At 47.6% G+C, this 72089-nt stretch overlaps 1 protein-coding gene and 1 non-coding gene across 2 annotated transcripts; one reads left to right on the forward strand and one right to left on the reverse strand.

The window, feature by feature from the left end:
• Positions 1 to 23109: 23109 nt before the first annotated feature.
• Positions 23110 to 24192, forward strand: LOC136459251 (protein MIZU-KUSSEI 1-like). The gene has a single exon (XM_066459127.1). The coding sequence runs from the start codon at positions 23191 to 23193 to the stop codon at positions 24055 to 24057; it is 867 nt and encodes a 288-aa protein (XP_066315224.1). The 5' UTR covers positions 23110 to 23190; the 3' UTR covers positions 24058 to 24192.
• A 257-nt stretch (positions 24193 to 24449) lies between these two features.
• On the reverse strand, positions 24450 to 24575 carry LOC136462125 (U6atac minor spliceosomal RNA). The gene has a single exon (XR_010760644.1). It is a non-coding gene; the product is annotated as a U6atac minor spliceosomal RNA (small nuclear RNA).
• Positions 24576 to 72089: the final 47514 nt, after the last annotated feature.

The following is a 72089-nucleotide window of genomic DNA, read 5'->3' on the forward strand; positions in this document are numbered from 1 at the left end:
ATTTATGTAACAACTCAAAAATCTCCAAAAATAAAAGTTGTTCAAAATCCAAAGTTCTACAACTTTGCTTTTATAACCACCCCCTAATTCGGTCAACATTTTGAAATGCAAATTTGAATTCAAATAGGGGACATTTAAAGAATTTCGCCTTTTCAAATTACTTCAAATTTTTCATAGCAACTTTGAAAACTCCAAAAACAACTTTTGTATAACTTGACAAGCTCTACACTTTTGCTTTTAGGCTCAACCCCAAAATATGCTTAGATTTTGAAATGGGTTTTCAGAGTAGAATTTAAATACTGAAAATCAGGGTTTTCGGAAATTCAATCCAATACAAATTTTTTTTAACTCAATTCAAGCCATACAAGTCAACACATATAACATAAAGGTAAACTTGTTTTAGTGTATGCATATCAAAATTTTCTCTAACACATGAATGATGTGCTATGCATATGATGACATGGCATGTTTTAATCTTTAAACACCCGAGGTGTTACAATCCTTCCCCCTAAAAGAAATCTCGTCCCGAGATTCAAAGTCATAGGGTAAGTAATGGAAAAGGAAATGTGTCAGTCCAAGAGCATCCAAAACTTGTCCATAAAACAACTAAGGTCTCTTTACAAACATGATTCATAACAACAAAGCAAAACTAACATTATTCTATATTGACGCAAGAAACTCCGGAAACTTTTCTAGCAAGTAATCTTCGGATTCCCAATTAGCTTCTTCTTCGGAATGTTAATTCCATTGTATCTTGTAGAACTTGATTGTCCTTCTTCGAGTAACACGGTCTTTCTGATTTAGAACTCGGATAGGATATTCGGAATAGGTCAAATCAGGTTCAAGTTCCACTCCTTCCACCTCAACATTCTGCTCAGGCACTCGGAGACACTTCTTCAATTGAGAAACATGGAACACATCATGTACAACTAAGAGATGCGATATGCCACTTTTCCATACCTCTCTAAAATTTGAAATGGTCCAATATATCGAGGTGCCAACTTGCCTTTAACACCAAAACGGGTAACTCCCTTCATTGGTGATACCTTCAGATATACAAAATCTCCCTTATTAAACACCAATGGTCTATGTCGTTTATCTACGTAACTCTTTTGTCGGGACTGAGCTATCTTCAAATTACTTTGTATTTGCCTAACCTTGTCTTCTGTTTCTTTCACAAGGTCAACTCTAAAGAACCTTCTTTCTTGGGCTCAGACCAACTCAGTGATGTTCTGCATCTACGACCATAAAGTGCTTCAAACGGATCCATCTTAATGCTCTCTTGATAACTATTGTTGTATGAGAATTTAGCCAAAGGCAGACATTCATCCCACTTATTGGAATAGTTAAGAACACAACATCTTAACATATCTTCCAATACTTGATTTACTCTTTCAGTCTGACCATCAGTCTGTGGGTGATAAGCGGTACTATATAGGAGTTTCGTACCCATAAAAGCATGCAATTGTTTCCAAAAGTTAGAGACAAACTGTGTACCCCTATCTGACATAATGGTCTTTGGTACTCCATGTAGACTCATGATTCCTGCTAAATACATCTTGGCATATTGGATAGTAGGATATATACTCTTGACTGGAAGAAAATGTGCTGATTTAGTTAGTCGATCTACAATGACCCATATTGAATCAAAACCTTTTGGTGTCTTGGGTAGACCAACAATAAAGTCCATACTAATATCCTCCCACTTCCAAGCTAGAATAGGTAATGGCTGTAACTCTCCAGCAGACCTCAAATGTATAGCCTTCACCTTTTGACAAGTATCACACTTTGCTATATACCGGGCAATTTCTATCTTCATTTTGGTCCACCAAAATCTCTGTTTCAAGTCATGGTACATCTTATTACTTCCTGGATGAATAGATAACCTAGTAGCATGTGCCTCTTCAAGAATTGACTGTCGCAACTCAGGAACCTTTGGTACCACTAAGCGATTCTTGAACCATAACACACCTTCATCATCTACTTTGAAGCATTCCGCTTTCCCATTCTTGGTTCTTTCTTTGATATGGGCTATACCCTTGTTTTCTTTCTGAGCAGCAATAATCTAGTCTCGAATAGTGGCTTCAATAGTTATATTGGTCAAACTACCTTGTTGAATTACCTCTATACTCAACTTTTCCATCTCTTGGCATAAAGTCAAATCCATTGTTTTTACTGCCAGACAATTGCAATGACTCTTTCGACTGAGGGCATCTGCAACCACATTTGCTTTACCAGGATGGTAATGCACCTCCAAGTCATAATCTTTAATCAATTCTAACTATCTTATTTGTCGTATATTCAATTCTGACTGAGTAAAGATATACTTTAAACTCTTGTGATCTGTATAAATATGACACGTATTACCAAGCAGGTAATGCCACCAAATCTTCAAAGCATGGACAACTACTGCTAACTCTAGATCATGAGTGGGATAATGTTCTTCGTGTTGCTTAAGTTGTCTGGAAGCATAGGCAATGACTCGGCCTTCTTGCATCAATACACATCCAATACCAAAACCCGAAGCATCATAATAAACGTCAAATGACTTCTCGATATCAGGTTGGACTAATACTGGTGCAGTGGTTAACAGTCTCTTCAAAGTCTAGAAAGCCTCTTCACAATCAAATGACCAGGCAAACTTGACCTGGTTCTTCAACAACTCAGTGATGGACTTGGATACTCTAGAGAAATCTAGAATAAAATGACGGTAATACCCCACCAGTCCCAGAAAACTCTGAACTTGATAAACAGTAGTTGGTGGTTTCTAATCAAGCACATCCTTAACTTTGCTTGGATCAACAGCAACTCCTTCAGCTGATAAGACATGTCCAAGAAACTATACTTCCTTAAGCCAGAAGTCACACTTACTGAACTTGGCATATAGTTGATGTTCTCTCAAGCGGGTCAGGACAATTCTGAGATGTTCCACATGTTCCTTCTTGTTCTTGGAATAAACTAGGATGTCGTCAATAAACACCACTATAAACTTGCCTAGCTCGGACATGAATACTAAATTCATCAGATACATGAAATGAGCTGGAGCATTTGTCAAACCAAAAGACATTACCAAGTATTCATATAACCCATATCTTGTGGTAAATATTGTTTTGGGAATATCTTCAGGCTTAATCTTGATTTAGTGGTAGCTAGACCTCAAATCAATCTTGGAGAAAACTTTGGCTTTGGCCTGTTGATCAAAAAGCAAGTCTATCTGAGGTAAGGGATACTTATTCTTAATGGTCACTTCATTCAATGGACGATAGTCAACACACAACCTCAGAGTCTCATCTTTCTTTTTCACAAAAATTGCAGGACATCCCCAAGGTGATGAACTAGGTTGGATAAATCCTTTCTCAACCAACTCTTGCAACTGAGTCTTCAACTCGGCTAATTCCTTTGGAGGCATCCTATAAGCTCTCGGAGAGATTGGAGCTGTTCCAGATTTTAACTCTATGTTAAACTGAACATCCCTATCTAGTGGTAGACCGGGTAAATCCTCAGGAAAAACATTAGGGAATTTACAGACTACCAAGATATCTCTAATCTCCTTGACAAAAGTTGCATAAACTCTTTCCACTGATCTCCTTAAGGTTGGAAGTTGGATAAGAAGTTGAGAATTACTATCAGGCAAACTCACCCTTAAAGTCCTATTCAAAGCATCTATAACAGCCTTATGCTGATACATCCAAATCATTCCCAAGATCACATCTATATCCTAATCCTTGAGAATAATCATGGTAGTGGGAAATATATGTCCACTCAGGTTTATGGGTACCTAGTATACAATTTCCTTAGTACATAGATGTCCCCTAGGCGACTATATAAAGAAATTTTCCTTTGTTTCCCTAATTGGAATTTCATGCTTTACGACAGAGGTTCTATTGATGAATGAATGAGATGCACTAGAATCAAAAAGCATAACAGCAGGATGATCGGCAACAGGAAACATACCCATCATCACTGGCTCCCCTTCCGGAATTTCCCCAGCTTGAATATAGAACACCCGTCCTATCTTCCTTTCATCTTTGCCCTTCTGAGCATTCTGATTGTTGTTCTTATTCTGTGCTTGACCCTATTGTTGATTGGCAGGGACCTTCTGATAATTTTGATTAGACTGCTTGGGATACGGACATTTCCTAGAGAAATGACCGGACCTTCCACAATTGTAACCTAGATAATTGTGACCTTAGGACGTTGGAGCATTGCCACCAGGAGCATTTGTCTGTTGTGGATTCTGGTAAGTTGTGGCAGGACGAACATTTGATTATTGCTCGACTTGGAACTACAGCGGACGATAAGGAGGATGATAATGGTTGACTGGATGATAGATTATCTTTTGCCTCTTTTGATTTCCACCAAAAGATCCAGACGACCCACTCTTTTTCTTCTTGATCTCCTTATGCTGCCGATACTTTTCCTCAGAAGCAATTGCAATATTTACTGCCTCATGATAAGTAACATTGGTACATGTAGTCATCATTGTTTGTAGCTTGGTATTCAGACCTCGCATGAACCATTTCTTTTTCTTGGCATATGTATTGACATGTTCAGATGCATACTGTGATAGGTGATTGAATCTACCCACATATTGCATAACTGTTTGATCCCCTTGCTTCAAAGCAAGGAACTCATCCAGCTTCATATCCATAACTCCCTCTGGGATATAATGGGCTCAGAAGGTAGTACGAAACTCAGCCCAAGTTATTGGAATGCCAGCTGGTTGCATAGCCACTAGATTTGCCCACCAAGCACCTGCTGCACCTCTAAGTTGCTAGGCAGCAAACACAGGTTTCTGCATCTCTGTGCATGGTATAAGATCAAATTTTTGCTCCATGGTCCGAAGCCAATCATTAGCCTCTAGTGGTTCATCGGCCTTGGTGAACACTGGTGGTCTTATATCTATAAAATCAACATACGTAGCCGCCTGCCTGTTATGATCGCAGCCACGGTTAACTTGCACCATATTCTAATTACTCTGAGCGATCTCTCAAAGCAATCGAGCATTTTCAACAGTCACATTGACAAGGGCGGCGATAGCATCAGCTAGATTTGGTGGAACTGGTGGTGGATCAGGAATACCGTCTTCATCTTGCGAAGTACTAGGAATATGCAAACCACACGTACGACGCATCTGTCCATAACAAACCAAACTTTACTCACAAGCCTTTATTAAACGATAAAAGAGCTTACTACAACGCATTACATTGGTTCACTTATTTAAGCACAAGCCCGCCCTAGACAAGACTACTTAACTTAACTAGATCTCACTATTTACAACTCTACTCTTCTCCTTGATCACATCAAACCTCGTGATCGGTATCCATTCCAGAAACATTTCCGCCTTCATTATCACTTTCATCTACCATCACTAATTCTTCTGGATCTTCTTCTTCTTCAAGTTCATCATTATCGGCAATGATGACACCAGGGTCCATTTCATCGGCTTGAGGTTCATGATTTGGATCCAGGAGGTTGCTCAGCCTATGGACTTCTTCATGCAAAGTAGTATTATGTTCTTCTAAATCTTCTACATAAAATTCTAGCTCATGAGCTCTAGCTCTAGCTACATCTTCTCTATGCCAAGCTTCATTTCTTCCTTCCACCATACGAACTAACATACGTTCGCAGTTCTTGTGAGCGGTGGTAAGACACCTCAATTTATTCCATAACTCACCCACATGGATAGCATCCACAGCCCTATCTCTAGTAGCCTGAGCTAACTCTGCTGTAAGCCTTTGTATCTCTGCCCGGGGATCAGGCCTAGAGCTGCTACTGCTAGCACCATCATTCCTTGGGGCAAGCTGGTGATGAGGAACTCCTTTGGGTCCAACAGACTTACAGGGTGTTACCTTGGTACGAGCCATACTGTAGGAAGCAAGATTAATCCAAATAAGACAATCTGATACAAGTCTCAAAAATAGCTAGGATGGATTACATACTCAACCCAGACTCACTACCCAACCCAGACTCAGAGTGAAGGAAGTAACAAGTGAATTAATCATGATGCATGAATCGTTCTTACAAGCAAAAACATCAAAGCTTAAAAGGTATATAAACAACAGTTATTTTTATATAGGGTGTAATAAGATTACTACTCCACCACACAAAGCCTTTTTAATCAAATAAGGAATGTAGAGAATGAAATAAGATAAGCCAGAAGCAATTTGGACCAAATTAACAAGTTAAATAGATTTGTCCCAAATCATTTTGAAGTTTTTATAAAACAACACAACAAAGACTTTGTAACAATTTTCTCTGATACCATTCTATGGTAGAACCTCCTAAATTATAGGACCCACATGCACCTATCACTGTCCAATGACCTCTGACGACTATGCATATATTCCTGGTAACTTAAGAAGTCTATCGGGTGTCCTCGGGGAACCCCGAATCATCCATGATTTCCGAGCAGGATCCCATTACAGAGTCATTGTAGTATTACAACATTTATTCAAATATCTATATCAGAGTAAATTAGCGGAAGTCTTACAATAACTTAGTTTTACAAACCAGTTGTTGTTAAACCTTACAAACTAAGTTTGATACATATTACAAACTATAGTAGTGGAGTGGCATTAGTATCATAATATAAACACACAATATAAGTATCCTGCCCAAGGATCACACATTCACTTATTATCATCGACCTGAACAATAGTCATGCAGCACGGTCCAAAACAGACCTGCTCATGAGGCTCACCTGCAACAAGGGTCAACTAACCCTGAGTACAAAAGTACTCAACAAGACTTAACCGGAACAAAAACTGAGAAGACTCAGAAATGCAGGCTCAAGGATTCAAGGTATGGCTTTAGCAATAATCAAAGTTCTTTTGCGTAAAAGCTCTTTAACAAAATTCTTTATATCAACATTTTTATCTTCAAAAAGTTCATATACAAAGCTGACATGATCCGTAATGAGATCATGAAACTTCATATCCAACACTATCTAAATCCTTACTCAAGTTCCAGTTATTAACTACGATGATGAACAGTGAGTTGAGTCTCCATAACCGAGGAGCAATGACGATTCGAACCAATTAAAACCCAGCTAGGGATTCCAGACCACACGACATATGTAGGACCCCGACCTACAATACCAACCTACCCTCAGATCCTCTAAAATAAGAACGGGTCCGCACCACCCAAGAATACAGTACTCCACCAATCTAACCCAATGCCACGTGGGTACATGCTATTCCCGCCATCTCTCCACTCCTAGTGTGCGAGTAGCCATTCTTGTAATAGAATAGCCGAGTTAAGGCTTACCGGAGTATGTGGTTAGTACTACATGGTCTCACCTCATGCAATTCAACAACGGACGGACCTTAATCGACATAGGCAGAAAGAAGCCGCTCATAAGACCTCCATGTCTTGTGGCTCTCACACACCGAGTCTGCCCGGTCTAGATTTATTACTCCGCATGCTCATATCTCATGATAACATAAGTAATCAAACGTAAACAAAGATCCATGTAAAACTCATAGGCGACAGGTAATCACCTGACTTTTATCTGTCTAAGCATGGCTAAGCATAACTAGGCATTTACGATGTAAAACTGGTAACAAGGTAGATATGGAAAAACAAGGTTGGTAATGCACCAATTAGGTTTCCACTCAACCCCTAATCACTTAATGCAGTATTGAAAAGCAAAAGCGATAAAAACTTGTCAAACACAAGGTAGGTTTAAATGCATCCGGGGCTTGCCTTGATTCACGGAAAAGTCAGGTTCCTGCGACGTTCCACAATTATCAGATCTGACCTCAACAGATGGATTAACTTCCTCCGCAACTTGATTAACTACCACGTGTTCACCTTCGTTCACTACACGTAGTAACAATGCCATGTTTAACATGATGCGGGATACGAAACATGATGCTTGATGATGGATGCAAAATTAACAACTTGAATACAACTTTCCTTCGCGGTACAGTTGCAAGTCAAACTAACTAAGCCTTTTTCGTAACACATACTTCAATTGCCAAGGATCATTACCAACTAATGACCCAAGGTCATCACTCAATCCAAAATTCAAACAGAACCTAAATCATTAAATGTTACTATTTGCTTTTATGAATTAATTATTTAATTCAAAATTATGAAATAAATCAACTTGTTTCAATTGAGCTCAAAATTTTTGTAAAGGTTCATCACATAATATCTAAGTGGTAAAACAATTTTCATAATTTTTGGATAATTAATTAAGCCTAGAAAAATCATGGAAACCCATTTATTAATTAATTGAGCAATTTTTATCACATTCAAAAAGTACTGAAAAACAACATTTCATATTTTTATTAAATAATATACATCACAGAGAGGTCACACAAAAATTTTCATAATTTTTGGAGCTCTAAATAAATCTACATAAAAATAACAAATCACAACACTATTCATGCAAATTTGAAAAAGGAAAAATTCCATTTTGAAACACTGAGTCACTGACAACCCGACCCCACATGTCATCCCCTACCTCCCGCGCTGACCACGGCAACAGCAGCATTGACCAGCGAAATCTCGTCGACGGCGAGGTCACCGGCGACGGCCAAGGTACTAACATGATCACAACACCACGGCACATCGATTTATGACACTAACTAGACCAACTACGGACTGGACCGAGCACTACGCTGGCCATGGCGGCCACGACTACATGGCTATGCTACGCCGGTGATAGGAGACTGGTAGTGGTGAAGCAAACAACTCGGGAAGAACCAGGAGCTCACCCTGATCACGTTGAAGGCGCTGGACGAGCCGGAGGAACAATGGAGAGGCGGGTCGACGGTCACAACGATCACGGCTGTGCGAACCACGTCGGTAACGGCGTTCAGGCGACTGCGGTGGTCAAAAGGATCAAACAACCAGTCATAGAGCAACACGGGATCAAGGCGAAGCTGGAGCCATGCTAAGCAAGGACAAAGACACACCGTGGAGCTCCAGCCACGGCGACGCGCACACCACGGTGAGGTTGCCGGCCGCGGGGAAGAAAGGCAAAGAACGGCGGTTCTCGGCGTAATCAAGCAACAAGGGCTGGAGGACTGGTTGCGCAAGGAACTAGCAAAGCTATGGCAAGCTTAGCCAAGGATGGTTTGTGCTGAGGAGGCGAGGTGAGCTCGACGGAGCTATGGCGGCGGCGTTGGGAAAACAGAGGAGGGAGAAAGAAGAACGGCGACGACGCCTGAGATTTATAGGGCGGCAAAGACGCAAGGAGGCGACACGCAGCAGCCTGCTCGTGCCAGCGTGAAGCCGGAGAAGGCCATGGGCGCGCCTGGAACACCGAAGAAAGGCCGCCGACGGTGACAGCTGCCTGACGGCACTGTTCAACATATTTACAAAATTGCCATTCGATTTAAAATCCAAATTACTCCCAAATTTATGTAACAACTCAAAAATCTCCAAAAATAAAAGTTGTTCAAAATCCAAAGTTCTACAACTTTGCTTTTATAACCACCCCCTAATTCGGTCTATATTTTAAAATGCAAATTTGAATTCAAATAGGGGACATTTAAAGAATTTCGACTTTTCAAATTACTTCAAATTTTTCATAACAACTTTGAAAACTCCAAAAACAACTTTTGTATAACTTGACAAGCTCTACACTTTTGCTTTTAGGCTCAACCCTAAAATATGCTTAGATTTTGAAATGGGTTTTCAGAGTAGAATTTAAATACTGAAAATCAGGGTTTTCGGAAATTCAATCCAACACAAAAATTTTTTAACTCAATTCAAGCCATAGAAGTCAACACATATAACATAAAGGTAAACTTGTTTTAGTGTATGCATATCAAAATTTTCTCTAACACATGAATGATGTGCTATGCATATGATGACATGGCATGTTTTAATCTTTAAACACCTGAGGTGTTACACCTCCTTTCCTGATGGCCGCAAGCTCCTTGGAGGCGACGATTACCGCTGCATGTTCGCAGCACTCAACCTCGCACTCATAGGCACGCTGGAAGGAGGTGCCGATGGTGATGACCCTGTATGGTCCTGATATCCTCAACTTTAGGTAGGTGTAGTTGGGGACGACCATGAACTTCGCGTAGCATGGATGTCCTAGGATGGCGTGGTAGGTTCCATGGAACCCGACCACCTCGAAGGTGAGGATCTCTATCCTATAATTGGACAGATCCCCAAAGGTGATGAGCAGATCGATCGGCCTAGGTGGCATGGCCTGCTTTCTAGGCACGATGCCATGGAAAGGCGCTCCGGTCAGTCGGATGCGCGAGCGGTCGATGCCCATGGCGTCGAGTATTTCAGCATACATGATGTTGAGGCCGCTGCCTCCATCCATCAATACCTTGGTGAGCTGCTTTGTGTCGATGATTGGGTCAACCATGAGCGAATATCTCCCCGGTTGCGGTTATGGCGGACTTCGACCATCGGAGGAAGGTAGGCGCGGCCGGCTCGGCCGTATAGACCTCATGGCGTGTGAGATTCTAGCAATGCTTGGAGTCATAGGCCACCGACCCTTCGAAGATCATGAGGCAGCCATCCATCGTCGGAAAGCCACTGTCCTTCCCCTCGGCGTCGTCCGTGGTTGGCTTGCGGTCCTTCATATGCTCCCCCTTGTTGAAGTTTTTGGACAAGAACTATTTCATGAGGCCGCAGTCCTTATATAGATGCCTAATGGGGAAAGTATGGTTCGAGCATGGCCCTTTGCGCAGCTTTTTGAAGTGGTTCAAGGTACCCTCGGTGGGCTTTTGACCCCCTTTGAGGTCGGCGGTGCTGCTTGTTCTTCTTCTAGCTAGGACGGTTGGAGGTGCCTTCGCCGATGTCCTCGTCCTACTTCGCCTTGCCCTTGAGGCGATTGAAGATCGCTCTGACCACCGGAGGTGAGGCTAGTGGCAATATCAAGGAGCTCCTTGGTGGTTCGTGGGCCCTTACATCCTAGCTTAAGGACCAACGACTCACAGGTGGTCCTAGATAGGAAAGCTCCTATGACATTGGTGTCGACAATGTTAGACAGCTCGTTGCACTGCTAGGAGAAGCGCCGGATGTACCCACGAAGGGTTTCCCCGGCCTTATGTTTAACACCCTCGGTGTTACATTGTACAGTTGTTACTAAAATACTGCATGAGCATCATACTTGAGAATAAATGTGTGTGTTATAAAGTATAAATCAATGTTCAGAAATTGAAGTGTTCAGTTGAAACATGAAACAAAGGTTATATTTCGCGCTTCGTATTATCACTTAGGATTCTAAATGAATTTTTATCGAGCAGAAACGATACGGAACGCATCGGCGGAGCATAGTGAAGTGGGTAGCCTAAACTTCGTAGGCGACGATGAAACATGTGCAGTCGAGGACGAGGTTCGCTAGCTAGTATATCAAGTAGGTCGGAATTCGAATTCGATGCAAAACCATTCGAGGTTTAGCCATTCCGCATAAGTCTGTGAATATGTCGATGAAGCCATGTTCGACAATTTTTGTAGAGCGACCGGCTTAAGAAGTGGCGAGGTGTCATGGATTAGGTCGATAGCTCCATATACCATCTTGAGTGTAGAAAAAGTGATTGGCCATTTGGACCATCGTGTAGGATTTTTTAACATCTTTAAAAAGCGTGCAAGTCACTTATTTTTGAAGAAGCCAGCGCTGGCTGCAGTCACCGCCCTGCTCGGCCTGGCTCCGCTGCTGGCCGCCCAGCGAGTGCTGCTGCATCGGCCACATCGACATCGTCGTGCCTGTGCAGACACGACCACACGCGTGGCTCCTGGCGCTGCTGGCCACGACCTCCTGCCGCTGTTGCACGCCTCGCTCGTGGCTCGCGCACGCCGCACGCGGCACATGCCCTATCGCAACTGTCGTCCGCCGTCGCAGCGCGCTGGCCGTTGGGCCGTCACTATCGCCCGATCATCGCCGCTGTGGTGCACCTGGCTTGATACTCGCTCACGCGCACGCACTGGGGCCTGACGGGTCTAGATGTTCCGCCATCCCAGCACATTTGCCAGTGCCACTGCCTGTCGTCGCGTCTGCCGTCATGTCGGTCGTCCGAACCGGTGTCGCCACTCGCCCGAGCAAGCTCACGTGTACCACCTGCATAGCCACTGCTCTCATTGACATTGCGACTGTGCACACATGGGTTGGTCTCGCCGGTCCTTGTCTTCACGGTTGCACGCGTGTTCACACCACGCCTGCCGTTGCATCGTCTGGAAAGTCACCGATCGGCCACGCCATGCTAAGGCCTAACTTTAGAAGCCTATCCCCTCTCGCATTTGCCATGTTCGGAAGATGAGTGGGAGTACAGCGATGGGCCTAGCTTGCCGGGGCGGTAGTCCGTTGTTGGGCACTGATTTAAGCTTTCGCCGTCGCCATTGTCACCTCTAAGCCGAACATCGTCGCCCTCAAAATTGGTCTTGTACCATCCATCCCTTTCCAATTCCCCATGCACCCAAATAGCTAGAGTAGTTAGCTTCCAATTGGAGTCAATTTGACGGGCTTCCTTCCTTCGGTGAGGTAATGGGGAGATTTTTTCCCCTCAGTGGTCCGCCATGGCCGACGAGATGAGTTCTCGTCCCGAGGCACTGCTCCTTGCTCTTTTGTTTCAATTGAGCACGACTGTTGCCTCTCCTTGACTCAATTGCCTCGCCTGTGCAGTGGCCCTGCCGACGGTGTTGCAAGTCACCGGGAACATCTTCTCTGCGGCCGGCGTGAACCAGAACCTCCCCGTGCGCGTGGCCAGGCCAATGCAGTTACTCGTAACTTCGCCTAGCCCATCCATCGCATTGCTGGTGAGGTCCTCTTGCTTCTAGAGTACCTAGATGACTCAATTAGGGCTGAGGCTCGCTGAAGCATGGGGGCGCCCACCGGTGAATTGGTTTTGATGCCGCTCTGGTGGCCAGCTTAGTTGGGCGTAGCAACTATTCAATTAGGGCTTCGAGGTGGTTAATTTTGGACTGCTAATGGTCATCGAGTAGCAGTAGGGGCGTTAGAGTAGATGGTTTTGCCGGCGTCGAGCTACCGCGGCCAGACCCCGCTGTGGCACGTGGCCACGCCTACGTGGTGCATCGTTCTATGTAATTGTTACCTCAATCGGTCGTGCATGGTACGTAGATGCTCATGGGGGTGCTGGTTTGTGCTAGAGAGGTTGGTGCTCGCCGGTGTTTGGCCGGTGAGGCCGCGGCTCTGTTAAATCCAGCCAGGGGTGTGAGCATGTAAATTCGAGATGAGGCAGGGGGATAAGTGCGAGCGTCAGTGAGAGAGTAGAATAGTAGGAGGGACGACGGAGTCATTTAGCAGAAACTCAGGGTTGTTTTTGCATATTCACCGGCGCGCATGGGTCCTCCCCACCGTAGGCCATCCGTGCTCTGGGCTAGGCCGCACCGTGTGGGCCGCACCATGCGCTGCGCATACGCACGCGCGTCGCGCTGGTTTGGGCCGAGCCGGAGAGTTGGGCCACGTGATAGATTTCTTTTTTCAATTCTCCAGCGAATTATCAACGTTTATTCAATATAATTTCCAGCTAAACTTTGATAAATTGTAGTAAAAATTGTGTAGTTGTCCAAAAATAGTGAAACCAATTTTGTTAAGTTCACAAAATTACCATCTACTTGTTAGTACAGTTAGCTATGATGATGGTAGGTTCATAAATTCTAACAAAAAAAGCTTAGTATTATGTAGATTAATAATTGTAGGAATTTTGTGGTAAAATGGTGATGGATATAGCTATAAAAATTTTATAGTAGGCTCACTAGGTTATTATGTACTTGCTGTAAATTTTGTAGCCTTAGAATGAGTTGCTAAATAGAGTAGTTATTACCCTTGTTTTATCGTATATAGCGTAGATCAGCATTAGGAGTAAGAATACATGTAGTTGTTATAATATTGTATGCCATACGTCAAACTTGTTATCGGCAACGATAGATAGCTTAATACTGTGGTCAGTAGCACTAGCTTAGTGGTTAAACAGATGTACCTTTATTTTTAGAGTTGTTGTTGCTATATTACTAAGCATTGCATCATCATTTTATGCATGTAGATCACAGGCTGGTAGACTTTGTGCCCATCGATGAGCAGGAGTATGATGAGGTGATGAGGAGTACGAGGAGGAGATCCTCGTGCAGGAGGGAGCCCCAGAGCCATTTGATGCTGACCTTACTGACCCGTCGCTTGCCCAAGGCAAGCCCCGGTGCATAACTCTTATTTTAAATGATCACTGAATATGTATATGATGTGCATTTACGTTACAGGCATTTTATGAAAACTACATGCATAAATATATATACCTAAGAGTCCTACTAGTACAGGTCAAGTAGCTGCTACGCTCAGGATATTGGTAGCGTGAGTAACCAGCCATTACTCGCAAATAGGTGATAAATATGATCACTCATGATAAAAATGGTGGAAAGGAAATGGTGAGCGGGCAGGGATATGGTTTGGGTACTGGTAGGTGTAAAGGATTGTGTCCTGCGGCCAACAGGGCATAGCCTGGTTACACTTTTTCCCAGTCTGTGTTAATTAAGGATCAGTCATTGCATATGGCTCTAGGCAAGTCACAGATCTATTGTCCTGAGCACATACTTGGGTATGGACACAGGGAAGACTTATTGCTCTCTTGTTGTGGATCCGGCTCGTTCTGGACTGACTAATTGGAGGCAGCGATGGTGGAGGTCCTTGCACCGCACTGAGTCCAAGACTCAGTAGTGGGGGCTTGGAGTCCAAGTTTGGACAAGGACCTGGACACCCAGGATAGGAGAGTGATGGGTTGATCCTGCTTGTGCCTAGGGTATAAGCAGGGCATGTGTCTTTGGGGCACCCAGGTGAGGGCATTGATTCACGAATCGCCGGCATTCCGGTACGGCTTGTCTGCGGTTTAGCACTATAGTAAGAACTGAAAGTTGAAAGGAGAAGAAATGAAACTGATTGCTCAACTCTTGCTTGAAAGTAGAATAGGTGCTTATATAGACTGGGTAGCTAATAACTTAATATTGCTAATAATAATAACATAAGTAAGGACTCCCTATTAGTATTGCTTTCTGCCCAAAAGAAACCAGCAAACCATAAAGCTTATCATATTTCTTAGAGCCAGGAAATTATTCTCACTAGTCGGATAAGTTTTGCGAGTATATTGTGTACTCAGGGTTTATTTACCCCTGTTGTAGGTGATGCATGATAAGTACCTTTGTGTGGAGGATTCTTCTGATGGGCTCAGACGGAATCCTCGTTCTTATTGCTAGATGTTTATTTAAATTCCATTGTTTATCATTCCGCACTCTGACATTTGATAATATAATAATGTACTTTTAAGAACTTCTGATGTATGAAATGGACCTGTATTATAACTCGTTCTCATTATTGGATCCTTGGGGAAAATGTGGATCTTTCAGGTTCTCCCTTGGGGTGTGCCCGACGGGTATCGCTTGCTGCAGCCTATTTTTGGGTGCTTAGTGTCTGGTGGGAGACGAGCACCTCTGTAAGCGTGCTATTTTAGGCGGTTCTGCCACATTATGTCAGCAATTTTTGAGATCCCATGGGTTCCCAGGATGCTTGTATGTGCCCTAAATGTTCTCCGCAAATATCTCTTTCAGGTCCGCCCATCTTTGGATTTTGTTGGGCTGAAGGTGCTCCAACCATGTTCGTGCCAAATCAGCTAGGAACAATGGAAGGTTACGGATGATAAAATCATCATTATCCGCTCCACCAGCTTGGCAAGCAAGCCGATAATCCTCTAGCCACAGTCCGGGGTTCATTTCAATGGAGTGCTTCGGGATGTTGGTTGGCGGTCGGTACCGTGGTGGAAAGGTGGCGTTGAGGATGTGTTGGCCGAAAGCCTGAGGTCCTGGCAGGTCGAGGCTCGAGCTTCGGTCCTTGCCGCTGTCGTAGCATCCGCCACGATGTGGGTGGTAGCCACGGTTAGCCCCCTCCCTCGTATCACTGCGAGCATGCCTACGGGCATCAAGGGTGTTGCATGCGTTATGGTGGCGGCTGAGACGCTCATGCACTGGGACTACGGTGCGTGGCCTACCTCCTTGCGGCGCCTGGTGGACTGATGTGTTCTTGTCAAGTCACTCCAAGGGCGTGCGCTAGCTAGCCTCGAGCTTGGGTCATTGAGATAGCGAGCCCTCGGCCTGCTGTACCGCCGCACGCTCGAGTAGCTTGCGAATCTCATGATGGGCCCAATGATCCTCGGGCATCATGAGCCCTGAAAGCCCCTAGAGCAAGGCCACCGTAGTAGCGATGTTCTGGCTTGCCCAAGCGAAGTGTGGGAGTACTTCATCGTCCTCGATGATCCTCCGGTTCACGTCGTGGGCCATGGCGCATGCATGCCCACCGTCTCCATGGTGCTCGATCTCAAGATCGAGCTTTGCGTGTTCCTACTCGAGCTGGAGTCATGCTTCCTCGAGCTCCTTGGTGTCGGGCCTTCAGCTACCCCACCCATAGGTGAGGTGGGGCCCCTGCATCCCCCTCGACCTCATCATCGAGGTCATTCGTTGGGGTAGCCTCTTCCTCGTTGATGCTTTTGACATGTCCCTCAGGGGTATCTACCATGAAACATTCACGAGAAGGGTGATGGCTCCCCCTACTGGAGTCAGAGGTGGAGGGCAACTCCGTTTCTCCTGCAAGGAGATCATGGAAAGACTTCGCAACATATTTGGTCATCCCCACGAACTCGTCATTCGCGGGGGATGGAGGCACGTGTTGCACCACAAGGTGGCCAACGGTCTCTACGGTGTTGCGTAAATCGAGCGGGAGCGTCATCGGGGTGCTCCAGATGAGGTATTCTAGGGAGGGTGGCTCTCCTCTAGCAAGCTGTGCCATGACGTTAGCGAACGAGAAGGTGAGGTGGCGTAGGTCCTCCTGGGATGGTCGGGGTCCTAGGAAGGCGCTGAGCTGGCGCTCTAACCTCCCATAGTTGAAGTCGAGGAGCTGGTCGCCCCTGGGGGCACGGGCCTCTGGTGGGTGCAGCTGCAGCTCCTTAAGTGCCTCGGTAATCGAGTCGAGGCCAGCGGAGTGGAGAGGTGGGATGGCGACGAGAGCCAGCGCCAACTCTTCCTCTGTCATGACGATGAAGTCCAAGTCCCTGAAGCGCACGTGCGTGCCCAGGACCCTGCTGACGTTGTGACTAGCCACCCGAGGCCTAGTGTGGATGTCGAGACACGCAAAAGACCCCTATCTAGTGCGCCAATTGTCGGTGTTTCGAGTTACCATCAATGAGTAAATTTTTAGTATTGCGCGTGTGGCTCGAATGGTGTGTTTAGAGGACACGAGGTTTATACTGGTTCAGGCAGAATATCCCTACGTCCAGTTCATCGCTACTGCTCATGTTACTAACACTGAAAATTTGTAGTAGGGGTTATAAACGGGCGAGAGATGGACATGTCCCAAGTCTTTGGTGGAAAGAGTGAACGGCTGCCAAGAGCTCAGTTGCCGCTCAGCCATGTGCTTGTGTTGTGTTCTAGTCAGTTCGAGGTTCGATGAGTTCGTGATGGTTCGATCGGGTCTGGCCTCAATTGATCGATTCCAGTCTTTTCCATGGGACGCCCTGCTTTCTCTTTTGTAGATCAAGGAAAAGCACGGGTTACAGTGGAGAAAAAGAGAAGAAACGAGAGGGTGAGGACGACCTTCAGGATTGTCGGGTCCTTCTCATCCTTCATGAGGGTCCTGCCGACCCTATAGATGTCAATAGGGACAGCTCCACGTCGTGGCCCCGTCCGCCACTGGCTCCACGCGCAGGCATCGTCTGCCTGTCATGGCGTTCCATTCCATCGCAGCAGACGTCGTGGTGAGCTGACGCGTCTGCCAGTGTTCATACGGGGGTTAAGCAGAACAATACCGGTACGCCCGACGTTGTTCTTGATATGAACCCTCCGGTATAGCCCCCCGTAGCCACGGGTTACATCGAGACGTGCCGGTCTCTTCCCTGGTGTTAGAGCTTTGACCTAGGACCATACGCTTGGACCTAGAGTGGTTGGCGACGACATGGGTCTCTGTCGGGCGAGACGGAGTCCGTGGCGTTAGGGTCAGGCGAGGCGGAGTCCTCCTCCAGAGGTCGGGCGAGGCGGAGCGCAAACCCAAGGGTCAAGCGAGGCGGAGTGCAAACCTATGGGTCGAGCGAGGCGTTGCCCTCCCCTAGAGACTGGGCGAGGCGGAGTGCAAACCCAAAGATCGAGCAAGGCAGAGCGCAAACCCAAGGGTCGGTCGAGGCGGAGCTCGTGGCCTTGGGGTCGGACGAGGCGGTGTCCTTCCCCAGAGGCTCCCCAGAGGTCGGTCGAGGCGGAGCCCGCGCGCTTGGGGGTAAGTTGGAGCTGAAGTCGCGCTCTTAACTGCTCGGATGAATCAATGTTGATGGTCATTAGCTCCTCCTCTTCGGGTACCCTAGCATTAGTCTCCGACACTGTGTTTCAGGTGTTGTAGATATATGTGTTCAAGTGTTTCATTTGGATGATGCGTATGTTGCAAGCATATGTTTTAGGTGTTTCAAACATATGTTTCGTGTTTCATTTGAATGTTGTAGAAGTATATATGGATGTTACATAACACATATGTTGCAAACGTATGTTTCAAGTGTTTTAGGTGTTTTTATACGTATGTTGCAAGCGTTTCTTTTGGACGTTGAAAACTAGATCTAGATATTGTATATGCTTTTTAATGACTTTTAAGTGTTTTCAGGTGTTTTAGACTTATGTTGCAAGTGTTACAGGTGTTTTCAGGTGTTCATCTCAATGTTACAAAAATAGATCGGGATGTTAGTCATGTTGCAATGGGACCCACTTGTTGTAGACACCTGACACTGCTGCTGGGGCGTCGTCGTGGGTCACCGTGTGGGGCCATGCGCAGACAGGGCAGGTGACTCAGACTCACGTAGGTTTCTCGTGTGCGGGCCCAATAGCCATTGGGCGAAATAGAGGGAGCGCGATGGTAGTGGTGGGAAGCAGCGTGAGGTCCGACGTGCGAAAGCGTTCGCGCGGCTAGCACCTTAAACAGATGTCAACGTTAGCAAGCCCGCAAAAGAAAACCACTGTTTGGCCCTTTTCGGGTGCGTGAACTGCGAGGACGCTCACGATAAACGGCCAGCGTGTCATCAGCCGTGAGATCACCGCCATAAACGCACCGCCACCGTCGCCGTGCCGTAATAAACACCACGCCACCTCGTACCTACCGTACCGTGCAGTACTCCCCGTATTGATGCCATGTCCATGTCCTCGGTCTCACTCTCGAGTCTCAACCCGTCGTTACCCGTTGCTCGCGATCTCGCTCCAACCACGGCGTCCGTCCTGTCCGTTGTCCGCGACGGGATGGCAAGATGGGCTAGTAGAGCAAAGATCATTGCGACGCGCGTCGATGTCAGACCGTGGGCCGCTCGACGAACGATGCGCAGACTTTCGGCTTCCAAGCATGGGCATGCCATTTTTATTTGGCAGAAAATTCCACATTCCCGCTACGTCTCTGGATGCCGCGGGGCGGGGACCGGCGCGCCGTGTCGATCAACTCCAAGCCCAGTGCGGCGCACGAGCAATTCTGCTAGTCGCGACGTCAAATCGGCGGACCTACCCGATTGGATGCCTCGCGTCTCCCAGGTCGCCGGTGCGCGGCTGTGGCTACTCGCTGTCGTGCCACCGCCTCCTGGGACGGGCAGCCGGCCCCCTCCGGCGAGACCCATCGGTTCGGTTGCTAAAAGGCGGCTAGCTTACGATACTACAGAAATGATTTTAGGGGACGGTATCCAATATTAATGAAGACGGACACAAAATCTAACCGTCTCAAAAAATATTGAGCCATTAATGGAGACGGCCACATTTATTTATTGAGGTGGTCACCTTTGCCCGCCTTGTAAAATCGATTAACGGAGACGATCAAAATCCAACTGCCTCTTAAAATCGATTTACGAAGACGATCGTCTCAAAAAATGGCTTATTTACGGAGGCGGTCGTCTTAAAGTGCCCGCCTTCATAAATCTATTTTCGGAGGCGGACACACTATAAGGCCCGCCTCCAAAAAATAGTGGCCCGGCTCCCGGCCTAAAAACGACCCATCTCTGCCTTTCGACCGGGCTCATATATAACCAACACTTAACCCTAGCCTCACTCCCAACGTCGCTCCTCCCGTCCCGACACTCGACCGCGGTGCCCCTCCCCTCCTAATCATGCGTGGCGCGCCTCTCCCTCCTAGGGCCCCGGCCTCTCTCTCTGCTCCCTCCCCTCCCGATGGAGCGCAACGCCCATCCCTCTCCTCAACTCCCTCCGCGCGGTGGTGGGCGCGCGGCCCCGGCGGCGCGGACGGAGGCAGCGAGAACGCGCGAGCACCCCTCCCTTTCATCTCTTCCCTCCAGCGGTGGTAGGCGCGCGGCCCCGTCGGCACGGACGGAGGCAGCAAGGACACGCGAGCGCCCCTCCCTCTCCTCTCTTCCCTCCGGCGGTGGTGGGTGCGCGGCCCCGTCGGCACGGAGGGAGGCGGCGAGGACGCACGTCTCGGTGGTGGCGCGGCCAGGAGTAGGCGGTGCATCTCCAACGAGCTCGCAACCCCGACGAGATCCGGATCCGGCGGCTTCGCGAGATCCGGCGCGAGGAGGCGGTGGCCGACGAGATCGACACGCGAGGAGGCTTGTGGCGCTCCCCGGTGGCGGATCCAGGGGCAGGCGCGCTCACCGTGGCGGATCCAGGGCGTGGCCGTCCTTCGGCGGCGGGTAAGGGTGGTGGCATCCCCCGACGGCGGATTCGGGGCATGCCCGTCCTTCGGCGGCGGATCGATGGCGGGCGCAACCGGATCCAGGGACGACGACGGCGACAACACGCAGATCCAGCTAACGGCGGCGGCGGCGCATGGATGGGCTCGACGAGCCTGTCCGTGTGTTTTTTTTTCTTTTTCATGTTTGATTTACGGAGACCGGCAAAGCAACCGTCTCCGTATGTCACGGATTAACCGTGACTTTTGATTAGAGGCGGTTGCAATGTCCACCACCATAAATCAAAAACTTTCATTTTCAATAAGATTTCTGTAGTAGTGTCGCTGTCATTACTCATTTCGAGGTAGCTTAGCTGCGTGCCCGGTGTCACTCTTTTGATTTGATGTGCCTGCTCATCACGACACTGCGTGCCCATTGTCGATGACAGAGACTCGCATGGTGTTATTACTAGATTCAAATCCGGCGGCCCCGTCCGCTCTTCGATCTGATAGCTAGCTAAAAACATGTGTTCCAGCCTCCAGGCTAAGAACCTTTTGACAAGGCTCCGGTGACTCCGGCTCCGGCCTGTCAGCTCCTGCGTCCGACATCCGGTACTGTTCATCGGAGCTATTTTTCTCTCTTCTCCTTTCCTCTCTCACAGACGACGCCGGAGTCGGAAAAGCTCGTTTTTCAGGCTCCGTGGCTCCGGTCCCTTGGCACCTATCGGCCCTTAGCAGCCGACAGGTGCGGGAGCCAGAGCCCTGCCAAAGAGGCCCTAATATGATCCAGGTTCTGCACTAGAAACACGTATGTTTCTGTACTGTTCGCGTACGCAAACGGGCGCTTCGACCCCCGCTGGCGCTGGGCCAGGTGCAGCGGGCGCACCGGCACATCGGTGCCGTCCTTTTCGCGTACGTGTCGTCGGCGCCGCCCCACCGCGAGCTGGTGCGCAGCGGCAAGTGCGGCGATCCGAGCATCCCCCTATCAATGTCATTGCTCGACCAAGTCATACGGCGCGGCCGTAGTCATGCCCATGGGCCCTGCCTAGTCGCATCTCCGCGTTATCCAACCGGCGCTAGGCTCTCTGATTCGCTAACCTCCCGGAGTTGTTACGTCGTTACATCGACGATTCCCGTGTCGCGGATAGAACCGGTGTGAGCTGCTGGCTAGTGCTCCAGCTGATTTGATTTGACGAGGGCAGCCGGGCTGGTGGTGGTGCCAGTGCGACACGGACACGTTACGGCCGGCGTGCCGACTCGGTGGGATGAGGACGATGCACCAGGGATGGCACAAGGGTAGAAGAACACGCGCCACGCGCGGTGGTGTGGGGGACGGCCGCGCGCACCCGGGGACGGCGACACCGCAGCAGTAGGTGCGCGGCGCTCTCGGCCTTGAATCCTTCATCATCCGACGCACCCGGCACCCCGCGCGCGTGCACGCCGCTTTCATCAGGACGCAATGGAACTGATTGAGATAGATCTACGGAGTAGGCTTGTTAAAGCATCCAAGAGCCTATCTAAACGTTACTCTCTAAATTATTATTTAGAGAGTAATTTATATAAAAATCGATTTGTATATCTTTTTATTCCCCAATAGTTTTTCTATACGTCACATGCACTCTAGAGAACCATTCTCATCTTCTATTTTTGACTAGCGAAAAATTCAGAATAGAAGATTATTTAGAAAAGCTATTGAAGGATATTTTTTCATCAAAATCGCTATTTCTGGTCATTAAAAAGGATACGAAGAGTCTGTCGGATATACTCTTACTTGGGCGGCGGCCTCCCCACCGAATCTGGCGCCTGGCGGGACGGGACACCGGACGCTTGTTAGTTGGCGCGCGCGAATTGCAGCGGCAGCCAGCAGGTAGGCAGGCAGGCAGCCGCCGCCCGTGGAGTTTGGAACTTTTTTGGATGCGTGAGGTGCTTTTTTTTTAGAAAGGATGCGTGAGGTGCTTGCTGGGCGTTTATGTTAGGAACGGGACACAGTCCACTCAGTCCAGTGCACTAATATATGGAGCCCATGGGCTTCAAAGACTTGTCGTTCGGCCACGGCCTAGCCCAAGTTTAGCTGGGGCGGCATCCTACTCCCAAGTCCTAAGACCCAGATACACTGCGCAGCACTGGCCCAATTAGGGTACCTAAATCATCTCTTCCTGACTGGGAAATTCCATTTCAGTTTTCATCAAAAAGAAAAAACAAACGCATCGGTTTATAAGTTGGGTCGCGGTCAACCAGCACGGATCACTAAATCCACATGATAATTCGGCCCTCTTCATTCCTGGACTGCTGGATCAATATTTATTTGTGACTTGACTAGTAAAATGCGCTAAGATATTCCGCGCCGTACACCGACAAGCAAAACTGGAGGAAAACATTCTTCCCATCGACGTGCACGCCTCGTACTGGAACTCACGAACGTGCTTTCCATCAACCTCATCATAACATAATATAAGCACGCACACGCCTGTCATAAGCGCCGATATGATGCCGCCTCTCCAGAGCATCTCCCACCGGCTCCAAATTCCGCGACATCGCGCGAATTCCGAACCCCCAGTTCTGATTCACCTCGTCGGCCAACGGCCATGCTTCATTACAGTTACAGCACGCCGCAGCCCTCCCCGCCGATGTCACCGCTCATTGGCCCCGCGACGCCCCGCACCCCGGGCTCCGTGCCGTCGCCGCTGCCGCCGGCCTCGCCGCGGCCCGTGATCACGCTCACCGCGCCGCCGTCGTCCAACAAGCGGAGGCGTCGCGGCGCCGGGGCCGCGCGCTCCTCCTCCCTGCGCGCCATCCGCGCCGTGCGCGCGCTGTTCCGGTCCCTCCCGATCCTCGCGCCGGCGTGCCGCTTCCCGGTCGTCATCCCGCGGCACAGTGGCGGCGGGCCGAGGGGCCACGACGGCCACCACCACATCGGCGCCGCGTCCCGCACGACGGGGACGCTCTTCGGGCACCGCAGGGCGCGGGTGACGCTGGCGGTGCAGGAGACGCCCGGGAGCGTGCCCGTCCTCCTGCTGGAGCTCGCCATGCAGACCGGCAGGTTCATGCAGGAGATGGGCGCCGAGCACCTGCGCGTCGCGCTCGAGTGCGAGAAGAAGCCGCCCGGCGCCGGCGCCGGCATCGGGCGCGCCAGGCTGCTCGACGAGCTGCTGTGGACGGCCTACGTCAACGGCCGCAAGATCGGCTACGCCGTGCGCCGGGAGCCCACGGAGGGCGACCTCACGGTCCTGCAGCTCCTGCGCACGGTGTCAGCAGGCGCCGGCGTGCTACCGGCCGACGTCGTGGGCGGTGGCGGCGCGGGCGCCCCCGAGGGGCAGGAGGCCGGCGACCTGGCGTACATGCGCGCGCACTTCGATCGCGTCGTGGGGTCCAGGGACTCGGAGTCGTTCTACATGCTCAACCCTGACGGCAACAACGGGCCGGAGCTTAGCATCTTCTTCATCAGGATATGACAACTGTCAATTGACACTTCCTTTCACATTTTGGAGTTTCTATGACTCAGATTAGTGAGCAGAAGATAGTTTTAAGCTATATATAAGCAGGTAAATTTGCTTCAAGGGACAAGGGTAGCTCGATGCTCTGTTTCTCTGTCTGAAATCAAAATCTCTAGTGCTGTGCTGATCTATGAAAGTAAATCTGCTGAAAACAGAAAGCTCGATGCTGTGTCTTTCTGTGTCTGTGTCTGTGTCTGTGCTGCACTGATCTATAAAAGTGAAATCTGCTGAAAACAAAAAGATGTTTTAAAAAAGAGCTCGATGCTCTGTTTTTCTGTCTGAAATCAAAACCAGCAGCTGATCTATGAAAGTGATGAAATCTGCTGAAAACAGAAAGATGTTCAAAAAAAAAAAAAATTTGGGTAAGATCTGCCGGAGCAGAGAGCCTTAACCGCAATGTGTGCTATAGGAAAGCCCGGAGGCTGTTCCCGTCCCTGTCAGGGGAGATGCCAACCGTCTCTCCTTTCTACGAACACGGCGTGTTGTAGCAGGCTGAAGCTTATAAGCAAGCAGGTTCATCTGTTGCCAGGCAGTATGGTACTAAACACTGAACACCCCTACGAGCCTTTGCAATGTCTTATGACAGTACATACATACAGAAATAAGCCCAACACATGGCACTGATGCGTGTAACAGAGATGCGTATTATTATTTTTGGTCATAAAAAGGTCAGTTCCAAACCGACTGAAAACGTGTGACTTGTAATGATTTCAACCTTTAGAACTTCAGTTGCCCGGAATGTTGTTAAACCTGACCTCTTAAAACATTTTTCCAAGAGAATTGCGGCGTTTCCTCTCTTTAGTGGAAATTGCAACCTTTCTTAGTGGCAACCAGCTTTGCTGCTTCTCAAATATATTATTTTTTATGAGTATATTATTAATCACTACTCCTAGGAAGGGCCGGCCTCCAAAGTTAAAAGGCCTTCTTTGTTCTCTGTACGGCCTGTTTGGGCCCGCTTGAGGCCCAGCATCGTTGATCATTGGTTGGCAAGGCATTGACTGCTTATTGTACTCTGGTAGGTGTGAACAAGAGGCTTACACAACTTGACAAACGTAGTCGTAGTCTTACACAGATGCCCATATATAGCTGGCTTCTGGCTTCTCCACGCCATGTAAAATGAAATGAAACTAGAGTAAAACTAACACCTCAAAGTTCACTCTAGTGCAAGGAGCACGGAGTGAATTGGCGTAGGCACTGCAGTTTGCAATCTCGTGGGAATGAGATGCACTGGGAATTTGGGCTGAAGCGGCGGCCAAACAACTCGCGGTCTCACTGTGCCAAATTGGTCACGATAGCCTTGTCATCCTCGCATCGCGCACGACGGGGATGCGGGTGCCGCTGGAGGTGCAGGAGGCGCCTGGGAGCGTGCTCGTCCTGGTACTCCTCACGAAGCCATGCAGACGGGGAGGCTGGCAATCTGAGCCCTCAGGAGATGGGCGCCTCCTGCGCGTCGCGCTCGAGGAAGACACACACCTTGCAATATTCGGGAGCAGTGGGACACCATCGAACCAAGACTAGGCTGCAGATAATGGATTGTAATGCAATCTTAACCTCAATCTAGCCCTGAATATATAGAGAAGGGCCCTAATCCTATCCAATCAATTACTCTATATTTACTAAAGAGAATTCTGCTCTAACTGTGGCTCTATTTGGATCATTGAGCTGATTATGAAGCTCAATCCGTGGGCCACAACCAAGCAAAGCAAGTGGGAGCATAAGCTAGCAAATGCACAGTCCTTGGGCTGCTCTCTGTTTGATCTGTCATTCCATCGTTTTTCTTGATGGTTATCTAGCATGCCTGGTGCTGCAGCTGCTATGTGTTTGATCCATCGTTTTATCTAGCAAAGTGTTAAAATAAAAAGAAAAGCACACAAAAAAAATAAGGGCTGAAAGAGAGGTGACAATTTGAGTGATAAAATTATTGCTCGAAATGCATTCCACATCTCTAAACAAGTCATGAAAGCAGACAATGATTTATACATATTTTTTTTTCTCAAGAATGGTGCTGATGAAAATTAAAACTCATCATGCCAAGCATTACTCTAGCCAAAGGTAGCCTCATTGACGCTTCTTTGATCTGCTTCTGCTACATATAATGAGCTCACGCAGTCACGCTCTTCGAGTCTCCGAAGTGATTGATGAACACATCAGTTGGTTGGTAGATTATTAAAGCTCTCTACTTCATAGTCCACACAACTAAACAACACACATACATGGTGTATAAATATCTGTCATCCACCCGACTGGATGGCAACATCAAATAACTAGTTGTGCTTGTGCACTCTTGGGGTGGCGAGATCTAGCAGGAAACTAGGAATTGGATGCACTGGGAATTAGGATGTAAGGTTAGAAGCCTTGGTTGGTGTATAACTGAGGTCTGAACTCTAAGGCCTGAGTTACACATTGCACCATGCACATGCACAAACAAACACAATATAGGCTCCGAGGCAGCATGAACAAAATCATGAAGCAAACAGTCCATCCTTCTCTTCGAGCATGTGGACAGACCGCGAGACTTCTCGGGCGGCAGCGCTAGCAAAGGCGAGGGCCTGCGCAACTCAGGCTGAAAGGGATAAGGTTGGGGAGGTGGGGTCCATCTATTAGCTGTTATTAGTTGTTCTCATTCAACTAGTGAGATAGTTAGTATTTGAGCATTTAGCTAGTCTACTATCTATATTTGTTTAGACAAAAAAGAGATAATTATTAGCAGATACTCCCTCTGTCCCAAAATACAAGTCGTTCTCACTTCCCGAGAAGTCAATTTTTTTAACTTTAACCAATTATATATAAAAGAATATTAATAATTATAATACAAAATTAGTATAATTAGATAGATCGTTGAATATACTTTCATAATAAACTTATTTTGAGATATAAATGTTGCACGTATTTTCTACAAATCGAATCAAAGTTGAGAAAGTTTAACCCCCACGCATCCCATAACGTTCTTCTTTTTGGAACGGAGGGAGTAACTATTACCTGTATTTCGTATGCACGTAAATTTCTTGTACTTTGGACATGTACGTTGGGCACTTATGCACATAAATTTCACGTACTATTGGGTTCAGGTACTCACACGTTCATTGCCTCATTGGACACGTATGCAAGATTGTGCATGACGAGGAGACCAGGATATCTGTCAAATCACACATGCATCAATCAAACCTAGACAAGATTTTTATATCTAAAATATTCCTTATTTAGCTTTTTTTATAAAATGAAAAATTCAATAAATATATTACCTCAGATGATTGTAACCGTCCGATTGAAATGAATGAACGGCTCACGGTCATTTGGGTGTACCGCAACAAAGCCCATCAGAATAACAGGCATCTGACCGCACGGCAAGAACATCAACTAGGTAAAACTAGAAGCGGAATTACAACAAAATCTGGCAGGAAGGAATGATGGATTGGTGAAACATTGAAGTCTGAAGCTTGAGGTGCACCATGTACCCAAACGGGACACATGTGTATATAAATAACGGGCATCTGAATTCTGGCCGCATGGCAAGATCAAGAAAACCAGCTAGGTGAAAGTAGAAGTGAAACTACAACAAGATCTGGTAGGAATGATGGGTTGGTTAGTCATGCGTTCAGTGAGATGTGCACATTTTCATAGGATTTGGATGTGCTGGGAAAATGGACACCGGATGAGGAGTTGCAATAAGCTCCGTGACCTCTACCTGCTGCTGGCTCCATTCTTTGAGCTGTCTTACAAGGATTTGCTGACCAAACCAAGAACTGAGAATTACCTGCCACTGCCATTAGTGTCTAAGTGTGATAGGAGATTAGCTTGCAATTCAACCTTTCTCTCTCAAGCAGGAAAACTGGAATTAACCAATGCTGTCCTGACTGCGCTTCCTACTTTTCACTTGAGTGCCCTTACTCTTACAATTACCGAGTAAAATGAAATCCATGCCATGTAAAATGAAACTAAGAGTAGAAGTGTAGAACTAACACCTCAAAGTTCACTCTAGTGTAAGGAGCACAGAGGAGGATCGCGGATGGATTCAGTGAATTGGGGTGGGCACTGCGTGTTTACAATGTCGTTGGAATGAGATGCACTGGGAATTTGGGCTGAAGCGGCAGCCAGAAACCTCGCTGTCTCCTTGTGTCAAACTGGCCGAGGCAGCCATGTCAGCCTCGCGTCGCACACGACGGGGACGCCGGTGGCGCTGGAGATGCAGGAGGAGCCTGGGAGCGTGCCCGTCCAACAAGCGAGCAAAGCAACTGGGAGCATAATCTAGCAAATGCACCGTCCTTTGGGGTGCTCTCGATCTGTTCCGTCATTCCATCGTTTCTTGATGGTTATCTAGCATGCGTGGTGCTGCAGCTGCTATGTGTTTGATCCATCGTGGTATCTAGCAAAGTGTTAAAATAAAAAGAAAAGCACACAAAAAAATAAGGGCTGAAAGAGATGAAAGTTTGAGTGATAAAATTATTGCTCCAAATGCATTACACATCTCCAAACAAGTCATGAAAGCATGGAGACAATAATTTGTACATATTTTTTTTCTCAAGAATGGTGCTGATGAAAATTAAAACTCATCATACCAAGCATTACTCTAGCCAACCGTAGCCTCATTGATGCTTCATTGATTTTTCTCGATCACGCAAAAGATTTGCGTGTTTTTGTATTAAGAAAGAATAGTTTTTTTTAGGAAACTAAGAGAGAATAGTTTGATTACAATGGGGATGGCTTAATTGTTTTCAATAAAGCTCAAGCCCTCCCCGACGAGATGCAACGCTAGCCTATTACTCGTTGTAGAAGGATGCTTCATTGATCTGCTACATATAATGTGCTCACGCTCTTAAGTCTCCGCGAACTGATTCAACACACTAGTTGGTTGGTAGATTATTAAAGCGCGTTACTCAATAGTCCATACAATCAAACAACACGTATACAAGGTGTATAAATAACTGTCATCCACCTGACTGGATGGCAACAACATCAAACAGAATCGCCAGAGTGAGGGTGAGGGATGAGTTGGGATGATGAAGCACTAGTTGTGCACTCTCGGTGCCGAGATTCTAAGAGGAAACTAGGAATTGGATGCACCGGGAATAGAACGTATGGTGAGCTGGCTCGGTTGCTGTATAAGTGGTGAGAGTGAGTTCGATGCAGAAATTAGAGAAGCAATTCGGCATTGTTGCCAACCTGATTCTCAGAGAGGAGACTGGTCTGAGTATACAGGTGAGATCTGAGACCTGGTTGTTCATAGGAGTTGGACGTGCTGGAAATTTGGGGATTCTGCTAGGACGTTCATAACGAATGGCTTGCTCGCTTCACTTCTTGTTTCTCTTTTGTTGTATTCCATTCGCCGAATTCCAAATGGCTTTGGCTCAAGCCGTAGCGTGCAAACAGAAGTGTCAAGTTCCACTATGTTTAGAGGCCATGCTAACATGTGTCGTGACTTCAGTTCAGACCACAGATCTCCCCACTTTAGTATCTCCCACTGGTGGAGGGAATTGCTTGAATTGCATGAGACATGTTGGCCCCTGGATCCCCAACGGGTGAGCCGACCACTCACCAGCATTGCCGACCACACACTATGGCTAGAGGTAGAAGAATGGAAGAAGAACAGAGCGCGCACACACACAACACAAGCACCAGCGTTGGCCGGAACTCTGCAAAGGAGATGGCAAAACTAAACTCGCTCTCTTTACTGAGTTGCAGTGGGAAACTATATATACAACTCTATACATCTAATCCTAGTACACAGACATGTCAGACTGCCATGCTGCTATAGTGACTAGATGTGACAGCAGGGCTGACTTTGGCGCCCGCCCCTGCTGTGGCTACAGTGCGGCAGGTGAGCCTTTCGGCGCCTGCCCCTGCAGCGGCTACAGTGCAGCAGCAGGGAAGCCCTTTCGGCGCCTGCCCCTGTCGCGCGTTCAGAGGAGAGCAGCAGATTACTTAACAATTCTTCCCCTAATCCTGCTGCTAACCCTAGAACCTCCACCATGCCGATCATCTTCTTCAGCTCCGTGAATCAAAGACGGCCGAGCGGCTTGGTGAGGATGTCGATGAGTTGTCGACCAGTTTCGACGAACTCGATGATGATCTGCCCTCCATCGACACAGTCCATGAGGAAGTAGAACTTGACGTCGATGTGCTTGCTCCGGTCGTGGAGAACCAGATTCTTCACGAGTGCGATGGCGGGCTGATTGTCTACCATCAGTGCTGGTGGGTGAGCTTCCACACCGGTCAGCTCGTCCAGCAGCTGGCGTAGCGACACAACTTGGCACGCCGCTGTGGCCACCGCCACGTACTCTGCCTCGCACGTGGACAACGCCACCATCTTCTGTTTCAGCGACAGCCATGAGATTGGAGCTGACCCGAGGAAGACGAGCACGCCAGAGGTGCTTCGCCGTCCGTCGATGTCTCCCGTCATGTCTGCATCGCTAAACACAGTGAGCTGCAGCCTACTTCCACCGGTCTTGGGGAAGACGATCACCTGATCCACTATGCCCTTGACGTAGCGCAGCAGCCACTTCACCGTAGCTCAGTGATCTTCTCGGGGATCCTCCATGAAGCGGCTGACGAAGCCCACGGCGAACACAATGTCTGGCCTCATGTGGACTAGGTAGCGCAGACCGTCGTCGATGCTCCGGTAGAGTGTTGCATCTACCTTCGCCACGGTATTGGCCTTTGTCAGTTTCAGCCGCTCCTCCATCGGAGTCACGCACGGCTTGCACTCAGCCATGCCGCTCTGCTCCAACAGCTTCGAGGTGTATGCGCTCTGACCGAGCGTGAGCGCCTCCTTCCCCTGTCTCACTTCGATGCCGAGGTAGTAGGAGAGCGCGCACTCATTCGAAAACAAGCCGCCATCTCGCACTTGAAGCTGTCGATGTCCTCCGCATGCGCGCCGGTGACGATCAAGTCATCCACATACACGCTGACGATGAGCTCCTCCTTCCTCCATCGCCTTGTGTAGAGCGCGTGCTCAGTTGCGCACCACGTGAACCCAAGCACCTGGAGTGCTCGGCACCCCGGTTGTAGTGCTCAGCACTACTCCTAGACCGCTCATCACCACTCCTGGAGTGGTCGGCACCCCTCCCGGAGTGCTCGGCACCAGTCTTGGAGTGGTCGGCACCACTGCAAGACCTCTCGGCTTCGCTACTGGAGCGTTCGGCACCCATCCTGGAGTGGTCGGCACCACCACAGGATCGCTCGACACCACTCCCGGAGTGCTCGGCACCCCTCTCGGATCGCTCGGTAACGCCCTAGGAGTGCTCGGCTCTGTTGCTGGAGTGGTCGGCACCTCCTCTCCATTGTCTCCACCACAGTGGATGACCAAGTGCTCGACGACGAAGGTGCTGGTGAAGCCACCAGCTTCCCCCGTGCCCGGACTGTCCCAGTCCTAGGCCACCTTCTCATCGAACACGACGTCACGCGAGACAACCACCTTGCCTCCGCGTGGGTCATAGAGCCGGTATGCCTTGGTACCTTCCGTGTAGCCCAGGAGCACCATCGGTGTGCTCCTGTCCTCCAGCTTGGTGAGGACCGGCTTCGTCTTCCTGATGTGGCTGATGCAGCCAGATGTTTGGAGGAAGGACACGCTCGGCTTGCGCCCATACCAAGCTTCGAACGGCGTCTTGCCCTTCAGGGCCTTGGTGGGCGCACGGTTGAGGATGAACACCGTCGTGGTCACCGCCTCACCCAGAACCTTGTCGGCATGCTCTTGGCCTTCATCATGGATCAAGCCATGGCGACCACCATCTGGTTCCGCTGCTCCACCATGCCATTCTGCTGTGGCGAGTACAGCATGGTGTGGTGTCGCACCACACCCTGATCTATGCAGTACGCAACGAACTCCACCGAAGTGAATTTGCCGCCGCGATCAGTCCATAGCACGCATAGCTTCTTGCCGCTCTCTGCCTCTGAGCGCGCCTTGAACTTCTTGATCGTCTCCACCGCTTCGTCCTTGCTCGTCAAGAGTTGTAGTCACACATAGCGACTGCAATCATCCACGAGCAGGAGGAAGTATCGCCGACCACCATTTGTGGCTAGCATGATTGGCCTGCAGAGATCACTGTGGACGAGTTCGAGAGTGTTCACCGCGCGATACTTGGCCGCCTTTGGGAACGGCAACCTCCTCTGCTTCTCGGCCAAGCAGCTATCACACAACTCGCCTAGCAGCTATCACACAACCTCCTCTGCTAACGATGCTTGAACGTAGCTACGGGATGTAGTACACATCCGTCAGCACGCGGTGCTCACCGTTCTGGGACCTAAAGATGATGGTGCCGTGCCCTCGGATTGTCACCCTTGTGCCATCACCGAACTTCACCGTGCCGGTCATGTTGTCGTCGAGCTCAGAGAAAGCTTCCTTGGAGCCTATCATGTGGTTGCTGGCGCCAGAGTCTAGGTACCACCGCTGCTCCTATCCGCCGCCCACATGTCTGAGGTGGACTTGGGCGCGTGGTTCATCAAGGTTGACAGCCTTTAGAGCCTTGCCGTACCCTTCCACCGCCATCACCTCTCCCTTCTCCTTCGCCTCAACATCGTGCAGTGCATAGAACGTCGCCATCAGGAGAGTGGCCTCATCATCCTCATCAGCCTACGCTAAATGAACCTCAGCCTTCTTTTCCTACTTGCGATTTGGGCATTCCTTTGCCTAATGGCCTGTCTTTCCACAGCGCCGACAGGCATTGGGGTCGACCTTCTTCTTCTTCTTCTCCAAAGAAGCCTTGCCGCGACGCTTGCCATCGCCACCTCGGCTGGAGGAGGCTTCTCTAGACTTCTTCATCTAGGCAGCCCACTCCTCCTCTATCAGCAGCAGCTTGCCGCTGTCTGTCATTGCTGTGGCCTGCTCCATGCACTCATCCACTGCCATCAGATGGCCTATCATATCCTCAATGGTGAGGGTGGACAAGTCCAGCATTGTCTCTATGGAGAGAGCGATCTAGATCTACTTCACTGGCACAGAATGGAGGTACTTGGAGACTGTCTCTTCTTTGTCGATGGTGACACCGTGGCTCCTTAGCTTGCTAATGAACGACTACAGGCGGAGGGAGAAGTCCTCCACTGACTCACCATCCTTGAACTTGAGGGTGGCGTACTTCTGCTTCAGCAGCTGGGCCATCGCCTTCTTTGCGCGGTGGAAGCCGACGCGCATCGCTGCAATGGCATCCCATGCCTCCTTAGCAGAGTTCTTTGTCCCCAACGGCTCCCTGTACTCCGCTGGCACAGCAGCGAGGATAGCCTCTAACGCTGACATGTCATCTTCATTGTCGGTGCCCTTATCAATAGCATTCTAGAGCCGTCGAGTTCTAACCTTGATCTTCATGGTCACCGCCCACTCGCCATAGTTGGTGCGGGTTAGCGTCAGCCAACTGGTGCCGCTGATCTCCTGCACTGTGCCCATGCTGACCTCCTATCATGGCTGGGTAGCCACAGCAGCACCGCTGCTATCGCCCATCTCCAAACCATCCGTCATCGCCAGCGGTTAGTTCGGCGATGGTGCTTGTACAACTTTAATACCAATTGTTGGCCCCTAGATCTCCCAATGGGTGAGCCGATCACTCATCGGTGTTGTCGACTAGACACTGGCCCTGTTCGCTTCTCTTATAATCCGTCTTTTTTAGCTTGTTTTTTTTTCAGCCGGAACAGTGTTTTTCTTTCACAATAAACCAGTCGGAACAATGTTTTGGCTTGTTTTTTCAGCGAAGCGAACGGGGCCACTCTGGCTAGAGGTAGAAGAAGGGAGGGAGAACAAAGCATGCACACACACAACACAAACACCAGCGTTGGCCAGAGCTCTGTAGAGGAGATGGCAAAACTGAACTCGCTCGCTTTACTGAGTTGCAGTGGGAAATTATATATACAACTCTACCCATCTAATTTTAGTACACAGACATATCAGGCTATGATGCTGCTATAGTGACTAGATGTGACAGTAGGGCTAACTTTGGCGCCCGCCCCTGCTGTGGCTACAGTGCGGCAGGTGAGCCTTTCGGCGCCTGCCCCTACAGCGGCTACTGTTCAGCAGCAGGGGAGCCCTTTCGGCGCCTGTCCCTGCCGCGCGTTCAGAGGAGAGCAGTAGATTACTTAACAAGACATTCGGGGACAAGATAGAGTGGTTTGAATGCAAACATGTAGAAAATGTGAATGGATCAGTTCCCTAGCCGTGGGGGGTACGACCCCGGATACCTACGGTAGACCACATGGGCTGCGCCCCTAGGGGCGGCCCAGCCCACGAGATGAAGCCTTGTGCGGCATGACTCTGCTCGACGCCTCCCGCAAGATACTGGTAAGATATCCTGAAGATGCTATGAGATCTATTAGGATACGTATGATCCCATTATTCCTGTAATCTATTATTACTTTCTGGTTATCTCTCAGATCTAACTGACTTGTAACCCTACCCCCCGGACTATATAAGGTGGGCAGGGACCCCCCTCCAAACTCATGCAATATCATACGATAGCAAATACAATCCAACAGACCATAGGAGTAGGGTATTACATCATACTGATGGCCTAAACCTATCTAACTCATGTGTCTCTGTTGCCTTCTTGTTCTTGATTACACGCCTCTCTGCCGATCAATCTACCTTCGTGGGATACCCCTTGGAGGACTACCGATGATATTCTATCGACAGTTGGCGCGCCTAGTAGGGGGTGTGCATGTTGTTTCCTTATCGACCAAGGTGGCTTTTTCTATAGGCTCTTCGTCCCTCCCACAGCCTAGCTAGATCTTCATGGTTGGATCCATCTCGTGGGTCATCAATGCTGACGGAGTCGGAGAGCTCATCGAGCCAGTGTAGATCAATTCTGCGCCGATCACCCCAACACCTGTGACTACAGATCCGATCTCGGAACCACCTTTGAGGCCGCCTTCATCGATAACTCATGGCCCGCTTCCTCGCTACTAGAGGAGGTAGATCAACAATGATGATCTAATCGCAACCATCGATTAGGTTGGTCAGAAGCTCGCCGATTGCCTCTCCATCACCAAATCGGCTCTGGACACTCTAGTTCAGTGCGACCACCCTCCAATCCAGATCTATTGGAGGCTGCTCGAGTGTCGATGTTTGACCACCGATAGCTTGCCACGGGGGTACCCGGAACAGTATGTTCGGGCTTCAGCGTATGTGGAACTCGATGGTTAACGCAAGAGACAATCGATTTATCCTGGTTCAGGCCCTCGATCGTAGGTCGAGTAATAGCCCTACGTCCAGTCGGTGTTAGCTTTTGCGTTGGATTGATTATGAAGTGTCGTGTTGTGCAATTGTTCTATCAAACTCCCGATCTAAGGAGCCCTGCCCTCCTTTATATAGTCAGGAGGTCAGAGTCCTAGTCGGTTTACAATGAGAATTCCTAGTAGGATTATAGAATAACACTGTGACTAAGATTACAGGGGAAGAATCCTAATTAGACTAGGTCTTCTCCCTTCCTTGTGGGGTATCCCGTGAGTCCTACACCGACAAGCCCCCGAGCACTTCATGGTTGAGTTCTGGAAGCCTCGTCTTGTTCCTTCAAATCTTGTTGAGCAGGAACAAGCGTCGTCCGAGTGCTTTCTTAATCGAAACCATGTAGCGCTTCGTGAGATCTTTGCGTGGTGCATACCTTTTTGAAGAAAAAAGTACTCCCATTTGGATGTAGCCTCGAGCCTCTTGCTATTTGGCACAAGGAGCTTGAGGGTCTTTTCTTGAAATCTTCTTGATTCTTCATTGAAGGGTTCCCCGACTTCTTTGTTGATAAGAGCTCTGATTTAGCTGTGTTCGGGTTCTTTTTGTCGGAAAGAGCTCGGATATAGCTATGCCCGGGCTCTTTTTATCTTGTGGCCCTGAAGCCGTCTGTCTTGAAGAAGCATTCTGAGTGATGTGTGCTTTTTTGGAGAAAAAAGTGCACTCACTGAGTGTAGCCCCCGAGCCTCTTGCTATTTGGAACAAAAAGTTGGAGGGTCTTGAATCTGAGTTATTCAATAGAACTGTATACCTCTACTTTTGTAGCCCCCGAGCATATATCCGGGTTGTTTTGTTCAGGAGAAACTCAGAAGCAGAGTTTTGGCATATCCTCTGGTAGTCTGCTATTGTTAGATGTAGTTGTATGGTGGTGGTTGAGTGTAAATGCCTTTCATTCACGGGTTGTACTGTGCCGGTATATTCTTCCGAATATGCCCGTCTTTGAGTATTGTTCCCTCTCGCCTGAGTCTTCCATTATTGAGTCCTATCTTTTCACTGTGTCCTTTGTTAGGCTTATTTCATTGGTACTCCTAGTCCATGTGCACCACTCCTTTGATCTATAAATATCCTCCCGAAGTGCTTGTTTTCATCCATTGAACATTCTGTTGAAACCTTTGTGATCATTAATATGGTAGTTTGTGAAGTAGAGCATCCCCCAGGCATGTTTTGTAGTTCCTGTGTGTCTTGTCGTAGCTAGAGGAAGTCTTGTGATAGGGATTAGAGGTAGGCTAATCCCACAGCAGCATTGTACTAGGATGTACGTGGCGGTAGTTGGAGGAAGTCTTGTGATGTGGACTTCGTTCCTTCATCTGGTAGTTCTGGGTTGATCCTCGTCGCCTATCTTGAGACTGTCCGGTGCAGATCAACACCATATCCAGCATCACATCGGTCTTGGGTAGACAGATGCCTGCCTGCCTTCTCTGCTCCATGTTGTCCTGCCGTGCTGCTGATTTCCACCTTGGATGCACTGCGTCCGTTCTTTGAAGAAAACAGTGTAGCCGATGGCGGTTTGTCCTTCTGAGTAGCAATTTGGGACACATAGTCGTTCTAGAGCCTAGCCATGTCTGTGTTCTTCTTTGCTACTTTGCTTTTCATGGTACCGAGTACGTTGGGTCTTGTAAGATTTGTAATCTTCTATTTTTGAAGTCGCTTGTAATGGAAAGAATCTTGTCTTCTGAGCTGTCATTTATTTTTTTGCTATAGTTCCAGTTGTTCATGAGATTCCTGAGTTCTTTCCATAAGAACCGTGTTCTTATGTTCCTTGTGAAGTTGCCCTTCTTTTCTTCTTGGTTGACGGGTTGTTTTTGTAGTTATCTGATAACTCCGCAGTAGTGCTAGATGAATAAGTCTGAAATCTGCCCATTGAATTGTACCGTTGTGTGGATTTGTGCCCTCCGTCATTTTAGCTATGTCGGTAAATGGACCGTTGTGTTTTCACACGGTGCTTTAACGGGCCGAGTGGGCCATTTTTATCACTGTAAAAATCTATTTAAAGACCCTTCATCTTCTTTTTCTTTACTGCCCTTCTCTTGCCTTCAAACCCTAGCTCTTAGTCATCCACCGTCGCCATTGCCGCCGCTGTCTTAGCGCCGCCGTCTAAGCTTTCCCTTCCCCTAGTTGCTTTCTTGCCTCTGTTAGTACATGGGTAAGAAGAAAACCGCAAGCAAGTCTCAGTCTTCCTTCGTGGATGAGGAGTCATCACTCTCCGTGATTGAGAATCAGGAGTTTGTGGCCATGAGGGCCGCCCAGAAGTCTTGCCCGGCTCTAACAACAACTGAAGAGCAGCTTCACGAGCTTGTCAGCGATGGCTTGATCTAGAGCAAGGCCTTTGCTGAATGAAGAGTTCTAGGCGAGCATCGGGTCCCTGCTCCAGGTCCTGGTGAGATTGTTCTTTTTGTCTCTTTCATTCGCGCTGGACTTTGTCTTCCTGCCTTTGCCTTTCTTCATCAATTTCTCAACTATTTTGGGATTTGCCTGAATCATCTTGCTCCTAATGCAGTCCTTCACCTTTCTGTCTTTGTTCATCTTTGTGAAGCTTTCCTTGGAATTCCCCCTTCTCTTTCTCTGTTTCGTTATTTCTTTCGCCTGAAACCCCAACCCCGCCGTGAAGAAACCAGTGTTCTTGGTGGTTGTGGGATTCAATTTCGCTAGGGTCTTAAGAGCAAGTTCTTTGATTATGACCTAGTTGATTCTGTAAGAGATTGGCATGCCAACTGGTTTTATGCTGCCAATCTGATCCCTTCTCTTGCTGTCCACTCTAGATCTGGTCCCTTAGTCAATGATCGATGGGATAAGAACCCTGTGACGTCTGTTGAGGTTCAGGCAATCTAGCCATTCCTTGATAGGATTAGTATGCTGAAACAGCAGGGCTTGACCGGTTTCGACATAGTCTCGAGCTTCCTTTGTTGCCGAGTTCAGCCTTTGAAGGAGTGAGAGCACCTTGGCTTTGAGAACTCTGGGGCTGAGGATCCTTCACGCATGGTCCCAGCCCTTGAGTTGACCGATGAAGAGGTACTCGAGCGTCTCCAGAAGATGCTGAAAGGAGCAAGCGTTGTCCCGCTTACCGTCTCCGAGTTCTCTGCCAACAACCTGCCTCCAGCTGTAAGTCATTTTCTCTTTGTTCGGGTACTTCCTGTATTTCTACTGTATCCATTTTTTGCTTAACTTTTCCTTGTTTTGTTGTTTCATTCTTTTTCGCAGGAATTTGGGCGCAACTTTGTTGACCCGATCCCTCTTAATGTTCTTCCTGTCATGGCGAACACTGGGGAGAAACTTGCTGGGGCTTCTGCAACCAGTAAGTTCCCAATCTCCATAGTGTTTCTTGGGGTTTCTTTCGGATTTGTTGATGTATATGAAGAATATGTTCCTCGTCTAGTCCCTCGAGGTCCTTGTAGTCTTTCAAAGAGGGGGTGAATGGATGGGTCTTCATCTGGTCTACCTACTCCCAAGAAGTCTCGCAAGCCAAGTACTCGTCCAGGTACCCTAGTTGTAGCTAGCATGCTCTTAGGTGAGCATATTTAATACTCTCTGTCCCTTTGTTTTCTTATTTTTATCTTGAACCGAGTACTTTTGTTCTTTTTTAGCGGGTGCCCTAGTGACCTTGGTTGAGACCGAGGGGGAAGAGGATGATGAAGTACCCCTTATCATGCGACGGTGAGTTGTTTTCATATTCCCCTGCCATTGAGTTTCTCCTCTTTGTTTTGACTTTTAGTCTTGATCTTTTTGAAGTAACCGGACGTTGGGTATGGGTTCTTCTGAGGCTCCTGCGCCAACTTCTTCTGAAGCTCCGGTGTTGAGTTCTTTGGTAGCTTTGGTACTGAGTTCTTCTGTAGCTCCGGTGCTGAGTTCTTCCGAGGTCTTCTTTCTGTTTTGCGAGGAAAAAGGTGGCTGGGTGAGTGGGTTCTGGCTTCACCTTTTTGCTTATGTTCTCCTTTTCTCTTGTTCTCATCAGCGAGTTCTTTTATTAACTTTCAGGCCTTCGTCATCTCCCATCCCTCCGTCAGCTTCTTCTCAACCCTCTGTTGTGCCATCGAGTACTGAACCTCAGGACTCGTAGTACACCACTAGTGAAGTGGTTGTGGGGGCGACAAGTCTTTCTGGTGGTGATGCTGCTGCCGACTTGGTTGCCTCAGAGGTGACCGTGGCCATTGCGGTGGGTCCTTCTAAAGGATTAGCCTCTTCTTCCTAGGAGATTGCTTTGGTCATTCCTTCTTTGCCTTGGCCGGCTTCTCCTTCTCCTTCTCTTGCCTCCGGTGGTCCGCCTTTTGCCGATGATGTGGTGCAGCAGTTTGATGCTACACATCGGCTATCGGAGTTAACTACTGCCTGGGGAAGCTTGTCGTCCCTTGTGACTTCTTTTGGAGAAAAGCTCCAAGTAAGTTTTTTCACCATTCCTTCTTTGGATGTTCGCTTTTCTTTGGTCCTCATTCTTTGTTTTTCTTTGTATCTTTTTGCTCAGTCCTTCTCTCATGATCATACCGGCTTCTTTTTCTCATCTAAAAACGAGAAAAAGTTGTCTTCAGAAGTGAGCGCCCTGAAAGCTGATCTTGACCTCCTCCGGGCTGAGATGGAGGCTGAGCATCAAACGCATCAGGATGAAGAAAAATGTCTTCGTGCCCGGGCTATTGAGATCGAGAAGCAGAGGGATGCCGCTCTTCAGGAGGCTCGAAAGAACTTGGAGGCCATGAAGAAGGAGTGCAACGGTATTGAGGGTTCTTTTTGTTTCTTTCTGTATTCAAACTCTCCTTTCTGCTGACTTGTTGTCTGCTGTTTTGTCCAGCTCTCTGGGTTGAAAAGTAGAAGCTCTCGAAGGGCGTTGAAGAAATGAAGACTCTTGTTCGTACAAGTCATAACAAGGCCGAGGAGGTAATTACTCATGCTGAAGAGGAACTCGTGCTTGCTAAGTTGATTAGGCATGGAGCTGATAGAGATCTTGTGTAGGCCCAAAAAACTATTGAAGACTTGTCTGGCAAGTTGGCGACGGCTACTGAAAACTGGAAGGCTTTGTGGAAATCCTTTCGTTCAGTAGCCGACGTTCTTTGAACTCCAGCGGATGACGGGCAATCTTGGGCTCAGTTGATTCCTCGAATTCCGACTCGTTTCCAAGAGTTTGTGAAGAGGTGCGCTCAACTGTGTACCAAGAATGTTCTGGCCCAGGTCCGGGTTCTTTCTCCAGTGGCTCCTTTGTCCAAGATAGCAGAAGAAGCTGATAGTCAATAGTACATTGATGCCGTTGAGAGGATGGAGCCTGAGGTTGAAGACTTAGCTAGCAGAATAGTAGATAATCTCAACATCGTTCTCTCTTCTCCTGATGATGAAGCTTGATGTATTTGACCTTTAGGCCCGTGCCTTGTAATATGACATTATGCTTCTTTTGAATGAAGATTTTTGTTGAGGGTCTTCTCTGCCCGGATGCCTTGTTTATTCCTTCGATGATTTGTCCAATTGGCTAGAGTTACTAGACTTTGTCTTGCTTTCGTCTTAGCCTTGTAAACAACTCTGCGCGCTTTCCTGATCTGTCAAGTGCTTGTCTGGCCTTCTTTTGTACCATGTAAACAACTCGTTATACGTAGGTCTTTGTGTTCTTGGGTATCTAGGTCTTTGTGTTCTTGGGTATCTCCAGTGTAGCCCCCGAGCCTCTTGCTATTTGGAACAAGTAGCTGGAGGGTCTTGTCTTGAAATTTCTCTGATCTAAGCCCATGCTTAGTTTCAGTCGTATTGCTTTTATTTTGGGTTTTAGCTTGTTAGCTACCCTCATCGGTAGGCTCAAGCGTCTTTTCAGCTATTTTGCTCTTGGCTGGGATGCTCAGGCATATTTTTAGCCATTTTGCATTTTATTTCGGGTGTTAGCTTGTTGGCTACCCTCATCAGCGGGCTCAAGCGTCTTTTTAGCTATTTTGCTCTTGGCCAGGATGCTCAGGCGTATTTTCAGCCATTTTGCGTTTTATTTCGGGTGTTAGCTTGTTAGCTCCTCTCATCGGCGGGCTCAAGCGTCTTTACAGCTATTTTGCTCTCGGCCAGGATGCTCAGGCATATTTTCAGCCATTTTGCGTTTTATTTCGGGTGTTAGCTTGTTAGCTACCCTCATCGGTGGGCTAAAGCATCTTTTCATCTATTTTGCTCTCGGCCGGGATGCTCAGGCGTATTTTTAGCCATTTTGCGTTTTATTTCAGGTGTTAGCTTGTTAGATACCCTCATCGGTGGGCTCAAGCGTCTTTTTAGCTATTTTGCTCTCGGCCGAGATGCTCAGGCGTATTTTCAGCTATTTTGCATTTTTATTTCAGGTGTTAGCTTGTTAGCTACCCTCATCGGCGGGCTCAAGCGTCTTTTCAGCTATTTTGCTCTCGGCCGGGATGCTTAGGCATATTTTCAGCCATTTTGCGTTTTATTTCGGGTGTTAGCTTGTTAGCTACCCTCATCGGCGGGCTCAAGCGTCTTTTTAGCTATTTTGCTCTCGGCCGGGATGCTCAGGTATATTTTCAGCCATTTTGCGTTTTATTTCGGGTGTTAGCTTGTTAGCTCCCCTCATCGGCGGGCTCAAGCGTCTTTTCAGCTATTTTGCTCTCGGCCGGGATGCTCAGGCATCTTTTCAGCCATTTTGCATTTAAGAAACAACTCGGAGAGAGACATGAGACATACGTTTGTTGAGAGATAATCATCTTTATTGATCATGAATGTTGATGTGTTACAATGATACATAGCGCTATCTTTGTTGATCATAAATGTTGATCTCTTGTGTCTTGTATACATATTTTCCCTTGAGTTGTTTTTATGCGTAGAATCTTCGTAGCTGACTGATGTGCCATGTATTGTTGACTTCTTTTCCGTCTTCAGTTATGAGCTTGTATGTTCCTGGTCCGATGACTTTTGTGATGATAAAAGGACCTTCCCATGGACTGAGTATTTGTGGCGTCTGTCGGTTTTTTGTGTTCTCCTTAGTACTAGGTCTCCGACTTGTAATGATCGAAACTGGGTGTTCTTGTTGTAGTGGCGTCTTAGTCCTTAGAGGTATCTTGCTGATTGCAGGGTAGCGTTTACTCTGACTTCTTCTGTACTGTCGAGTTCTAATCTTCGGGTGTGTTCTGCTTCTCCTTCATCGTATTGCTCTATCCTTGGTGACATCCAGATCAAGTCTGCGGGTAGTACGGCTTCTGATCCGTACACCAGGAAGAAAGGTGAGTATCCGGTGGCTCTGCTTATTTGAGTCCGTAACCCCCATACAACCTTGGGTAATTCTTCAATCCATTTTGATCCATAGTCTACTAGTTCTTCGTACAGTCTTGGTTTTAATCCGGCTAGTATGAGTCCATTAGCCCTTTCTACCTATCCGTTGGCTTCTGGATGTGTGACTGACGCGTAATCTATGCTAAAACCACAATCCTGTGCCCAACTTTTGAATTCTGTAGCAGTGAAGGGGGAACCCAAATCTGTGATGATTCGATTAGGCATGCCGAAGCGGTGCATAATGTCTTGGATGAACTCGACTGCTTTAGCTGCGCTGTATTTTGCGAGTGGTTTGTATTCGATCCACTTGGTGAACTTGTCAATTGCTACAAAGATGTACTCGAATCCGCCTTTTGCTTTCTTGAGAGGTCCTACTTGATCCAGCCCCCAGTAGGAGAAGGGCCAAGCAGGTGGTATGCAGATAAGGTTGTGGGCTGGCACATGAGCTTGTCTTGCGAACATCTGACAACTTTTGCACCTTCTGATGAGTTCTTCTGCGTCTTTCAAAGCAGTTGGCCAGTAAAAACCAGTGCGAAATACTTTGCCGACTAGTGTTCTAGAGGCTGCATGATTTCCACAGCAACCTGAGTGTATTTCATCTAGGATTTGTTTGCCTTCTTCAAATGAGATGCATTTTAGGAGTACTCCTGATGATGCGGCTCTTTTGTATAGCTTGTCCCCTACTAGGACGTAATTCTTGCTTCTGCGAACGACTTGTGTGGCTTCCTATTTTTTCGCTGGCAACTTATTTTCTTTGATGTAATTAATAAAAACCTATGTCCATGAAGTGTTGATCACCAGAATTTGGTTGCCTTTGGCTGTGAGTTCTGTGGTTGTCTCACCGGGTTGTTTGATAGAGGGAGCTGATAACTCTTCTATGAATACGCCGGGTGGGACCTTTGCCCTGTTGGATCCAAGCTTGGCAAGAACATCTGCTGCAATGTTGGAATCCCGCAGGATATGTAGAATTTCTAATCCTTGGAAATGTTTTTCGAGTTTTTGGATTTCTGCACAGTAAGCACCCATGTTCTCTTTAGTGCAATCCCAATCTTTGTTGACTTGGTTGATGACTACTGCCGAGTCACCGTATACGAGTAATCGCTTGATTCTAAGGGTAATAGCTACTCTTAGCCCGTGTATGAGAGCTTCATATTCTGCTTCATTGTTGGTGGCTTGCCATAATATCTGAAGGACATACTTTAGTTGTTTTCCATCTGGAGAAATTAGGAGGATGCATGCACCGGCTCTGCCTAGCTTGAGTGATCCATCAAAGTACATCTTCTAATGATCAAGGATGGTGCTTGACACGGGTTGTTAAATTTCTGTTCATTCGGCAACAAAATCAGCAAGGGCTTAGGATTTAATTGCTTTCCGCGGGGTGAAATCGATGTTGAGAGCACCAAGTTCAACTGCCCACTTAGAAATGCGCCCTGTTGCATCTTTGTTGTGTAAGATGTCTCCTAGTGGGAAATCTGTCACCACGGTGATCTTGTGGCTTTCAAAATAGTGGCAAAGCTTGCGTGAAGTGATCAGTAGGGCGTAGAGTAGTTTTTGCACATGCGGGTACCGGATTTTTTATTCCGATAGCACTTCGTTGATGTAGTATACTGGCCGTTGTACCTTATATACGCGACCTTCTTCTTCTCTTTCTACTACTATTGCCGTGCTGACTACAGTAGAAGTTGCCGCGATGTATAGCATCATGTCTTCGTCTTTCTTTGGAGGTGTTAGGACTGGTGAGGATGTGAGGTATTCCTTAAGTTTCTTGAAAGCTTCATTGGCTTCTTCTATCCACTCGAACTTGTGTGTCTTCTTTAACAGTTTAAAGAAAGGCAACCCTTTTTCGCCGAGTTTTGATATGAAACGGTTGAGTGCCGCTATGCAGCCTGTTAGTTTTTGTACATCTTTGATGTTTCGAGGAGGGCCCATCTCTGCTATTGCTCGAATTTGCTTGGCGCTTGCTTCGATTCCGCGATGACTGACCAAGAATCCGAGTAGTTGTCCTGATGGAACTCTGAATACACACTTGTTTGGGTTCAATTTCCACCTCTACATCTTCAGATTCTCGAAGGTTTGTTTTAAGTCTTCAATTAGTGTATCCGGGTTTTTTGTTTTTACAACCACGTCATCCACGTATGCTTCTATGTTTTCTCCGATCTGATCACCGAGGCATGTTTGGATGGCTCTTTGGTAAGTGGCTCCAGCACTCTTAAGTCCAAACGACATGGTCCTGTAGCAGTAGGCGCCGAACGGAGTGATGAAAGATGTCTTGCTTTGGTCCTGTTCTTTTAATGCGATCTGGTGATATCCGGAATAGCAATCAAGAAAGGATAATAAGGCAGATCCTGCTGTTGAATCGACTATTTGATCAATGCGTGGTAGTCCAAACGGATCTTTTGGACAGTGTTTGTTGAGATCTATGTAGTCAACACACATGCGCCACTCATCCATGTTCTTTTTCTGTACCAGAACTGGATTTGCTAGCCAATCTGGATGGATGATTTCCCTGATGAATCCAGCTGCCATTAGTTTTGTAATTTCCTTTTTTATTACTGCCTTCTTGTCGGGAGAGAATCATCATAGTCGTTGCTTTATAGGCTTGGAGCCTTCATTGACATCAATTCCGTGCTCAGCCAACTCTCTTGGGACCCCTGGCATGTCAGCCGGCTTCCAAGCGAAGATATCCTTGTTGTCCCGAAGAAAGTTGGTGAGCGTGAGTTCCTATTTTGCTGATAGGTGGGCACTGATGGTTGCTGTTTTTGCGGGATCACCGGTGCCTAGGTTGATTTGCTTGACGTCGGCTTCTTTTGGTGGTGCTAGGATGCTTGATTTTTTAGTCGGTATCTCTAGTTCTTCTTGGCTTATTTCTGCGGCAATGGTGGCTATTTCTTTTCTTCCATTGTTTGCATGTGCCTTTGCTGCAATTTGGATTGCTTGTACGTCATAGTCAAATGCGCATTTTAGATCGCTCCGAAGAGAAAGAACTCTGTTAGGCCCTGGCATCTTGAGCAACAGGTACAGATAATGCAGTATTGCCATGAATTTTGCTAGTGCCGGGCGCCCAAGGATTACATGATATGATGAATCGAAATCTGCGACTTCAAATTTGATGAACTCTGTGCGGTAGTTCGAGGGAGTCCCAAAGGTAACCGGTAGAGTGATTTGTCCAAGTGGCATTGCTGCCTTGCCGGGTACTATGCCATAAAAAGGTGTGCTTGTTGGTGTGATCATCCCGGCGAGTTGTAGTCCCATCTTCCTTAGAGTTTCTGAAAAAATGATGTTGAGTCCGGCTCCTCCGTCGATTAGTACTTTCGTAACAGTCATCCCGGCAATGGTTGGATCTAGAACCAATGGGTAATGGCCTACGTTTCCTACGCTGGTCCACTGGTCTTCTCTTGAGAATTGGATTGGGTACTCTGACCAGTTGAGATATCTTGGTGTAGCAGGTTCTGCTGCCATGATTGTTCTTAACGCTAGTTTTTCTTAATGTTTTCTTCTAGAGTCTGGAATCCTGGCAAAGATTACTGCCACTGTCCCTCTGGATTTTTGGAATCCCTTGTCCTTATGGTTGTCTCTTTCTTTTTTCTGATTGTCTTCTTTATTGTTTCCCTTGCTATCTTTTCTAGTGTATCTTTCGTTGAAGGTGTAGCAATTTCTGATAGTGTGTTTTCCATTGGGGTGCAAGGGGCAATGTATGTTCTCAATGTCATCATATCTTTTGGGCTTGGTAAATTTTTTTGATTTGTCAGCCATTGCTACTGTGTTGTCTGGACCTCGCTTTCTCTCCTGATGTCTGTTGCTTTGAGGATTTTGCCTGTCCGGGTTGTCTCTATTGTTTCTATCCAGGAATCTTTCTCTTGTTTTTCCTCTATAGTAATCATCTTTTCCACTGTTTTTCTGAATTCTTCATTATTTCTTGGGTTTTCTTTGCAGAAGTCTTGAAATTGCCACCTAGCCACGATTCCATGAGAGAAAGCTTCGATTACTTCTCGTTCTGTGATGTCATGTACTTGAGCTCGTAGTTCGCCAAATCGTCGATAGTAATTTCTGAGACTTTCACCTCCTTTCTGTTTGAGTCCTTTTAATTCTACGTAGGTGATTGGGTGTGTAATAATTCCCACAAAATTTTCACAGAAAGCTCTTTGCAAGTCTTCCCAGTTTCTGATTGATCCTAGATTCAATTTATCAAACCATTGAAGCGGCATGGTTTCTAGGGCCATGGGAAAGAACAAGGTTTTGATGTCATCGTTTCCCCCGGCTAATTCAATCGATTGTGAGTAAATCCTGAGCCATTGCTTTGGTTTGGTCTTGCCATAGTACTTGGAGTGGTTGGATGGTTTGAACTTGTGAGGTAGTCATATCAAAGCAAGTCTGTTTGCAAAATAAGGGAATCTATCGTGCGTTCTTGCTTCTGTATATTCTAATTCTGCGCCCCCTTCTTGCCAACTGTCGTCTTGGTGAGAGTAGTTTTGTGTGGCTGTCCGAGTAGGTGCTCTGCTTCTGGCCTTTCTTGGTTGCTCGACTCGGTTATTTTGACTGTGATTTCTTTGGCTCTCTCCGTTGTGACTTCCACTTGGTCCTAGTCTTTCGAAAGCAGACTTCCTTTGATTTTGATCTTCCTGTTCATGAGATGTTGCCTTTTCGTTGTTCGTTCTAAAGACTGTTGATCGGAGGAAATCTCAGAGCTGTTCTTGTTTCTCATTGGGATGTGAGGTCGCCCTGAGTTCTTCTAGTGCTTCTCGGATCTTATCGTAGGGTGTATTCGCTGCTCGTCCTTCTTCGATCTCTTGTTCTGATTTTCTTCTATTGTACTCAGCTAGATCTGATTCATATTTGATCCAAGTGTCTTTTTGCTATTTTGCACGACGTTGTCGTCCTTGTTTCAATTTGTTCTTTCTTTCTCTCGCTTGCATCTGACTCTCAATCTCACCATCATGCCCCTAGATAAATGGTGATATGTTGGGCTCGGATTCATCTGAAGACCTTATGTCGGGTGCTTCTAGGGGGATCAATGGTGATCGAGGACGGCGAATCATGAGTACTTCTCTAGCATGAGTTGTTCTGTCATCGTCGTTGATTTTCGTACTGCCAGAGCTGTTGATAACTTCAGTAGAGGTCTCAAAGTCATAGATGGAATCTCTTTCTTGGTAGGGTAGAATTGCTGTTGTCTTGTCATCGACTAGTTGGGTGTCATCATCCTCAGGAACGGTACCTGGCTAGTGAATGATGCAGTCTTGAGATGTTATGGTTAAAATGAGACCTTCCTGGGCTCCCTTTAGCGGCATTCTAAGCATGGGATAAGTGGATCCTTCGTGCCATGTTTGATAAGATGTTGCCATGTTGTGGCGTCCGAACGGAAAAGGACCCGACTTCTTTGAAGTATCCTAGGTGTACTCCGAGTAGTATTCTTGATAGGTTGACGTCAGGTTCCGGAGTTTTGTCAGAAAAGAACTCAGCTTTCCAAAAGAACTCGGATAAGACTTTGTTTCAGAAGCAGAACTTGAGTTTGAATCGGATGCGTGAATTTGTGAAAACTGAGTTGGATTGGACATTATGAGCTGTGCGAATCTTCCGGCAAGCTGATCTGTCATTATCGTCGAAATAGGATGGTCTTGATGATGATCTGAATCTTCGAGAAGACGGCCTTGGAGCTTGCCATCGTCACCTGCCTCGTAGATCCATGAACCGAAGATGAAGGTCGATCCCTTCGAGAAGATCATGTTGTCAAGGTCCATCAAGCTCTCGGATGCAAAGTCACTGAAAGCCCCTACCTGGCGTGCCAGCTGTCGACATTTGACCACCGATAGCCTGCCACGGGGGTACCCGGGGCAGTATGTTCGGGCTTCAGTGTATGCGGAACTCGATGGTTAACGCAAGAGACAGTCGATTTATCCTGGTTCAGGCCCTCAATCGTAGGTCGAGTAATAGCCCTATGTCCAGTCAGTGTTAGCTTTTGCGTTGGATTGATTATGAAGTGTCGTGTTGTGCAATTTGTTCTATCGAACTCCCGATCTAAGGAGCCCTGCCCTCCTTTATATAGTCAGGAGGTCAGAGTCCTAGTCGATTTACAATGAGAATTCCTAGTAGGATTACAGAGTAACACTGCGACTAAGATTACAGGGGAAGAATCCTAATTAGACTAGGTCTTCTCCCTTCCTTGCGGGGTATCCCGTGGGTCCTGCACCGACATTGAGAAATTGCAAGGGTTATGGCCCTACCCTTTGGGTTCACCAACGTCGCCGCCGCTTACCAAGATGCCCTAAGTGGCAGATTCACCGACAAGGTTGGAGATGTCCATCCTCCCACCAACCAGATCGTCGACTAGCATCCGCCGGCTGTCAACATGCTGCACGTCGGTCGACGTCCTAGAGCATCCCTCCAAACCATCCTAGAGGAGAATCTGGACTCTGAGTCCTAGGGCTCTACGGAGACAATAACTGAAACCACCACCGAGCTACTTCCTCACCCTCCTTTCCGTGGTGGCACAATCTTCAACGTCAGCATCGATAGCGCCCCTCAGAACGGTGAAACCAAGGAGGAACGCGCCGCTTGTGAGAACCGAAATGTCAACCGTGCGCAGCGCCGAGCATTACAAGGGCCGAGCAGCAGCTTGACTCGCAAGGAAGGCCACTCCAGCGCAACCTCGACGACGAGTTTGTCCATGTTGACGGCCACGACGTCTACAAGACTCCATGCGCCAATCTGGCAGTGTCCGCCAACAAGCTTGCCTGGCTCCCGCAGACACCAGAGGTCGCTAAGGTCGCTGCCATGCTTAAAGCGGTGCATTGTCAGGTCAATGAGATCCGCCAAGATCAGAGACCTTCATGCTCCACTGAAGGGACCGTGACGCCTAAGAGGGGGGGGTGAATTAGGCAACTTAAAAACTTCAACTCAAAAACTATGGCCTCTTTTTCTAACTCTAGCAAAACCTATGCAATAGATGAACTATCTAAATGTGCAACTATGGTTATGCTAGTGAGTTGCTATCTCTACCGCAAAACAAGTAATGTAAACAATGTAAATGCGGAAGCTAAAGAGTAAGGTAGAGATATGCAAACTCCCATCGACGACTCTGGTATTTTTACCGAGGTATCGAGAAGCGCGCAAGCTTCCCCCTAGTCCTCGTTGGAGCCCCTCACAAGAAATCCCTCACAAGGGCCAAGCTCTCGGTCGGATAACTCCGTGGATAGCCTCAGGCCTTCCCAAGCGCAAGTGGGTCTCCGACATGCCTTCCGGCAAGCCTCTCCTGGATGCTCCCCGCCGTCTTCACTATCAAGCTTCTAGCCGAAACGCCGCGGGCCTTGTTCTCTCTGGTACACGGTGGCGGCCACACCAGAAACGCGGTTGGTGTGATCTCGCAAGACTTCAAGCCCCTCTGATGTACAACACTTGTGCTCGCAAGCACGGGATAGCAAGAGGTATGAAAACCACACTAAACACTAGGCCTAAACCTAGAGCAAGCGCATAAGCGGTGGTCTAATCAACCTAAGCACTTCGCAAAGCACCTACGCTAATCACCTAATAAAACACTAAGCACTATACAAGTGGAGATCACTAAAATAGTGTATCAACACCCTTGGTATGTTTCCTTAGCTCCACACATCTCAAATGGCCGGTTGGGGGTTGTATTTATAAGCCCCACTGAGAAAGTAGCCATTGGGGTCAAACTCCCGCAATTGCTACTGACCGGACGCTGAATCGTCCTGACCGGACATGTCCGGTCGTCCTGACCATTGAGCCGACAATATACTGATCGGACGCTGGCCAGCGTCTAGTCGCCTGCCACCAGATGCGTTCGGTCGTAGATTTGCCGCTCTGGAACCTCTCTGTACTCGATCAGACGCTGCTTCCCTGCGTCCTGTCGGTTTTGCCGCCCGCGTCCGGTCGTCCTGACTGTAGAGTCAGTCCAGCGTCTGGTCACCCCAACTGCAGAGCCACCGGTCTAGCGTCCGGTTGTCTCGACTGCCAAGCCATCGGTCTAGTGTCCGGTCGTCCCGACTATCGAGCCACCAACGTCTGGTCCAGCGTTCGGTCGCCTCTGCGAGCTTGTTTCTTCATGATCTTGCGTACGGCTTGGTTCCAGTCTTCATACTTGGACTTTGCTTGATCTCTTGGGTCTTTTTTTAGCTCCTAAGGTCTTGCTTAAGGTGTTGATCATTAGATCATCACGTCGCCTTTGTCCAAGTCACGTCTTGCACCCTATTGAACTACAAAACAAACACTTGCAAATTCATTAGTCCAATTTGGTTGTGTTAGTCATCAAACACCAAAATCCAAAGTAAATGGGCCAAGGGTCCATTTTCCTTACAATTTCCCCCTTTTTGGTGATTGATGCCAACACGACCAAAGCAAGCAAATAATAAAAATTTAGAAGTTAAAAACTACCTACTTGCTAGGATGCAATGCAAAGGGCAAGTTTATTTGATACTTAAAGATACCAATTGGAATCATATATGATATTAAGGGATACCAATTGAAATCAATTGTAAGATACCAATTAAAACTAAATGAAAGGTTATCTTGCCCTTGCAAAAATCCCCATGTGGCATTATGGATTCCTACAAATTTTACCATTACTTAGACTAATCCATAATCCACTTTCCTTCCTTTCTTGGACCATTACCACTTGCAGACATCAACTTGATGCTTGCCTTTAGTCCTTCAAATTCTCCTCCTTTGGCATCAAACACCGAAAAGGAAGACATTAGTAGCACAAGGGAGGGTCAAATTTCGTGATCCTTTGTGTATAGAGTGAAATGGATCACAAAATTTGACTCTCACATTATATAGACTAAGCTCCCCCTAAATGTATGCATACATATGGTAGAAAGCAAAGCATATGCATAATTAGCAATTTATTGCATAAGAGAGTTTAATCTATATAATGCATGGAGAAAGCATATAAATATGAAATGAAATCAACATGATTATGCCAATTGAAGAATGATGCTTAACTCCGGGGACTCCAATTTCCTTACAATTAGACTACTACACATGTGATAGGTTTGAAAAATTTATACCATTTGAAAAAGTGTTAGTCTCAAAGCATCCAAGTTGTAGAAATACTCCCCCTAAATATGTGCACACAAATGTAGAATACTTTGTAGGAATCATGCACATTGATTTTAGAATCAAAAATACCACTTGAAAGATGACATCTCATGAATGTGAGAATCATTTTCAAAATAGATATTCGGGAGAGATTATCTACAATTTGGACTTTGGCACATATTAGATGAACAATAGTAAGACAAGCTATGTGCCGTGCTTCTAAGCAATTTTAAACCATGTAGGTTTGCTCCAAGGGTTTAAAATGAGACCAAGCAAGCCTACCATAAGATATACCTAGTGTATGCATGATAAAAGATATAAGCATGCAAATGCAAACCTAGGCATGAAGAGTAACTAGATGCTTAAAGATACCAATTGTAGGAAAATTTAATTACAAGATGTACCAATTAAAAAGTAATAACATCTAGTTACCTAACATGGGAAGGAGAATTTGGGTCCATAGTATTCACTAACCCACTTGGCAATGATTTTGTCCATCATGATGCACCCCATGAAATGCACCCACACTTTACCAAGTCTCCAAATTCCCCGACGTCCGACGGACTTCTCACTTTCCTTTTGGGATCTAAACCTTCTTGGTGCTCTTCATGTTGGAAATAATTTCCTTTGGCACCCAAAAGCGTTTGACCCCATAGTTGGCTTGCTTGTTCACCTTGATGGCCACCACCTTGTCATTTTTATTCTTCTTCAAGAGATAAGGTGTGGAGGCCTTCTTGTCCACCTTGTTGGTGTAGGTGTTGGAGAGCTTGCTTGTTTGCTTTTTCTCCTTCTTCTTTGCTCCTCCCCCATTCTTCACCTTGCACTCATAGGACTTGTGACCTTCCTTGTGGCACACGTAACAAACCACGGTTTGTCCTTCATCAAGCTTCTTCACTCCCTTGACGGTGTTATCTTAATGAAGTTGGGTTTGCTTCGCCTTGCCTTTCACTTGAGTCAAGTCCTTGGTGAGGCGAGCTACTTCTTGCTTGAGTTGCTCATTCTCCTTTGCAACCTCTTGTGTGCATGTATCTACAACAACTTTCTCAACACAAACTTGGTTGCACAAAGGTGAGTCTAAACATAAATCATTACAAGAAGTAGAGGCATCCTTTTTAGACTTGTTAAAGATAGAACTTTTCTTTTTAGATGCCTTGGTGGGGGTTGTGCTAACGGCTTCAAGATTAGCAACTTTATTAGTTAGCTCAACACAATGTTTGCACATGGTTTCCATTTTAGCAAGCAAACTATTATATGCTTCTTGTGAGCTAGCTAACTTTTCTTTTAATTTTTCATTTTTCTTTAAGAGTTGCTCATCATTGATTGTGCATGCATTTATTGTTGCACTAGTCTCAAGTTTCTCAATTTTAGTAGATAGTTCAACATTGAGATTAGCAAAGTTCTCATATTGTTCAAGCAAGGTTTTATATGTTTTTTGTGAACTATCTAGCTTTTCTTTTAAACTTTTGAGCTTCTTATGTTGACTAGTGCAAGCTTTAGCATAATTAATATTTTCTTGCACAAGTTCATGATAAGAAGGCATATCATCATCACTATCACTCTCACTACAGGAAGAGCTTTCGTTACCTTGTGCCATAAGGCACACACGAGAAGAGCTTGATGATGAGTGCTTGCGGCCTCGCCTCTTGTGACGGGGTTCTTCTTCACTTGAAGAATCATCCCATGATCTTATTGATGTGAGGGCTTGGTTCTTGCATGCCTTCTTCTTTGTCTTGGGTGTGGGCTTGTTTGGACAAACTTCCATAAAGTGCCCCAACATGCCGCATCCATAGCATCCTCTCTTTCTTTGCTCATTTCTTTGATTTGTGAAAATGAAATCTTGAATTTGGATGGGCACACCCTTGACATTGAGCCTTTGGATTATCTTCTCCACCTTGTTGATCACTTTGATTGATTCTTCATCAAGATCGGAGGTGGAGGAAGATTGATCATCACTTGAATCATCATCATCATCATCATCATCGTCCTCATTTTCTTCTTCTTCTTCTTCACTTGAGGAACTTGAGCTTGAGCTTGTCTCAACTTGCTTGCCCTTCATATTCTTTTTCTCGCTACAAGCGAGAGCTTTGCCTTTGCTTGATGAAGAAGCTTCTTCTTGACCCATCTTACGTGACATTTCAAATGCCACTAACTTGCCAATGGCTATGCCTAGGGTCATGTTGCTCAAGTCCTCCATGTTGTGAAGGATGGTGATGATGCTTACATATTTCTTTTGTGGTAGCACAGAGATGATCTTCCTCATGATGTCCGCATCATCTAGCTTTAATAATCCTATAGAATGGAGCTCATTGATAATTAGATTTAAACGAGAATACATATCACGAACAAGCTCATCATCATTCATAGTAAAGGAATCATAGTTTTGCTTTGCTAGACAATGTTTTTGCTCACGGACATTGCTTGTGCTGTCATGGAGCTCTTGGAGTTTTAACCAAATTTCATGTGCCGTATTTAAAGTGAATACTTGGTTAAAAACATCCATACTAAGTGATTCAAACAAGCAATTTTTAGCTCTAGCATTGAAGTGCATTTCTTTTTCATCACTCTTTGTGGGTTTTTTGGGATTCTTGATGGGTTTTATCCCGTCACGAGTGGCTCTCCATACACCCAAATCAACCGCCTCAAGGTGGCAAGCCATTCTAGCTTTATAGTATGGGAAGTTAGTGCTGTCAAAGTGCGGAGGCCTAGCGGTATCCATCCCAACCACTCTAAATAGCGTCGGCTCAATGGCGGTTAAGCCAAAGGTCCAAATTGAGCCAACCATCTCTGATACCAATTGAAGGGACCATGACGCCTAAGAGGGGGGGGTGAATTAGGCAACTTAAAAACTTCAACTCAAAAACTATGGCCTTTTTTCTAACTCTAGCAAAACCTATGCAATAGATGAACTATCTAAATGTGCAACTACAGCTATGCTAGTGAGTTGCTATCTCTACCGCAAAACAAGTAATGTAAACAATGTAAATGCGGAAGCTAAAGAGCAAGGTAGAGATATGCAAACTCCCGTCGACGACTCCGGTATTTTTACTAAGGTATCGAGAAGCGCGCAAGCTTCCCCCTAGTCCTCATTGGAGCCCCTCGCAAGGAATTCCTCACAAGGGCCAAGCTCCCGATTGGATAACTCCGTGGATAGCCTCGGGCCTTCCCCACGCACAAGTGGGTCTCCGACGTGCCTTCTGGCAAGCCTCTCCCGGATGCTCCCCGCCGTCTTCACTATCAAGCTTCTGGCCGAAACGCCGCGGGCCTTGTTCCCTCTGGTACATGGTGGCAGCCACACCACAAACGTGGTTGGTGTGATCTCGCAAGACTTCAAGCCCCTCCGATGTACAACACTTGTGCTCGCAAGCACATGATAGCAGGAGGTATGCATACCTCACTAAACACTAGGCCTAAACCTAGAGCAAGCGCATAAACGGTGGTCTAATCAACCTAAGCACTTTGCAAAAGCACCTACGCTAATCACCTAATAAAACACTAAGCACTATGCAAGTGGAGATCACTAAAATGGTGTATCAACACCCTTGGTATGTTTCCTCAGCTCCACACATCTCAAATGGCCGGTTGAGGGTTGTATTTATTAGCCCCACTGAGAAAGTAGTCGTTGGGGTCTTGCTTAAGGTGTTGATCATCGGATCATCACGTCGCCTTTGTCCAAGTCACGTCTTGCACCCTATTGAACTACAAAACAAACACTTGCAAATTCATTAGTCTAATTTGGTTGTGTTAGTCATCAAACACCAAAATCCAAAGTAAATGGGCCAAGGGTCCATTTTCCTTACATCCATAACCTCAATTCGTCGATCCGCCACTCAAAGATCCGATCGCCGCCCAAGTCGCTTCACCGACCAGCACCGTGATGACCGGCAACCCCTCTAGGATGGAGCTAGGGGCAACCGCATCGAACATCACCACCAACACGACTAGGAGGTCGACCAGGATGTTCGAGTGCACCTCAATAATCTTCGAGATGCATGACGACGTATCGACGAATGCCGCTTCGGTCACCATAACGAAGAAGTACGTCGCCGCCAGGAGTATGAGCAAGAGTACGGTAACCCGGACTCAGCTCTTGAGCCGCTCAACGCTGGCAACACCGTAGACGATGGCGCCACCAACCCTAAAGGGGCCCCAGCATTCACGAGGGTGCTCCAAACACTTCAATGGCCCCATGGTTTTAAAATCACTAGGGTCATGCCATACGAAGGAAGGATGAACCCAACACAGTGGCTACAGGCTTAAGCCACTGCTGTCCACACCACCGTAGGAGACACTAGTGTCATGGCGAACTATATTCCCATTATGCTCACGCCAACCGCCATGAACTGATTCACAAGCCTTGCCTCGGACTCCATCGGATCCTAGGAAGAGCTAAAAATGTCTTCACCGACAATTATATGGCTACGTGTACTCGGCCGGGCACCAAGCATGATCTCAACCGCATCAACCAGAAGCCATCCGAGCTCCTCCGTAGCTACATCAGATGCTTTTCCGAGATGAGGAATTATATTCCCAACATCACGGAAGCAGAGGTCATCACCAGCTTCATCAGAGGACTCCATCACCACAAGCTTCGCTCCAAGTTCAACCGCAAGCCACCCACAGGGATTAGCAAGATGATCACGACCGCCAACCAATACACCGACACCGAGGAAGCTGAGGTGTGCTTCAACGAGGATGCGGGCACTCATCGTCCAACATGCCGCTACGACGACCGCAGTTAACATCATGACAGCAGCCGTGATCAGCCAGAAGGACCCAAGTCTGGTCAAAATCGCCACCATCGGCCAGACCACATCGTCGCCGCCGTTAATGAACCTTATGCCAAGCGCAACTACGACAAGCAATACAAGAAGATCCTTGACGGCACATGCCCTCTCCACAAGAACGCCAGACATAAGATGAAGGACTGCCTTAGCTTGGCTAAGGAGTTCTAGGACAAAAAGCTAGACGACGACACCAATGATGGAGCTGGAGGCCGCCGACCACCTGGGGGCAATAACAATGCCTTCTAGGACCACGATAAGGTGGTCACCACCATCTTCGGGGGCCTCGCCTCCACCGAGAGCAGAAGAAAACGGAAGCTCACCGCCCGGCGGGTGCTCACCGTCACTACGGAAGACACCGCCACCAACCCTAGCTATCGCCCATGGTCTAAGGTCCCCATCACCTTCAGCAGGGCCAACCAGTGGGTGGACATCCTGTACATAGGGTATTTCCCCCTCATCCTCGACGCAACCATCCAGAAAGTGCTTTTCAGAAAAGTGCTCGTCAACGGTGGGAGCGCTCTGAATCTCCTCTTCGCTGGATCCCTAAAGGAGTTGGGCCTCGGTATAACAGATCTCACACCCTCAGACTCCTCCTTTTGTGGTGTGGTACCTGGCAGGGCATCAAAATCGCTTAGAGAGATCACCCTACCAGTATAGTTTGGTATGGCAAGCCACTTGGTCGGCCAGCTCTACATCGCCGAATTCAACACCGCCTACCACACCATACTTGGTCGGCCAGCTCTAGCCAAGTTCATGGTTGTACCGCATTACGCTTATTTGGTGCTGAAGATGCCTTCACCTGTAGGAGTCCTGGCTTTGCGGGCCAACCTCTCCATCGCCTATGCCTGTGAGACAAAGAGTCTCGCTCTCGCTGAAGCCACTGACCTCTCCATCCAGATGGCCAGTGTGGTCACTGATGCCAAGACGGTGCCCACCGATGACCTGTAGATCCCATCGTTGGAGCCTCCTCGCGCCTCCGCCAAGTCTAAGGAAACCAAGGAGGTCGGCCTCAGCCTCGACGACCCCTCCAAGATCATGAAGATTGGGGCTCACCTCGACCCTAAATAGGAAAGCGCGCTCGTCTCCTTCCTACGTGCCAACACCGACGTGTTTGCTTGGAAACCTACAGACATACTAGGGGTACCACGAGAGAAGATCGAGCACTCCTTGAATGCCTCATCGATTGCCAAACTGATCAAGTAGAAACTCCGCTGATTCGCACTAGACAAGAAGGAGGCTATTAGGGTAGAAATAAAATGGCTCCTAGCTATCGGATTCATAAAAGAAATGTATCATCCTGAGTGGTTAGCAAACCATGTTCTCATTCAAAAAAAGAATAAAGAATGGAGAATGTGTGTTGATTACACTGATCTTAGCAAACACTACCCTAAAGACCCCTTCAGTTTGCCTCGGATAGATGAGGTTGTAGACTCCACCGCCGGCTGTGAACTGCTCTCCTTCCTCGATTGTTACTCCGGCTATCACCAGATCTCCCTTAAGGAAGAAGACCAGATTAAGACGTTGTTCATCACGCCCTTCGGTGCGTACTGCTACACCACCATGTCCTTCAAACTCAAGAACGCCAGGGCAACTTATCAAAGGGCCATCAAGATATGCCTCGATCAATAGATCGGCCGCAACATCGAAGCTTACATCGATGATGTGGTCGTCAAGTCCAAGACCGCCGATGATCTTATCGCTGACCTCGAAGAAACGCTCGCCAACCTAAAAAGGTACCAATGGAAGCTGAACCCTTCAAAGTGCATCTCTAGAGTTCCATCCGGTATACTCCTAGGCTACATCGTCAGCGCATGTGGCAGCGAACCTAACCCCGATAAGGTCTTCACCATCACCAACATGAAATGGCCAACATGCGTCAAGGATATACAGAAGCTTATAGGCTGTATGGCTGCTTTAAGCCGCTTCATATCGCGCCTCAGCGAAAAAGGGCTACCGTTCTTCAAACTTCTCAAGGCCTCTGAGCGCTTTTCCTGGTCGGAGGAGGCAAACACAGCTTTCGAGCAACTCAAGTTGTTCTTAACAAAGCCTTCGATCATGATGATGCCATGGCCAGACGAAACTCTCTTGATCTACATCGCCGCTACTTCTCGCATCGTCAACACAGCCATTGTGGTCGAACGCGAGGAGGCTGGGCATGCCTATAAGGTGCAACATACGGTATACTTTATCAGTGAGGTTCTTAATGAGCCCAAGACTTGTTATCCTTAGGTCCAAAAGCTGCTATACGCCATCCTGATTACGTCATGCAAGCTCCGCCACTACTTCGAGTATTACAAGATCGTCGTGGTCACCGAGTTCCCTCTGGGGGACATTCTCCGCAACAAAGAGGCCAACGGCCACATCATCAAGTGGGCTGTCGAGCTTGGCACTTACTCCATCAAATTCAGAAGCAGGCCTACTATCAAGTCTCAGGCGCTTGTCAATTTCATCGCTGAGTGGACCGAGATTCAAGAGCCCATCACCACTACTTGCCCCAAGCACTGGGTGATGTACTTTGATGGCACTCTCAACATCAATGGTGCTGGTGTGGGCATTCTGTTCATCATGTCGACCAAGGATAAACTCCGATACATTCTCTGGATACATTTTCCAGCCTCTAACAACACCGCCAAATATGAAGCACGTCTTCACGGACTCTGTATAGCCATTGAGCTTGGTGTTAAATGCATCATGGTATACGGGGACTCCACACTAGTCATCAACCAGCTCAATAAAGACTAATCCTGCTCCAGTGAGAAGATGGATGCATACTGCGCTGAAATCAGGAAGCTTGAAGGGAAGTTCTACGGTACCGAGTACCACCATGTGGCATGCGATCAAAATCAGCTCGCTGACCACCTATCTAAGTTAGGCTCTTCTCACGCTGTGATTCCGCCAGGGGTCTTCGTTCAAGATCTTCTAGCGCCATCCATTAAGGAAGATAAGGAAGTTCCCTCCGCTGAGCAGCTGGTACTTATAGTACCTTCGCCGGCCGCCGATTGGAGGAAACAATTCATCAAGTACCTCACCAGCGCCGAAGTACCCACCGACAAGACTGAAACCGAACGCCTAATCTGTCGAAGCAAGCATTACGTGCTGGTGGACGGCAACTTGATGAGGAAAAGTGCCAAGGAAGGGATACTATAGAAATGCATCACCCAAGAAGAGGGAGTGAAGATACTTCTCAAAATTCACTCTGGTTTCTACGGCAACCATGCGGCCTCGAGAAACCTGGTCGGCAAAGTTTTCCAAGCTAGTTTTTACTGGCCCATGGCCATCTCCGATGCAGAAGACCTCGTCCGATGTTGTGAAGGATGCTGATTTTTCGCCAAGCAAATACACGTGCCAGCACAAGAACTGCAGACCATCCTAGCTTCCTGGCCCTTCGCATGCTGTGGACTAGACATGATCAGGCCTTTCAAACCAGCGCCAGGTGGTTTCCGGTGCGTGTATGTCGCCATCGACAAGTTCTCCAAGTGGATCGAGTATAAACCGCTCATCTCGGCTACTGCAAAGAAAACAATCGAGCTCTTCGAAGATATCATCCATAGATTTGGTTTACCAAATAGCATTATCACCGACCTCAGAACTACATTTACTGGCCATCACTTTTGGGACTTCTGCGAAGACCGATGCATCTCAATCAAATACATCTCTGTTGCCCATCCTAGAGCCAACAGCCAGGTCGAATGGGCGAACGGCATGATCCTTGATGCCCTCAAAAAGAGGCTATATCAGAAAGAAGAAAAGCATTTGGGCAGATGGCTCATAGAAGCTACCAGCTGTGGTCTGGGGACTACACACTCAAGCTAGTCGCAGCACCGGTGTGTCTACATATTTCTTGGTCTACGGCTCAAAAGCCATACTACCAGCGGACATTGCCTTTTGAGCACCTAGGGTGGAAAATTATGATGAAGAGCAAGCCGTGGTTGTTCGGACAGAGGACGTCAACAGGGCCGAGGAAGAATGCCTAATCACTAGTGTTCGCACAGCCAAATATCTAGAAGGCTTACGGAGGTACTACAACCGCAACATCAAAGGTCGTTCATTTGCTGTCGACGACCTCGTTCTCGGCAAAAAACAAAAAACCAAAGGGATGCACAAGCTCTCCTCCCCCTGGGAAGGGCCTTATGTCATCAAAGAGGTTACCCGACTAGGGTCTTATCGCCTATATAACTTAGACGGAATTAATGTCCCCAACTCATGGCATATCGAGCATCTTATACGTTTCTATCCTTGAAATGCTCCAGATATGTATTCTCCGCTCCATGATGAATAAAGTTTTTGTCACCATAATTTGTCTCCATTATTTCTCCATTATGGTTTAATCTCCACTTACGGTCGCCGAGCTCTAAGCTACTCCATAACGAACTCCAATACGAAATCACCATAACTGCGCCGACCATGTTTCTCCAAATCACCATCGTATTTTGCCGAACAGGTTTCTCCAAATCGTCGAACACATTTCTCCAAATCTCCATCGTATTTTGCCGAACAGGTTTCTCCAAATCGCCGAACACGTTTCTCTAAATCTCCATCGTATTTCGCCGAACAGGTTTCTCCAAATCGCAGAACATGTTTCTCCAAATCTCCATCGTATTTTGCTGAACAGGTTTCTCCAAATCGCCAAACACTTTTCTTCAAATCTCCAAGATATTATGCCTATCAATGGGTAGCATACGTCTTGTTCTGTGCTCTATGGAGAAGACCCAGTCTCCGATCTCTCCCTACACATGCTACGGGCTCTACGCTCTGCGTTATGGGTGGTCGGCTACGGTTCCTTCATCATGCATGTTCCTCCTACACGTGCACGGGCTCCGTGCTCGATGTTATGGACTATGGGCTAGCCAAGGCCGAGAGCTCAGTAAAGAACTAACTGCTCAGACGTCACTTATTTTATGTTTATCTCCAAGTTATTTCGCTAACTGCCGAGCAGCACACGTTCCGCTCTACGCTCTATGGAGAAGACCCAGTCTCTGATCTCTCCCTACACGTGCTATGGGCTCCACGCTCTACATTATGGGTGGTCGGCTGCGGTTTCTTAGTGACGCCTGTTTCTCCTACACGTGCATGGGCTCCGCGCTCAACATTATGGACTATGGGCTAGCTAAGGCCAAAGAGTTCAATAACAAACTAACTGCTGGGATGCTACTTATACTACATATAATTGCGTTAGGGTTATTACTACAACGATTCTTCACCACAAATAGCAGCAAACTACATAAACATGCACTTTATAACATTTATACACATACATAAATGTTTTTGGCGCTCTCGCATGCTCTAACTACCCTCCCCAGATGTTATAGAGCATACTCTCTGAGCAGATCACTGAGCTTCGCCATCGCCGTCCGTCTCGCCGAATAGGTCGATGTCGCTGGCCAGCTTCTTCGCCACGTCCTCCACCTCATCCTTCAGCTGCTGGTGGTCCACCTCACCCATCCCATCGGCGAATCCGGCCCCTATCGCCTAAAGGTCAATGGCTAGATAGTGGGACCGAACAACCGCAAGGGCATGAGTAATGGCGGTGACAATGGTGTCGTGGTTTAAGCCCTTGAAGTTCTCCCACGCCGCTTTGCACCTCTGGATGATGGAGTCCAAACATGGCAGCCTGCCGTTAGGCTAAGGAGCCGCCTCCAGGTCGACGCGGTCGAGCACCAGTTTCACTCCAGCGACTACATCATCAAATTTGTCTCTTTGGGTCCTGGCCTCCTGCACCAGCACATCAAACTATGCCTTGACCCTCTGATGGTAGTCTACAAGCATTACAAGGTTCCATCAAGCAAGGAAACTACTTCAGCAGTAACTCCGACCAGGATGTACTCACCTTTCAGCTCCTCGACCAGTTTGTCTGCTTGCCCTATCTCCTTCACCTTCTCCTCTCGGAGTTGTTCGATGGCTTGGCGTAGCTGGCCGAGCTTCGCATCTTGCTCTACAAGCACAACAGTCATCACCAAAGATATAGCTATTCAACTATACAAAGCACATTCGCCAATACGCCATACCTGCTTTTTGTTTGGATACGTTCCTGAGCTTCTCGGACTTCCGCTCTAGCTGCTCGAAAGCACTCGACAATTGCTCAGACTTGCCGCGTAGCTGCTCGGACACGGTCGCTAGCTGCTCGAATAGGACGCCCTTCTGGTATTCCAGGTCCTACGCGTTGGACTCCGCAAGGTCTCGCTCGCGCTGGGCCCTCTAGATGTTTCTCTCCATAAGGTTCATCGCCTCTTTGAGTTTTTTATTCTCCTTGGTGAGGGGCTCCATCCTATTTATCAGCTGGCGCTGCTACTCGGCAGTTCAAGTTATCCCCTGAATAAACGCCAAGATGATGAAGAAGAACAATCTCCAACGTCAAAAATGAACATTATAGATGCAGTACAAACCTTGATTTGTCTCATCACTCCAGCAAGGGCGGACTCCAGTCTCTTCAGCTCCCTAGTGGTGTCCTCCTCTTCAGTGACCACCACCTCGTCGCCACGTCTGCAGAGGATCCGGATAGCTTGGGGTCGAGATTCCTCACGTTCAATCTCTTCGACCTCGTCTTCCTCTGCCACGGTTGGAGGCACCACCGGGGGGCTCCATGGCCGGACCGTGGCTCTAACTAGGCCCTGCGATGCCTCGGGAGGCATTGGTTGCTCCTCGGGCGCCACCGGCTTCACCGCCCTAGACTTAGGCGCGGCACCGACATCTCCTGCATTCGCCGTTGAAGACCCGATGTTTTCTGCCGTTGCCCCGGGCATCATTGATGAACCGTTCGCCATTGGCGCCAACTGTTCACCGCCACCAAGTCTACTAGCAGCAGTGGTTGACTCCTCCATAGGCTGCCGAGCACCCAAGGACTTCGGGATGGGGTCCACCAGCATCTCCTCCACCCGGGGGCTAGCCTTCGGCTGCTCATCATCCGCCCCGGGGCTAGCCATCGGCTGCTCGTCAGTCTGGACGGGCAGGGTCGGATCCTCCATACGCTTCACTCTGCATCAGATTAGTTCATCAATTACCAAAAAAGGATAAGGAAATGACAACCAAATAACTCCAAGACAAGGGTACTTACGCAGCGGTTTTCCGGTATATCTTTCTGAACCGGCGCTGCCTACCCGAGCCCCAAGCCGTGGCCTTGGGGTCGATGCCTGTGTCTTGGGGTGGAGGTCCCGCAGTCTCCACCGTCAGCCTCTCCTCCGCCCGCCGCTCCGGGGCTCCCCTCGCCTGCTGCCTAGGGACTCCCTCCGCCCGCCGCTCTAGGACTCCCCTCGCCTGCTGCTCGGGGGCTCCCATCACCCACTATTGGGGAACTTCCTCCCCTCCCCTCAACTGTTCCTCTACGTGCATGATGCGTGGAGGCGCCTTCATGCTCGGTGGAGGAACAACTAGAACTTCGTCGTCATCCGACCACTCGAACACAACGGTCCTTCATGTCCGAGTGGTCTAGTCATCGCCAAGCGAGATGCCGCCCGGCTTGAGGGGAGCGGCACCCGCTATCTTTCTCTTCTTCTAGGCTAGCTCGTCTACCGCTGCCCTCTTCCCCCAAATTTTCTTCGACACCAGGGATGGACTCTCCGATGAGATGCTGACGGTTTCCTCCTCAAGCTGCTTCGGTGTCCGAGCATCTACCGCCTGTGGCCAATCACCCCTTGACATGCCTGAGAAGTACATCGCTCTTTCCTACGAATGGATCTTCGCATAAGTGAATCAGTCCACTGCTTGGCAACGATAGAACATAAAGTGCATCAGGAACACACAATTGAGATATTTACTTGAGGAGGCAGATTTTTGCAGTGAAAGGGTCTCGTCTGCTCTGGCAAGTTGAATGAGGCAAATGGAGCAAATAGCTCTGCAGCTCGCTCTTGCACTACGTCCCTCGACAGCATCTCTGTCCTCTCCCGGGTACCATCGGTCTCCCCCTTGAAATCAAAGGCCACGTGAGCCCTCTTTTTGCAGGGCTGAACGTGGCGAACTATAAAGCTCGCCGCCACCAATCCACCATTGGTCTTCACGCGCTTTATCAAGCCAAGGAGCTCCCTCACTTGCTCCATATCAGCGCTGCTTGGCATCTCCGACCAGCTCTTCTGGCTCTTCGGGATGTGGTCAGTGTCGCAGCGGATGGCAGGGTGGCTCTGCTTCATGTAGAACCATATGGCGTTCCACCCCTTCAATGACGTGTTCAGCGGCACAGTAAGATACTCGCCCGCCATTCCATCACGCAGCTGAAGGTACACTCCGTCGACCACCTTAGAACCATCGCCGCCTCTCTTCTTCAGCCAGAACAGGTGACAGAAGAGGTTGAAGTGGGGAAGGATTCCGAGATACGCCTCACAGAAATGGATGAAGATTGAGATGTGCAAAATGGTATTTGGGTGGAGATTACACAGACTAACCACCCAGAGCTCCAACAGATCCCTCAGGAATGGATGAATAGGAAATCCTAACCCGCGCCAGAAATAATCCTCAAATACCACTACTTCATCAGTACGAGGCATTGGGAAGGGCTCACCGAGAGCCGACCGCCATCCGGCGGTAACGCGGTCAGGAAGAACGCCCGCCTCCACCAATCTATTAAGCCCCGCCTCTCCCATTCGTGACGGCACCCACTCTTCGTCACGCCGGATTTTGGCTCTCGCCTTCTTGGGGCTCGTCTTCTTCGGTTTTGTAGCTCCCTTCTTCGACGCTATCTCTCAAATCTGGTTAGGGTTTGGTGGCGGAAGCAAGTGTAGATGTGAATCTGTAAATGCGAGGGCTGAGGAGGAAGATGAAATGGCAAAGCGGCAAAGGTGGGAGCGCGGGGTGCGGCGGCGCAGTTATAAAGCATTCCCATCACCTTTTCGCATTCGAGGGTTTTTGGGAAACCGTTCCCGCGATTTGCGCTTCTTCGAATTCTCCGCAACAGCATGGTGGGCCGTTACCTGGGCCTTCGCGCAAACCGCGGCCCATATCGCCGATTTATCTCCATAATTTGTTATGGCTCGCTGAATATTCGTCGACTTCTCCGCCAACCGTTATGGCTCAGTAATTACTACTGTACAACCATTACTCCGGTATTTTCTCCATGATTTTGTTTTCTCCAAGATTCCTCTTGTGGCACAGGGACCGCGTCAGCATTACGTCTCGGTTCCTCACTGCATCGGGGATATTTCTTCAGTTGTCTGTTGTTTCTGAACCTGGCACCATGTGACCACGTCACCTACTGTCAGGTTCGGGGACTAAGTGGGCACACTTCACCTTACGGTGAATGTGCTTTTTCTCATTTCGGGGCTACGCCCGGGACTAGCTGCCTGCTCGGCTGGTCTTTTACTATTTTCTACTTTGGACCCTGGCACCACGTGACTAAGTCATCTACTGTCAGGCTCGGGGACTAAGTGGGCACATTTCACCTTGCGGTGAGTGTGTTTGCTTTAATCTGGAAGACTCCGCGCCTCTTGAAGCTGAAGAAGACTATCTCTTTTTTCTCGTGGTCAGACTCTAAGTGGGCACACTTGGTCCACTGCCAAGAAATTTTCGATTCTGAATTTGAGCTCCTTACACCCTTATAGCAAGCCGTACTTGAGTTACACTGCTCGGCGACGGTTCCCGCTGCTCGGCGATGGTTCACGCTGCTCGGCAACTGCTCACAACTGCTCGGCAACTCATCACGGTGGTCGGACCTTGAGTTTGACTGCTCGGCTTTGTTTGCACCTACTCGGATAAGCTCAAGACGGCGTTGCACAACGGGTATAAGGTGTTCGGGGACTAGCTGTGGGGGGTACGACCCCGGATACCCACGGCAGACCACATGGGCTGCGCCCCTGGGGGTGGCCTAGCCCACGAGATGAAGCCTTGCGGGGCACGACTCTGCTCGACGCCTCCCACAAAATACTGAGAAGATATCCTGAAGATGCTACGAGATCTGTTAGGATACGTATGATCCCATGATTCTTGTAATCTGTTATTACTTTTCGGTTATCTCTCAGATCTAACCGACTTGTAACCCTACCCCCGGACTATATATGGCAGGCAGGGACCCCCTCCAAACCCACGCAATATCATACGATGGCCAATACAATCCAACAAACCACAGGAGTAGGGTATTACGTTATACTGACGGCCTGAACCTGTCTAACTCGTGTGTCTCTGTTGCCTTCTTGTTCTTGATTACATGGCTCTCTGCCCATCAATCTATCTTCATAGGATACCTCTTGGATGACTGCCGACGATATTATGTCGATACTAGCTTAAACAACAACTCAGGCAATATATGAATTAGCTGGTGACTGGTGCAATAAAAAATTGAACATTATTTTTAAATACACGCGTTGTTTGGCATACATAGACTGGAGCTAGGTTGAGTGCTACATGCGGATGAAGTTCATTATTACTCCTTTAGTCCAGAGTTCCTGTCAGGTTCCTAGCACATATAGTCTTTGCGCCCTGATTTAGTTTCTGACACTTGATGGAGGGTACTCATGTAAGTGCCATGGTTTCCAGGATGGGAAGATTGAGTACTTCCAATGTTTTCTCAACCTCGGTGCTTGTTTAGTTTCTAAAAAGTTTTTCAAAAAGTGCTACAATAGCCATCACATCGAATCTTTGCGATACGTGCATGGAGTATTAAATGTAGACGAAAAAAAACTAATTGCACAGTTTGGTTGGAAATTGCGAGACGAACGTTTTAAGCCTAATTAGTCCATGATTGAACACTAATTACCAAATAAAAACGAAAGTACTACAGTAGCCAAATTCCCAAAATTCACGAACTAAACACAGCCTCAATGGTATTGGTATGGAAGGAAGCACTGAAAAAAAAGGACATGCATGATTAACCCTCACTTTGAATTGGGCGTGCTTCTAGCGTTGCAGCAGCAGCTGCAGCACCAGGCAATTCATGCGCCATGCTCGCTCATGGCTCGATTTCTTTGCAGTCGAAGTTATGATGACTTTATCACTGGTGGGTGGGCCTGATCGATGAGCTCGTAAGAAGCTCTTACAGCTTTTTATTGCTACTAATAACAGCTGGCTACCGGGTCTCAGGATTGAACACAGCAGGTGGTCGGTGAATCCATATAAGGACTGTGTGCAAAAAACAAACAGCCAGATAATAAAACATAATAAGGATAGTAGAGTCCTCTGAAGAATGAGTGAGGGGATGTAGCGATGAGAGGAACAAAACTGGCTTTGTACATTCGTTAGAGAGATCCAATAGGAATCAGATGCACTGGGAACTAGAGCATAAGATGAGGCTCTTCTTTCAACTGGTAACTCGCGCGGTGCACTCCCTTATTGTAGAATCTCTGCCATCATTTCAGGGCGGGAAGAATGAAGATCGTGCAATTCCAAGTTTTTTTTGGTGTAACCTCAGGGATTAAGGATGCACTCCAAACACCATACATGCATGCATGATTAATGGAGTAACTCATCAGAAAGAGTAGTACATTCTTGTAAGTTGCAGCAGCAGGCATGCATTAGCATTGCTCGTAAGCTCTTGCACTTTGTACTTTCTTTACTGATGACTATCTATGAACTATGATGTACCCACACTCTTCATATCTTATTAAGAATGAATAACAACAGTTGTTGGTGAATGAATCAGTGATACGTCATACAAACGTGCAACCAACCAGAAAGCACAATACAGGATACATAAATAGCTGGGCCTCTAGACTCATATAGCAAAAACATCAACCAGCTACCAGTACGGTACTGATGCGTGTAACAGAGATGCATATTATTTTTTGGTAATAACAAGGCCAATTCCAAAGCAGACTGAAAACGTGCGACTTGTATTCATTTCAACCTGGACAACTTAAGTTGCCCAACTTGACCTCTTCAAACATATTTCCAAGAAACTTGCTACCTTTTTTTTTAGGCCTTGTTTGGATGCATATGTATTCACTTTAATCCACATGTGTGTTGGAGTGGAATGGAATGGAACTTAGTTTAATTCCACTCTAATCCACTTCAACATATATGAATTAAGATGAATACATGCGCATCAAACGAGGCCTTAAGGTGGAAATTGCAACCATGGGAACCGGATTTGCTGCTTCAAAAATATATAATATATTAATTAATTATTAATCACCCCTACTACTCCCGGGAAGGACCGGCCTCCGAAGTTAAAAAGCCTTCTAGGTTCTCTACTCGGCCTGTTTGGCACGTTTGAGGCCCAGCATCGCTGGTCATTTGGTGCCAACTGCCAAGGCACTTACTGCTACTGTACTCTAGTGGTTGTGAACAAGAGGCTTACTGTGCTTTACAAACATGGTCTTACTCTTACAACTGGTGATATATAGCTGGCTTCTCCATGCCATGTAAAATGAAACTAAGAGTAAAACTAAAACCTCAAGTTCACTCTAGTGTAAGAAGCACGAGTCGAGGAGGACCGCGGATGAATTCAATTCAATAATGGTCCCGTTTGGAATATGGTTCTCGAGAAATTTGGATGGTTCGGAGAAATTTATGAGAGTAAAACACTGTTTCGGATGAAAAAATAAGCGGATCAAGTCGGATTTAAAGACACACGAACGGGGCGAATGAATTGGTCTGGGCACTGCATTTTGCAATCTCGTCGCGCACTTGAAATCTTGCTCTCTCTTGGTGGCAAACTGGCCATGACAGCCTTGTTAGCCTCGCGCCGCGCACGATGGGGACGCGGCTCCCGATGGAGGTGCAGGAGGCGCCTTGGAGCGTGCCCGTCCTGGTACTCCACACGAAGTCATGCAGACGGGGAGGCTGGCAATCTCAGGAGATGGGCGTCACCAAGACCTGCACGTCGCGCTCGAGGGCCTCAGTCGCCAATTTTGCGAGACACCGATGGGCGATGGCTCCAGGAGTCCAGGCGCAGTCGCGGCGGCGTGAGATCGGCAGCGTGCTCCTCTTCTGTTCCAATTTTGCGTGAGTTCATCTGGCGCGTGTCTGCCTTTTCCTGATGGAGGTGGACGTCCGTCGGCTGCTGTTGCCTGCTGCTCTCCCTTGTCATTCTAGGCCGCCTACGAAACGGAGTCTAAAGTAATCTGTCCATTATTGTGCAATCTCTCACTAGCTTGACAGAAAGGATATGCTCCTACGCAGTTTCATCTTGCTGGTCCCGTTCGCTTGGCTGATAAGCCATGACTAAAAGTACTGTTGTTTGATTCGTTGTGAGTGAAAAATACTGTTCGTTTGTTAAAAAAGTATGGATTACAAGGCAAGCGAACAAGACCGCTAAACCGAAAACAATGTTGATACAAGATCAATAATTTCCTTGTGTAATGAGTAAACTTTAAGCCGTAAGTGTGACCAGAACAATTTCTTATCCAAATCAATTAAGCTCAAGCTTAGACGAGAGGGACCGAGAGTAATACTAGCATATGCCTTCTGCACACTGCACATGTCTAGTTCAAACACAACCAGAATCTACGATTTCTCATGTAGGGTTTTCATAGTGTTTTAGCATTTAACATTTTGTATAAACTTTCTCTACCAAACGTCTCCTAGCGAAGATTCTTATGTGCTATGACTAATAGTAGTGTTTTATTACTGCTACTTAAAAATACTAGAAGAACACCATTTTGGTAGTGAAAGCTCCAAACTTTGTTACTTCACCCGGTGAAACATCCACCCAAGCCCGTACTTATGGATCATGAACTGCGACCGGTTTGGTCATATCTGTGCGTGGACTTGGCCCCTAGTCCCTAACCACAGGAAGAGTGCAGAACAAATACAATATACAGGGCCCGTTCCGGCTCTAGCACTGTGTGCATACTGTGTGTCAGAAAATCCAGATCCAGTGAAGCATATCCGGCTCCAAGTGCTCTCTGAGTGGGGAAAAGAGGAGAGAGAATAATAGCTTCAACAAACAGTACATCCACAGTGTTACGTCAGAGGGACCCGGAGCATAGTTGAAGAATGCTGATATTCAGGGATGAATAAAATGCAAATCCACGTGCTTCTCAGTAAATTTTGAGCTATTGATCAGATAGGTTGATTCAATTGTTGAATTAATCAGCAGCGGCATCTGTTTACTAAGCATGGAAGGCAGCATAAACCATGTTGTCCAAAATAAGACCCGTATAATTCTTACGTAGAACACAACAATGACAAGTTACTGTTTAACTGTCTGTAAAAAGTTGAAAACCTAATGACCTCTCGATATATTCTAAACGAAGTAATATTATATCATGTCATATACTTCCTCCGTCCAGGAAAACATATAATTCTAGCACAGTGTCACGTTTTAGTATCTTCAGTTTGACCAATTATAGATAAAAAGTATTAATATTTATGATATCAAATAAACATCATTAGATTAATTACAAATTGTATTTTCATAATAAATTGATTTGGAGCCATAAATATGAATAATATTTACTAGAAACTTGGTCAAACGTGAACTACTTTTTCTGACACACAACCCATATCTGCATGTTTTACTGGACAAAGAGTACTATAGTACTTGCCTAATTGATAGCTAAATCATGAGTCTGATGCTCTTCATGTACTTTCGCTCAACTGATAATACATCTGTTACAAAAGTCAATTTTCAGGCAACAGTCACAGCAGTTTCTTTCAGTTTTTTTTTCTCTCGAAAACCTAGTTTCTTTCAGTACCTGTGCTGCAAGAGAAAATCAAGGGAAGAAAACACACTGCAACATTTATAACCGCAGGTTAATGTAACTGATTTTGACATCAACAAAAACATGTTGCTCTACTGCAATGAGTAAGAGCCTTTCCAGGGGAAAAATGTGTATACAGCTTTGGGTTACATGAACTTCTCTATCACAAGAACCCCTTGCGTATATGCTGGAGTACTGAAATTGATCCGTTGTTCTGGGTTACTGAATGGACAATGTTCAAAAACCAGAAACTTCAATTTCATCAGATAAACAGCAGGTCCTGACATAGTTATGATATTCAAGGAAGTGAATGGACATTATTCAGTTTCTGGGAAAAAAGATCTTGAGGCCTTTGCTTTGAGATAAAAATTCAGAGCAAAACCTTTGCTTAGAGAGAAAATTCAGATTAGAGCACACCAAGCTATAAGCAGAGACTCACTTCCCTACAGAACTGAATAGCATACTCGTATCTTGCTAGGACTTTGGACACATACAAAGAGAAATTAAAAAATAATTTACAAAGAAGAAGCAAACGAGAGCAGGCTGCGGCTGCACAGAATCTATGATCACCAAACAGAGAGTTAGATGGCAACTACAACCAATGTTGCCGTGCAAAAATGTCCGAGCATTATTTCAACCGGTCGTCCGGGCGGCTGGACGCACCCAACCCGCGCGCCCTTATCCCATCGCGAACGCACCTGACCGCGCGCCGAGCCAACCCACCCTTGTCGCATGCTGCTCCCGCACTCATTCCTTATCCTCTCGACCGCTCACTCCCGCAGCGCCCGCCCGCTCGCCGGAATGGATGCCGCGCGCCAAGCGCAACTCGCTGTCGCCCCGCCCGCCCCTCCCCTCTGCGCGACCTCCATGCCACCCCGCGCTCCCCAGCGACCCCGCTCCCGCTCCCACACCAGAGACGAGGACGACGGTGGCGGCTCCAACGAGGTAGGGCGGTTCTTCTCTGGATCTGAGCCCTCCTCCTCCTCCTTCTCTGAATCTGAGTGCTCCTCCTCTCTTCTCCTCTGGATCTGAGCCCTCCTCATCCTCCTCTGGATCTGAGGGACGTGGTAGTGGCTAGGGTTCCGTCAAGCTCTGGGATCCTATTCCCTCCTCCCTCCGGCGAGCTCGAAGGTGATGGGTCAGGGGTTATGTTTGTATGCTGTTTTTTTGTTGTTT

Source organism: Miscanthus floridulus, chromosome 6 (assembly GCF_019320115.1).
Source record: "Miscanthus floridulus cultivar M001 chromosome 6, ASM1932011v1, whole genome shotgun sequence".
Taxonomy (NCBI): domain Eukaryota; kingdom Viridiplantae; phylum Streptophyta; class Magnoliopsida; order Poales; family Poaceae; genus Miscanthus; species Miscanthus floridulus.

Bases quoted from the DNA above. Each gene is read 5' to 3' on its own strand.
- LOC136459251 (XM_066459127.1), top strand. From the start codon at position 23,191: ATGCTTCATTACAGTTACAGCACGCCGCAGCCCTCCCCGCCGATGTCA.